At 42.3% G+C, this 72,089-nt stretch overlaps 3 protein-coding genes across 3 annotated transcripts; 2 read left to right on the forward strand and 1 right to left on the reverse strand.

The window, feature by feature from the left end:
• The first annotated feature begins 12,385 nt into the window (after positions 1-12,385).
• Positions 12,386-16,269, forward strand: LOC120028260 (WSC domain-containing protein 1). The gene is made up of 9 exons (XM_038973432.1): positions 12,386-12,604; positions 12,662-12,821; positions 13,055-13,169; positions 13,999-14,183; positions 14,393-14,514; positions 14,677-14,851; positions 15,086-15,250; positions 15,506-15,706; positions 15,917-16,269. Exons 1-9 carry the CDS (start codon positions 12,386-12,388, stop codon positions 16,267-16,269), a joined length of 1,695 nt encoding a protein of 564 aa, XP_038829360.1.
• An 8,135-nt stretch (positions 16,270-24,404) lies between these two features.
• LOC120028938 (retinal guanylyl cyclase 2-like) lies at positions 24,405-41,401 on the forward strand. Its single transcript, XM_038974210.1, has 18 exons — positions 24,405-25,152; positions 25,900-26,201; positions 26,479-26,833; positions 27,085-27,169; positions 27,310-27,406; positions 27,493-27,627; positions 27,754-27,834; positions 28,108-28,284; positions 28,425-28,581; positions 29,158-29,307; positions 29,640-29,788; positions 37,431-37,594; positions 37,812-38,004; positions 38,191-38,365; positions 39,353-39,451; positions 40,066-40,160; positions 40,258-40,343; positions 41,317-41,401. Exons 1-18 carry the CDS (start codon positions 24,405-24,407, stop codon positions 41,399-41,401), a joined length of 3,333 nt encoding a protein of 1,110 aa, XP_038830138.1.
• A 4,804-nt stretch (positions 41,402-46,205) lies between these two features.
• On the reverse strand, positions 46,206-50,300 carry LOC120028323 (serpin H1-like). Its single transcript, XM_038973530.1, has 5 exons — positions 50,168-50,300; positions 48,025-48,644; positions 47,780-47,878; positions 47,435-47,667; positions 46,206-47,267 (listed from the first exon to the last, which is right to left on the reverse strand). The coding sequence occupies exons 2-5, from the start codon at positions 48,605-48,607 to the stop codon at positions 46,965-46,967; spliced, it is 1,218 nt and encodes a 405-aa protein (XP_038829458.1). The 5' UTR covers positions 48,608-48,644; positions 50,168-50,300; the 3' UTR covers positions 46,206-46,964.
• Between the last annotated feature and the right edge of the window lie 21,789 nt (positions 50,301-72,089).

Consider the following 72,089-nt stretch of genomic DNA (forward strand, 5'->3'; position numbering starts at 1 on the left):
CTCTAGTGGAGGGCACCAACGTTAAAGTCTACAATGATGTCAAACAGAGGGAAGCTGACGTGTATATGTCTATGTATGTACAGTATGCATGGGATTGCAATGATGGCTTTGGCTATTTGGCTTTGCAAGGGGATTTCTTAGTAATGTCTTACACTTGTTTAAACAGATTGACAAAAGTGTTGATGAAATTAAATGTTACAGCCGAATACAGTGTATGTTTTACCTCCAATAGTCCCTAAAAGCGAAAGAAATGTGTTTTAACATTTCATCATGTGTTTGTAATGCAGAATATAATGTGCTAAATATAGCTACTGAATGAGCTGTATGAGTTGTTCGTCTTAAAACAGAGCATGAGGGACTAAACACAATATACATCTATATTTTTGTTTACCTGAGCTATGTATGTTTTCATGAGAAAGATGACTGTTTTCTCAATGAGAGAATCCTAGTGCTTCCTTCCGCTGCAGCAAAAAAAACAGAAAAGCAACTTGTAGTAATTATTATAGTGTCAGAATTGTACCTATGCAATTTGTATTTTTGTAAGAATTGAAAAATAATGATGTAATAATAAAGAGAACAAAACATGTTCTGAACATTATGCATCGCCTATACTGAAAAAACTAAATGAATACAGGCTTTGTTATTAATGTCTGGAATATTTCTAACATAAGATGATTGTTTATACAGTTGGGCTTTATTGAGAATGATTTGCATGGTTTCTTACCCCTGCGTCTCTCCTTTACAACACCCCCCCCCCCCCCCCCCCCCCGCTCTTCTCCGAGACACTGAACGTTCCACTCTGTCTCTCATCCTGTAATTAGTATTGCCAACCACATTGCCTTTAGGTTAATGAAATAATTATGCATGTAGATATCCTTGCAATGTAATTGACCTTGAATTAAGCTGTTTTGAGAAAATCAAATGACCCCGTTTCTGATTCTCACCAGAATATGAAAACAATATGTGTGGAGGGGGGTTAGAGGGAGGTGTTTATGGTACAGCTATACAGGTCCTTTACATCCCTGATTCAGGAAGGCCTGTGCCATAAAGTCACTGACCTCTAAGTGCTTGTGAGTAGATGAGCAATTGGCAGCATGCCTTTTCTTGTCACAAAGCAAGAAAACTCACTAGTGAATGAATGCCTGAGGTGTGCAAACAGAGGAAACGGCCATAGGAGAGACGTGATCAAGGGCAGGTATACAGTAGGTTGTAGTCAGGATCATAGCAAACTGATTCCAGTAAAAGCAAGACAGATCAGGAAGCTGATAAAGGAGGAGGAACAGAGGTTAAGGGCTTTAGTCTACTAGAGTCAAGGACCGTTCTCCCTTACTACTGTAGTTCCCCCCGTTTCCTATGGATGTGAAACACAGTATTTTCCAGACAGAGAGACAGACAGACTTAAACTGTGAACTTGTATGCCCTTTTACATATGAGCTGTAATTAAATATGTCTCCATAACATGACTTGACAAGCATATTAGATACTTACATCATCTCTAGTTAAAAACCGTATCAACCATTTTGTTTTTACTGTTAGTGTCCTCCAGAGGGCAGTCACATCATTTATACCTTCTACTTGGAAGACACATGTACAGTATGTATAAGTCTGAATCCTGAAAATGTTGTGTAGTGTTAGATACAGATATGGAGGGTGAGGTCTCACTTAATATTACAGTGGTGATTGAGTAATCTGGTCAGTTGGTTTACTTTTACAGTTCTGCATTGCTGTTGCCCTATCCTCAGCCACCCACCCAGGCTTCACTCATATCAACACCACAAGATTTGGAAGGGTGGCTCACAAGACTACTGTTGCCCCAGAAACCCCCATACCTGTAAGGCTTTATACAACGGGTGGGTCTAATCCTAAATGCTGATTGGGTAAAACTTTGTCTCAGGCCTAACAACACCTGTGCCATTATATCCTCCAAACACCGGCTTCTCTGCCATTAGAATTTAAAGAAACACTCATACCTACTGATATTTTGCAACAAAAAACCACCAGAGTCAAGTTCAACAAGGCTTCTGTTTGCAACAAATGTAATAAACATGATGGGAGACAGAGCTGGTTTCAAGCGCAGGGCGCAGCAGGTGTTTATTGTAAAGGACCACAATAGGAGGCATGTACCTGGGTCCAGGGGCAGGCAGAAGGTCATACACAGGGGTTCCAAAAAGGCAACAGTACAGGCAGGGAAAAAGCTAGGAACGTCATCCGGGAGATCAGGCAATATGTTGATAACAGGAAATCCGATAGGCTAAAGTACAGGCAAGGAATAGGCAAACACTATCATACAAAGGAGGTGTAAATTACAGTGCAAAACAGAGCTCCAAATAGAAGTGTGTCACAAAACAAACAATACCTCACAATGATGGGGTGCAAAGAACTGAACTAAGTAGTGTGTGATAATGACATACAGGTGTGTGAACAGGTGATCAGAATTCAGGTGATTGGGATCTGGAGAGAGCTGCGTTCAGGGCATCTACGTGTTTGAGAGTGTGAGCTGGAAAGTGAGCTGCGTTCAGGGGATCTACGTGTTTGAGAGTGTGAGTTGGAAGCAGACGTTACAGCAAACATGTTGCCAGAGTAACAATTTCAGTTGAATGATTTGAATGAACATTCCAAAATGTTACAGTGAAACATCTAACAGCTACTTTTTGTAAGGATTACTGTGGCTTTTTAGCGACAATATTCAGACTGAAAACGACTTAGCTATTCCTACTAAAAATAGTAGAACTTCTAAAGTACATGGTCACTTGATTATTTTTAGCTGCAGTTTAAAGCCGAAACAGACACTTACTTTCGCCGCACACTATCTTCTCAGACTGTTAGCGAACGGTTGCGGCTAACACAAAACAAATGGAATATGTTAGCTAACTTTAGCGAACTATTTCCATTGTTGAACGCACCTCAGGTTAGAAGCCAGACACAACAGTGCCACAGGGAAAATACCTGGCCAAGTGTTTAATGGGGATTAAGATGGTAGACACCTGTGAATCAGTCATGTGCCTCCTTTTACCTTGTGACAGCATGCATGCTTAAGCAATGAGGAGTTCACGACTATGGACAATCTTGGGAAAAGCTAACTACAAAATCCTCTGACCAGAACATATCAGACAGATGGGTGAGTCTAGTAAAAACAAAGACTGGAACAAAGACAAGACGCCCTCAGGCTGTTCCTGTCAGTTTTAAAAGAATACATTTGTCACCACAGGATTAGGTACTTGAGCAGACAAATGAGTGACACTGGCTTTTCCCAAACAATGATGATACTCAGACACGGACAGATAGTGCTATTGTTGATTATCACTCCTGAGGAAAACAAAGGCAAACAAAGGGGGTGGAAATATTTCATTTAAGATTTCAAACTGAAATATTTAAAAATGAAACTAACTACATTTGAAATACTCCACATTTGGGCAAATGTGAATGTTACTTGATGTGAATTCCAGGCTGAGAAACACAATTTTTTTGTTTTTACCCCTTTTTTTCCCCAATTTCGTGGTATTCAATTGGGAGTTACAGTCTTGTCCCATCGCTGCAACTCCCGTACGGACTCGGGAGAGGCGAAGGTCGAGAGCCATACATCCTCCGAAACACAACCCAGCCAAGCCGCACTGCTTCTTGACTTCTTGACAGTAGACTGGTGGTGTCGGACTGTATCTGTCCTTCCTGCAGCATACTCAAAGTCACTGCCGTCATTTGCCTCTCTGCAGTAACAGATCAGCAGTTGTGCTGGCTGGCTTCTTGTCACTGTCACCCCCAGCCTTGATTAATGCTGTGGAGTGTGGCAGTTACACAGCGGCAAGTGCAGAAAAATGCCCGTTCCAGACAATTGTCTCATTCTCTCTTCAACCATTGCCCGCTCTCCCTGACTCGCTAGTCCAGTCATTACAGGTGGGAGACAGGAGGTGATTTTTCACTGTGCACTGCAGCTCCTCCCTGCCTGCCTGACGGCCACCCACTCCTTCTCTCCCGTTCTGAATCCTTCACCTGTGATAAAATGACAGCACAAAGTTGTGGCCGCCCATTGAACTCATTAGCCCTTAGCCAGAACCATAATTCCATGCCATGCCCCCTCTCACAGCCTCACCTCACACAGCATTAGTAGTGCTGTCAGCTCATACTGAACCTAATATAAATATACACAGTGGCGATCTCAGCATGTAAATCTTGGTGGGGAAATCCCCCCAAAAATGTTTCAGATGCATGCCAGCAAAGTCACTACACAACACAAAACATTAATTGCACTATAACGGTGACAAGCGGTGCTCACAAACTGTTAGGGCCTACATAAAGCTGTCCCAACAGCAGAGTCCCAATATCAGTCCCAACACCTTGCCACTGCTACACCTGGCTATCAGTGGAGCCTTGTCTGGCAGCGAAACAGTTCATTCAGCCTCATTTACTGCCTTTAAAAAAAACATGGCTGATATGGCTGACTTGCTTTAACAAATGTGGTTTCTACTGACAATTGAGATGTACAAATTATGGCATAAGGGGACGTTGAGCGGATAAGAGGCACTCCGTAATTTCGATTAAGACATTAATGAGCGAGCTAGGACAGACGTAGTCAATATAACTATTTGTTCAGCACTTTTGAAATGTACAGCGCCAGAATTCAGAACATGGGCCGTTCTTACAGTATGCTCCCTGTACACCAAGTCAGAACGATAGGATAGGATAGGTACGGTAATTTGGTAAAAAGCCAATTTGACATTTGCTCAGTAAGGACACTCACTGTGAAATAGATAGATCTCCTAACACATCTCTCTCTCTCTCTCTCTCTCTCTCTCTCTCTCTCTCTCTCTCTCTCTGTCATGTCTCGATGCTTGAGTGCTCCAGTGAAGTGAGCGTGTCAGCTGTCAGAGAGTGTTGAGCTCTGAGCCAGTCAGCCAGGTCTGAGTCCTGTCCTGCTGCTCTGAGGCCATGTCAGTGGAGGAGGTGACAGCTCAGGCTTCTCCCTAACCAAGCACAACCCTCACATCCTGACAGCTCTCCTTCCTCTCTCTATGAGTCAGCCGGTCTAAGAAAGGGCTCTTTCTGAATATACCTATAACTATACGTCTCTAAAAGACGTCCTACTCAGCCTACTCTCCATATTTATCATCTATAATCAAAGCAATTTGGGGGTTGAAAGATGGATGAGTATTTGAACTAAGCTCTGAGGGATTTCAGGGAGCTGAATGATGTCCTCATTATCTTAGCATTTCTTCATCAAGATACTGTAAATGTGACAGAATCAGATTCGTTATAGTTTTTTATCCAGAGGCTTAAATCCATTATGTCACAGTAGAAATAGAAATAAGCCAGCAGCACCAGTGTCCATACTAATAACTTCATTAATGCTGGAACAACAACATCTATGTATCAGACTAAGCTAGCTACACTAAAAGCAGCATACATCTCCCCCCCCCCCCCCCCCCCCACTACTGAGAGGCACCCGTAATAGCAATTTATAGCCCTGTCATTTAATCTCATTACAACTCATTTGTTTACCAGCAAAACATGTAAAACTAAGTAACAAGGCACCATAAAACAAATTGCATCTTTGGTCCGCATGCCAGAGTTTACAAATGATAGTCATCGAGCAACAAAAAAAACATCAATTGCAACGCATCCATCCCTTTTATATTTGAGACAAAACAGTACATTAAGAGTGCAGGCCAGGCAGGCAGTGCTGAAACGGAGTCTGAGAAGGAGAAGAGTCTAAATGGCAAAAGTAGAGCATGGACTGAGGCTGCATTTTTCAAGCATCCAATCCCTCAGCTCCATCCAAGTGACTGCTCTGTGGTCAAGTGAGTGTGGAAAGCAGACTTTAAAGTTCAGTTCCCCCTTCGCCCTCGGCACCAACAGACAGACAGACAGATCGCTCTCGGTTCATTGTATGATGAAAGGCCAACTCAAGCGGGGCTGTTTCAGTCCATCCCTGCAGGAAATGAAAGAGGGCAAAAATCCCTCCCTCCCTCTCGTTCCTGACACGTGAATGTACTCTGACTGCAAGAAAACAAAGAAAGGGGAAAGGGCAGGGAGAAATAGCTGATGGATGCTAACAAACATGGAGGAGGGAGGAGGATGGGGGGGGGGGGGGGGAGCAGACCAACTCCTGACATTTCACAGAGTAAAGGAGGTCAATGTTGAACTGAGTCAGCCCTGGATTCATTCGTTACTAATATGCATTGCTGCATTCAGTTTAGTCCCTGAGGATAAGCTGATTTGTACACCCGGACCGGATGACAAACACATTATCTTGGACATTACTGCACCGCAAGCTGATGAACATATCAGTCACTGGCAGACAGTCCGTGTACAGACTAGAGTCAGACGCATTGTCCTCCACTTGCTTATAGAGGGTAATATAAAGGCAAGGAAAGGACACAGGGATTTCATGCTATAAGCCTTTGTATCTTATGTCCGTGTTATATATGCAGCCTTCATGCATGGATGGTAACCTGTAATGTATAGGAGGTGTAGCCTACTTTACAGGGGACTCCTAACATTAGTCATCTATATCCTCTGGGCCCAGTTTTTTTTAAATTGATCTATCTGGATTTCACCTATCGGATAGGATTAAATGCATAGAAATAGAATGAATAGAACGGACGAATCATTTACTTGAATGGGGAACCCTGTTCTATTCATTCTATTTCTATGCATTTAATCCTATCCGACAGGCGAAATCCAGATAACTTTTGAAAAATTGGGAACAGATCTCTGCCACTTGATTTAATTAGAACCTTAGAGTTCTGGAGAGCTCATCCCTGCCTGGGGTGCGTCAGGATCGATGCTAGTTCTCTGTCCCTGAGACGGTTACAGGGTTTGTCATCTGCATCAAGGGTAAAGCAGTGGCAACCATTAGCATCTGTTTAATTGGTATTAAGTAGGTTGTATACCTCTGTCAAGTCTGTAGTCGGCGCCAGGCAGCGTCAGCTGTAATTACATTACTTGTAGTTTGCATGGTGTTGTGCACATTGGCACTCTGGGTAATAAATGAGCTTTCGTGTTGATAGGAGACTGACTGTACAGGAGTGAAATGTAAGTGTGAATATGAGAGCTTCTCCAAAGGCTCAAGATAGCATGAAGCTCATATACCCATGGGAGTGTGTGTGGGAGTCTGCACTGCAGTGAAGAACTGTGACGGAGGAGATGTTTTACCTTCTGTTCTATACAGAGACCATTTCCATGTTTCTGTTTCTCATTAGGAACAGCAATCAGTGTGTTCATTACGACGCAACCACACAGGGATGGACTATTTCAATCTAGCAGGGGAGACCGACAATGATGGCCTGCGCTGCCTTCCGCTAACTTTGTGTTGTGACTATCCATTACTAATTGCAGCAGAAGACCTGTTCCATCTCCAACCACTATACTCTCCATAAACAGTAAAACCAAGCCTATTGATTAGCAGCCCACAGGAGAATTCAGTTAAACAATCATCTGGTGTGTGTGTGTGTGTGTGTGTGTGTGTGTGTGTGTGTGTGTGTGTGTGTGTGTGTGTGTGTGTGTGTGTGTGTGTTTAACAATTATTGTGGGGACCGGAAGTCCCCACAAGAATAGTAAACCAACAAAGATTTGACTAACCTGGGACATTTTGTTGGTCCCCACAAGGTCAAATGCTATTTCTAGGGTGTTTAGGGTTAAGGTTAGAATTAGTGTTTGGGTTAGGGTTAGGGTTAAGGTTAGGGTTAGATGTTAGGGAAAAAATCATTTTGAATGGGACTGAATTGTGTCCCCACAAGGTTAACTGTGCAAGACTGTGTGTGTAGAGAGAAAAATAACGATATTTTTTTCTCCTCTGTTTTTCAGGTCCTATGTTCTAACCAGCCTTATAACAGGTCAGTATAAGGCTGCATTTACATCGCAGCCCAATTCTGATGTTTTTCCCACTATTTGGTATTTTGACCAATCACATCCAATCTTTTCACATCGGCTCTTTTTTCAGAGCTGATCTGATTGGCCAAAAGACCAATTAGTAAAAAAAAATATCAGAATTGGGCTGAACACAGTTTAATTGACTGACACTACAAACTGACAATGTAGCATTTGGTCTATTCCTCCACAGCTGCACCCCTTTCTATCATCCCTTCCACTCTGTTTGTAATTTCAGGCCAATACTGATCCCATTGATCCATCCATCCAGGTAATGACACCGATGCAGCTGTTGGAGTCTGATAATTCAAATTCAAGCCACAGATATTCCCCTGCCATCTGACACTTTCAGTCTACATAAAAAAGACCAATAGCCAACCTCTATCTCACAGACACTAATAGGTGCCTGTAAGACCAGGGGCACCTATCTAGAATGACAGTATTTAAACAAATTCATTACAAGAATGTTCCATGATGGAGCCTAATTGATATATCGCAATGAATGTGATGATAGAAAGTAAATGTAAAGACTTATATATTTTATATGATTCTTACAAATAATTTAAATACAATCGAATGTAATCGAATGAAGGTTTATGTTAGGTAGACAATGTGTAAAACGTGCACAGTGCACATCGAAACCCCAGTGAGCTGTTTGGAGCATCCTTGAAGAGCATGCGCGCTGTATTCCTGTCTCTATCCGGTTAAACAGCTGGGTCTCTGCACGGAGAGAGACAAACGTGATTCTGCTCTGCTGTGTGTGTGACAGAGGCGACATGGCTAGGATAAAAAATATTGGGATTATTGCTTTTCTAATGCCTTCGCTTTAGAAGGCATTACATAAGAAAATAAAAAGGATGAGATGAGGCCTACGAAGACGAGACATCCACATCGCCACATGAAATGATGAGCGCCAATTCGACTCAAACACGCAAGGACTGAACACTCGGGATTGCCATTTATGAAGGAGATGCAGAATTTCATTAACATATGGAGCTTTTGTTAACGATTTGTTTTTCGTTGGTTTGTTTTAGCCTAGACTACCATCGAAAAACTGGCGTTATGGTAAGACCTGCAGTATGTTTGTAATTGTGGAGCCATATATATTTAGAAAGTGTTCGTATGTTGATTGTTGATTTTTTAAACTGTTCAATTGTCATTTGCGCATGGACTATCCCGTGGACTTGTATAGGCCACTGAACAGCAGTTGAAAACAACCTCAAATGTGACTTTGGTGATTAAAAAGGGTTGTTGTAGGTTATAGTAAATTGAAGTGATGCATAAATGATGCATTGAGGCCATGCGAAAAACTACATGATGCAAACAAGTGGAATACTTGGAGAAGATACTAGATTATTTTTGATCAGTTGAAATCTAACCTATGATTTATTAGCAAATCCTTCCTCATATAAAGGATCCCACTTTTTCCCAAAGTATAAAGGCGTTATAGAGCATGTATAGTCCTAATTCAAAACCATCTTAAATATGGTACATCATCGAAGTGTCAATCAATCAAATGTATTTATAAAGCCATTTTTACATCAGCTGATGTCACAAAGTGCTGTACAGAAACCCAGCCTAAAACCCCAAACAGCAAACAATGCAGATCTAGAAGCACGTGTCAAGTAGGTGTCCTTTTTGATGCTACATTGATGCCCAGACAAAGCAGGTGCATTACACAGGCCTCAGTGGTGAATATCTCACTCTGTTTTCTTCCCACACATCCTTTCAGTCAGAGAGCCCAAGATAAAGACCCCCCTCTCTCTCTTACACACACACACACACACACACATTTCCCTCCAATCTAGTATTGAATGGGGTATTCAGTGGCCTGTTTGTGTTAGATCACAAGCCACTGTCAGCCTCCTGGGCTCTAGCATTTGGGTCCAGCAGTGGTAGAAGAAGGGGGAATGGTTGGAGGCTTGTTGTCTGGGTTAGGAAAATGGAGGTGAAAATGAAAGATATGATGCCAGTATGCCACCAGTCACATTTTATTTACAACCCTTTTTCTCCCCAATTTCATGATATCCATTTACAATCTTGTCTCATCACTGCAAGTCCCCAATGGGCTCAGGAGAGGCGAAAGTCGAGTCATGCGTCCTCCGAAACACGACCCGCCAAACCACGCCTGCTTAACCCAGCCACACCACTGTGTCGGAGGAAACAACTTTCAACTGACAACCGAGTCAGCCTGCAGGCGCCCCCCCCCCAGCCAAACCCTCCCCTAACCCGGACAACGCTGTGCCAATTATGCACCGCCCTATGGGACTCCCAGTCACGGCCGGTTGTGACACAGCCTGGGATTGAACCCGGGTTTATAGTGACGCCTCAAGCATGGCAATGCAGGGCCTTAGACCACTGCGCCTCTCAGGAGGCCCCATACCATACATTTTCAGCTACAGAGAGATTTAAGAAAAATATTACAACAAAACATTCCGTAACTGCAGTTAAAAACTTTCTGCAAATCACTGGCTAAACACACTGTAGGCATAATCAGATGTTCTTCAATAAATACAGTCTTGCAGCAGCAGAGCTTGGTGCAGCTCCTCAATCTTTACACATGCATCCATTTTATTTTAGTTGTCAATAAAATACTGTCCAGGATCTGGCTTTTGTGATCATTTTAGAAGCCATTTATTGAGCGGTTTTTAGTGACTGTGGCTTGTTTATGGCTTGGCCAATGGAAATGCAACACAAAGTGTAAATAACCCAAGACAGGTCCATTCCCTAACAAAATATTAATGCAGTGCTCCATATATATATATCCCTTGCTGGCTGGCTCTTAAAGTACTGGTAAGTGCCGGCCCTGGACCACTCTCAGGAGTGGCTGAGTGTATTCCACACAGGTCACGCATGGAGAGGCTGTCCTTGGCTGAGCATACTCTCAGCTCACACCCTAAAATCTGGGTCAGAATTTACAGAAATGTATACATATAAATAACTCCTACTCTTGGACTCATACTCCTGCCTTATAAAAACCAAAAATAAAATACACATTTGGTCACAACAAAAAATGTGCAGAAATGCCACAGTAAGGTTTTTTTATTGGAAAAACAAATGATTAAAACTGGCAAAATGTACAAGATAGTCTAAGATGTGAAGGTAGGCTAAAGCATATGAAAGGGAGTTTACTCTAGAGCTTAACTATGTTTATGATCATCAACTTGTCTGTACTGCACCTGAAGACAGTCCTTGGGTTCCAGGAAGTAAGGAGCAACATGAAAAGAAAAACAAAGGACAACAACTAAAGAAGTACCTCGGTGCTTGCCTGGGGCAAGGTAGTTGTTCTGAGGCAAAACTCACAAACACAGAAAACGTGTAAGAGGGAGCTCTGCCTGGCATATCAGGATATGAATTTGGATGAATATTCAAGAGATTTATCTGACTCTGCAAGAGATTTGTCTTGTCCTGAAACTTAAGAGATTTGGCAGGTTTTTGGACAGATAAATGTATCTGTTTGTACAGGCTCTCTTAGTCACGGCAGTGCTTTATTGCCAGCCTTCCCATAATTCTTGAAGCTGGTCTCTAATGTTTATTCTCCATTTAAAAGTAGCCTATTGTGCATGTGTTTAATGCCTTTAATCATCTGATATCTGTACTAGCATAACCCAAAATTGTTAATGCCATACACACAGTCCTGGTTAAACTGTGTGTTGTTTGAGCAATGATCTACATTCATTAGTGAAAAGCTCAGCTTCATAACAGTAGGAGTCCTATTTTTGATATATCTTCAAAAGGGAAGAGGCCACCCACAACTCAGTGGGTGATGAGAAATACTGGCATTACCTCTGTCTTGTACTGCCCAGTTGAGATTGACAAGTGCAATGGTGTTGGTGTTGGCAAGAAAGAACGCCGTCACATCTCAAGCCTTTGTCTAGAACTGGGCCATGTTCCAAAGCTGAGTCTGAGATGAAGGTCAGAGGTTACTCTGACAAGAGCAGGATCTAGTTTTGAGACCATTCAGGCAATTGGTTTTGTGTCATGCATGCCAACTACATATTGTAGACATAGAACATATAGTTTGCCATCTTGTAGAGGAGGAAATGGTGACTGACTTAGGCTCACCTCCTGTCCTTTATAATAGAGACGTATACAACCATAATCACTCTGCCTCAATAATACAATATTTCTCCTGTGTCTCCTATCTGTAGTTTCATCTCTGGGGATAAGACGAGAAAGCTGAGCCTTGACCTCATTCAGACTGCCTTCCATTGGCTCTGGAGGAGGTGGGCTGAATCATCCTGACTCGAGAGGTTCTGTCTATGCATTACTGTCGAGATACGTACATCAACAAGCTATGGAGTGGAACCTCTTGCTCAAACGGCTCAAGGTCGAGGTACATCTAAGGACATTTGACCAGTAGGGTCTACCAACTCATGATTCCTGTTCTTCTCGTTCTGAGAATTATTGTAGATCACAAGAATCGTTTTGCTGAGATGAGTAGACAAGGGGGTATGTTACTGGGATAGAATGCTCTGTATATGTTTGGAGCCAGCGGCAGGCTGAGATAAAGAGTGGATCGATGGCCAAGCCCCTCTACAGACTGCAGCGTTTCCTCCGGAGGGCCCAGCTGTTCCTGCTCTTCCTGGGTGTGGCCTACATCATGGCCGGGAGCGTCCTGCTGCTCCAACGGGCCAGCCTGGTGGTGACCCAACGAGGGGCCACCAGCCCTCCACTGTCCTCCCTGCCCTCCATACCATCACCACCCCGGGCCCTGGAGCTAGGGATGCCACCCGTGAGGGTAGGAGGCTACGGGAGCAGGAGCTCACGGATCATGGCCAGGGGGCAGGGGTACCAGCCTGGGAGCCTGTTGGACAACAGGACTGGAGCACGCTGGCTCATGTCGAGGAATCTGGAGATCCGACACCTGCGGCGGCGCTGGTTCCACAGCCTGATGACGGAGAAGGATATGTCACAGGTGGAGAGGAGCACCCCCAGGAGGAATGTGCCTCACAAAGGTACCTACCGACCTATCCCAGAAATGAGGAAAATTATTCTCTGCCATTTAGAGTGGAGATTCTGAAGGGGTATTGTATTCTATAAATTAGCTATGTGGCAACTCCTCAAGTTTTGGAGATGCTACCTGAGAAAGTGGTTGACAAAATGAAGTAACACAATGACAGACTACTTAACCTGTAACTAATGCTTTGCTGATTTATGTATGTTTTGTTTGTTTTGGTCTCATGTCAAGGTTCTTACATAGGCTGCTTTCTGGATAATTCCAAGGAGCGGGCTTTAAGGGGGTTTGTATTTACGGATTTCCGCAAAATGACCAGCACCATGTGCCAGGATACCTGCTCAGCGAGGTAAATATATCTCCATCCTGCTTCAACACACTATTATCAGATCTTTCAGAACATAGGAAATATTTCACATCTCAGGAGGAGCATATCATCAACATTATACAACCCCCATTCCCATTCTATAATCTCTGCAGATTAAACTGTACAGAATCTGTGTATCTGGAATGCACTCACAGGTAGGCAGACTATAGAATTAGCATAGCATATGCATATGCTCACCCCGAGGAGCTCCATGATACTTGACTTGTATGAACTAGTAATGGAAGTGGGTTTGGGGGAAAGAGTGTAAGCACAGACCTACAGTTGCGGGAGCAGAGCTCTAGCTGGCTTGTCCCAGGCTGAGAATTTGAAGCTTCCGAATTAAGGACGTGTGAGCAGAGGAGGTGAGGAGTTTTGTAGTCTCAGGGTAGATGTTGGGGGGGGGGGGGGGGGGGGGGGTTGAGGAGGGGGGGGTTGGAGAGATGGAGTGATCTGCAGTGAGGGACTAGGGAGCGACAGGCAGGCAGACTGCTTCAGTTTCTGTCAGTATTAATTGTGCAGCAGAGCAAAGGGAGCGAGACATATGGTACTCCCCTAATTAACCCCTAGGGTAGAGTAGCGTGCTGCATTTACATTGCTGTTTAATTCATTATTAACATACTGTATGTTCTTATGTTATACGCCTGGTTCAGCATAGTTATAGAAAAAACATTACTCTTGAAAAAGAAGACTCTTTAGGCAATCAATATATTAAATACGTTTCTTATGAATAACCAGATTGTTTAGAGATTACGGATGTGTTGTGAATACTTTGAATTGATGTTCATATCTATCTGAATGTCATTTATTACAGTGGCTACCAGTTTGCTGGTCTGGAGTATGGGTCGGAGTGTTACTGTGGCAACCACATCACCAGCCTGCGTGTGAGAGACAAGGAATGTAACTTGGACTGTAAAGGGGAGAAAGGCTCAATGTGTGGCGGTGTTGGGCGCCTGTCAGTGTTCACGGTGGAGGATGTGCTTCCAGGCCAGAGGAGATGTGAGTATCAGGGACCTGTTCCAATCTTGAGAGCTGGGGAAAAACAGGAGATGTGAGTATCATGGACCTGGTCCAATCTTGAGAGCTGGGGAACAGCAGGAGATGTGAGTATCAGGGACCTGGTCCAATCTTGAGAGCTGGGGAACAGCAGGAGATTGGGTCAAGTTGATAACGCATTGCATTCACTTGAGACTCTCCTGTGTTTGCAGACAGGAACGTGCGTTACCGCGGCTGCTTCAGGGAGCCTGAGAACAGCTCCTCTACATCTCTGGTCCATGTGCTCCAGCTCAACCTCACCTCCCAGTCCTGCATAGAGGCCTGCATGAACAAGGTTGGACCCCTAGGGTACCATTGCCAGGATTTTGCAGTATGACGTTGCTTATAAATACATTGTGAAGCATTTACTATGTGCCTATGAAGACTTTTTAAATGCCCTATAAACCCATTATACGTTTTAGTTTGTTTAAAGTGTGACCGAATTTGCCTGGCCTAGGAGTTTCCGCTGGCTATGCTGAGGAGTCCGGACTGTTTCTGTGGTTACGCTACTCCTGACTTCACTCTCCATGAGCCGGCTGAGGAGGAGCACTGTTCACAGAGCAACACCACTGAGGCCTCCTTACCATCAACCCTCCAGCGCTTCTACCAGGTCTACCAGACACCTGTCCAAGGTAACACGGTCAGACAACCACAAAAGCATTCTTCCTTCAAATCCAGGACTGCCAACCTTGTGAAATAATTTTAAGCACCACTTTGGCTTGACACCAAACTCCACTTTGCACCACGGAAATTCAAATCAATCACTCAAATTGTGTTGGACTTTGTCTTCTGCAATTCGGTATGCTTCTGAGCAGACTATGTACAAATCCCATCCTAACTTAAAATGTTACATTCCTTTCTCCCAGACTCCAGATGCACAGAGAAGAAGTTCCTACCAGAGAAGTCCAGTTCATTGGTAGCGCTCTCCAGCTTCCCAGGAGCAGGCAACACCTGGGTCAGACACCTCATAGAGTTGGCCACAGGATACTACACAGGCAGCTACTACTTCGATGGAACCCTTTACAACAGAGGTCAGCTCCTATACTGTACAGCCACTGTATGTTTACACAGGATAGGAAAGAGGCCACCCACACTTTAGGAAACCATTTTTGTCCTTGGCCATCTGTTGTGCAGATCCAGCTATTTGCCTCAGTCCATAATGAATTCAAGATTATTTTTTAAAAGTTATCATCCATACCCCTCTGTCTTGCTTGGTTTATATGGCCAAAGATAAAAGCAAAATATTTCCCATATGGTTTGTGCATCTGTGTCTTGGTGTTGTGTAGGCTTCAAAGGCGAGAAGGATTACTGGAAGAGTGGTCGGACCATTTGTGTGAAAACACATGAAAGTGGGAGGAGAGAGATAGAGATGTATGATTCTGTCATCCTGCTGATCAGGAGCCCATACCGTTCCCTCATGGCTGAGTTCAACAGGAAGTGTGCAGGACATTTGGGATACGCCTCTGATCAGCACTGGAAGACCAAAGGTACAGGGCCAGCCTGGAATCTGGGTTTTATTGTGGCTTGTATTAATCATGTACAGTATAGTACACCAGCCAGTGGGAGTCCTTCTGGGACCGTGTTTTGTTTTTTATTGCAGCGGGGAGGGTCTGTGTGTCTGTCTGCATTGTGTGAGTTGATGTTCTTTCTGAAAAGCACTGCACAATAACATGCCCCCACCCCCACACTTCTCGTAGAGTGGCCTGAGTTTGTGAGCAGCTACGCCTCCTGGTGGGCATCCCACGTACTGGACTGGCTGCGGTTCGGCCAACGGGTCCTAGTGGTCCACTTCGAGGAACTCCAGACAGCGCTGGTGCCCCGGCTACGATCCATCGCCTCCTTCCTCAACACCACAGTGACCGAGGACAGACTGCTGTGTGCCGAGAGCAACCAGGATGGACACTTTAAACGCTCCGGGGCCCGACAGCCCACCTTCGACCCCTTCACACCCGACATGAGAGGACTGATAGACGGGCTGATCCGTGCTGTGGACCAGGCTCTCCGGGACAGAAACCACACAGGCCTTCCACTGGAGTATCTGCCCAGATGATGGACCGCTAAACTCTGATAACCCTGATCTCTACCTTGTCCACTACCCTGTCCCTCCTCAGTTTTCACTGCCTTAAAGCTGTGGTGGCACGGATGGATGGATACCCCCAATCCAACTCAAGAGAAAGCGTTTCAAATCAGGAATGTGCCCTGCAAAGGAAACATAGAGGCTATTCTCACAAAGCACTTTTTATGCTTTAGAAGCGCTGGTTTATTAAAGTGCTGTTTTTCTGTTTTAGATGTGTTTTGGTTTTTGGGACATTGCCTTATTGGAGGTGAACTGATAAGTGTACCAAACAATGGAAACAGTTTCCTCTGTTTTAAATCAACTCTAAATAAACTGTACCTCCTATAAAAACTATAGGCTACATCCTGTGGTACAATCCACTTTTGAGTTTTGTTTTTGTGATCAAAATATAAAAACTCAATATATTGGATTATAACATAATAAAGTGACATTTCAAATATCTAATGCAGGCAACGTCTTCAGAAAAGGGATACTGTTGTTATATGAGTTAACATTGGAGTGTTTGTAAGGTGGTGTTTTAGGCATATACAGAATTAATGGGTTCCTATGGTAATACTGACAAAATATAATTAGACCATCAAATTACCGAAGTAACCAAAATATACCTCTATCCAAAAAATATCTTTGGGGATCAACTACACTACAGCCAAGAGAAGTGGAACAAATCTGTCAGGTATTTTGAGTGCTACATCCCCAGAGAGCAGTGGTGGAAAAAGTACCCGATTGTCATACTTGAGTAAAAGTAAAGGTACATTAAAGGGAATTGACTCAAGTGAAAGTCACCCAGTAAAACACTACTTGAGTAAAAGTCTAAAAGTATTTGGTTTTAAATATACTTAAGTATCAAAAATTATTTCAAATTCCTTATATTAAGCAACCCAGATGGCATGATTTTCTTGTTTTTTTAATTTACGGATAGCCAGCGACATACTTCAACAATCAGACATAATTTACAAACGAAGCATTTGTGTTTATTGAGTCTGCCAGATCAGAGGCAGTAGGGATGACCAGGGATATTCTCTTGATAAGTGCGTGAAGTAGACCATTTTCCCCATTTCAAAAAGATATCAAGTACTTTTGGGTGTCAGGGAAAATGTATGGAGTAAAAAGTACATTATTTTCTTCAGGAATGTAGTGGAGTAAAAGTTGTCAAAAATATAAATAGTAAAGTACAGATACCCCAAAAAACTGCTTAAGTAGTACTTTAAAGTATTTTTACTTAAGTACTTTACACCACTGCCAGAGAGGAGAGGGATAGTGTGTAGGCCCATGACAGAATGATCTGTCCCAGGTCAAGAGAGCAGCGCTGGACCAGGCCAGACAGACAGTCCCAGCCTGCAGGTTTAGCCCAGGGAAGAGGGGCAAGTCACTAGTCCTCTACTAATTTGTACTGAGCTGATAAGAGCAGCAGCACTGGTTGTGTGGGCGATGCACTTTGGACCAAAGTGTCTGGATTTACAATTGTATAATATGGTACTCTCTCTTTCTCTCTCTGCCTCGTTCTCTCTCTGTCTCGGTCTCTATCTCTCCCTCCCTGTCTGCAGCATCGAATACACTCATGGAAAATATTTGATAAATGTTTTTGGGAAAACAGCTGTGATGTATCAAAATACCAAACTACATCTTGTATTCCTATTAGGCCTTATTACACAAATACACATAAAGCGTGTATATCCTGAAAATAAAAAGGTATATTTGAGCAGAGACCATGGGTATGCAATGTTGACGTGGGATTCTGGGAAATGGGGAATACATGCTGAGCTCATTCTTCTATTGGTGGCTGAAGTAGAGTTGTTATTAATATCCAGTGCCACTTGGTGAAAGTGAATGCTACAATACAGATTGGAGGTTGGTATTGGTATGTGCCAGTCTATTGTTTTTCCAGTCTAATGTACACTTGGTGTCATCATGTGGACATTAAGTCACATTTTGGGATTATGGGTAAAGGTATAGTTCCCTCAATATATACTATTTTCAATTTACTTTGGCTGTAGTCGATTCACCATCGCCATACCACTACTGCAACTATGGAAGAATAAACAAACATTCAATCAAGAGGTTACTAAAACGTATTGTGTCTGAACCTGCAATTTACCTCAACACTGATAAAGTACACTGTGATGTACATATACCTTAATGCTGTCCACATCATACCTAAATCACCAGTTCACATTGTCTTTTCTTTATCAGGCATTGTAATATAAAATCCACCAGATGGTGTCAGGGTAAGACCTATAGAGCATCCTAACAGGACAAGTAATGCACGCTACAGCCATTCCATAAGCATATCGTCCAGATATGACAACAATAAATATTATTTTTATCCATGGACAAGTTTTTGACAAAACTGCACGATAGAAAGCATGTGTACACATTCATTTCATTAGTATGATTTGTGTGTGGTGATTTTGTATGTTTAGTTGCATGGTGTATTCCGCTGAGGCGTCATTTTTCTCCCCTATTTCTGGCAGCAGGAGAGAGGTGTCAAGGTGTTACATTTAAGAGGCTCATCAGCTTATTCGGGATATGGGTCAGCAAAGGTGGAGTTGCTTTTCGACCCACCTCCCAGCACACTCTCTCTCTCTCTCTCTCTCTCTCTCTCTCTCTCTCTCTCTCTCTCTCTCTCTCTGTGTGTCTCTCTCTCACGCACACATGCACACACACACTGCCATAGCCTACCACCCAGGATTCAAATTAATCAATAAAGGCCTATCTAGTCATAGGAGATAATCCCTGATATTTAGTAGGTCTGTCCATATTCAAATATAGTAGGTCTGTGTAACGGTTTTCTTCTGTGGAAGGAGGAGAGGACCAAAGCGCAGCGTGATTAGTGTTCATCTTAATTTAATGACACTCAAAGAACTGAACACTACAAATTACAAAAAAACAACAAATGTGAAAAACCGAAACAGTTATGTCTGGTGCAGACACACACAAAGACTAAAGACAACCACCCACAAAACCCAACACAAAACAGGCTACCTAAATATGGTTCCCAATCAGAGACAACACAAAACACCTGCCTCTGATTGAGAACCATATCAGGCCAAACACAGAAACAGCAAAACATAGAAATACAAACATAGACTGCCCACCCCAACTCACGCCCTGACCATACTAAATAAAGACAAAACAAAGGAAATAAAGGTCAGAACGTGACAGTACCCCCCCACCCCCCCCCCAGGTGCGGACTCCGGCCGCAAAACCTGAACCTATAGGGGAGGGTCTGGGTGGGCATCTGTCCGCGGTGCTGGCGCTGGACGTGGACCCCACTCCACCATTGTCTTTGTCCGCTTTCTTAGCGTCCTTTGAGCGGCGACCCTCGCCGCCGACCTTGGCCTGGGAACCCTAATAATGGGCCCCACTGGACAGTACCCCGACGCAACACAAAGGAAATAAATGTCAGTGTCTTTGTGGGCTATACTCGGCCTTGTCTCAGGATGGTAAGTTGGTGGTTAAAGATATCCCTCTAGTGGTGTCGGGGCTGTGCTTTGGCAAAGTGGGTAGGGTTTTATCCTGCCGTTTTGGCCCTGTCTGGGGGTATCGTCGGACGGGACCAGTGTCTCCCGACCCCTCCTGTCTCAGCCTCCAGTATTTATGCTGCAGTAGTTTATGTGTCGGGGGGCTAGGGTCAGTCTGTTATATCTGGAGTATTTATCCTGTCTTATCCGGTGTCCTGTGTGAATTTAATTATGCTCTCTCTAATTCTCTCTCTCTTTCTCTCTTTTTCTCTCTTTCTCTCTCTCGGAGGACCATGCCTCAGGACTACCTGGCCTGATGACTCCTTGCTGTCCCCAGTCCACCTGGCCGTGCTGCTGCTCCAGTTTCAACTGTTCTGCCTGCAGCTATGGAACCCTGACCTGTTCACCGGACGTGCTACCTGTCCCAGACCTGCTGTTTTCAACTCTCTAGAGACAGCAGGAGCGGTAGAGATACTCTGAAAGATCGGCTATGAAAAGCCAACTGACATTTACTCCTGAGGTGCTGACCTGTTGCACCCTCGGCAACCACTGTGATTATTAGTATTTGACTCTGCTGGTCATCTATGAACATTTGTACATCTTGGCCATGAGGACTGGCCACCCCTCATAGCCTGGTTCCTCTCTACGTTTCTTCCTAGGTTCTGGCCTTTCTAGGGAGTTTTTCCTAGCCACTGTGCTTCTAACACATATTTTTTCACATCTCTAATGTCTCCCGTTTATGAAATGTTTTGTAGCTGTCAAATTTGCTCTCATTCAGTGCTGTATTGTTCTGCCTGACAAAAATACATACAGTTACACATGTTTTGATGTTGTGGCTATTGCAATTGGCTCTAAGGAAAACACCCCCTAAACTCAGTAAGTGTAGAATAATGGTTGGCTGGAGGGGGTGGGGGTTTGAAGTTTATACATGCATAATCTATGAGCAGAATTACTGTTTTAGCCACAAAATCCCTAGTTGGGAAGTGATTGTTTACTGGAAGGTAAACATTTTCCCTCATGTGGGCCAGCCCCCTAGAAATTCGAGTTCAAATCAATGAGCTTTAGCCCCTAGCCATTTGAGTGACAGCTAGCAAGATCCACACACAGCAGAGCGAGAGACAGAGCAATGATGTTGTGCACATATCTGCACATGGGACGTAATGTAGTACGCAATTTTCGGCGACCACTTCTGGCTCATGGGTGTTACTTTCAGAACTACTGGCTAAAAAGCATACAAAGTACCAGAGAATATCTTTGAAAGATAACTTTCCAAGTCAAATTTGTTCTAATTCAGTGCTGTATGGCTCTGCCTGACAAAAATACATACAGTTACAAGTTTTTTTGTGTTGTAGCTATTGTAACTGGCTCTAAGGAAAACAAGTGGGCTGAGACAATGAAAATGGTCATTTGTGGGGCCTCCCGAGTGGCGCTGTGGTCTAAGGCACTACATCGCAGTGCTAGCTGTGCCACTAGATATTCTGGGTTTGAGTCCAGGCTCTGTCACAGCCAGCGCCACCAGGAGACCCATGGGGCGGCGCACAATTTGCCCAGCGTTGTCTGGGTTAGGGGAGGGTTTGGCAGGGATGTTCTTGTCCCATCGCGACCTAGCGATTCCTGTGGCGGGCCGGTAGCAGTGCACGCTGACACGGTCGCCAGTTGTACCGTGTTTCCTCCGACACATTGGTGCAGCTGGCTTCCGGGTTAAGTGGGCATTGTGTCAAGAAGCAGTGCTGCTTGGTTGGGTTGTGTTTCGGAGGATGCACGGCTCTCGACCTTCGCCTCTCCCAAGTCCGTACCGGAGTTGCAGTGATGAGACAAGACTGTAACTACCAATTGGATACCACGAAAACAGGGTAAAAAATAAAACTGTCATTTATTTTCAGTCAAAGATTCCTCTATGGATTTTATATGTTCAGCATCTTGCAATTACGTTAGGATGCCCCCCTAGATTTGACTCCAAATCCATAATGTAGTCGAAAATCCAATATGGCTGCCACAGTACCATTGACTCTCATGAGTCTCATCTTTTTTGGGGGGACAGCTATTGCTCCGTGTAGTGAATCTGTTATTCAATGCATTTGTATGGGCTAATAGCAGTAAGGCCAAAAATCTTTTTTCATCAGATAATGTTTTAATATTTTTGTTTGATACCTCAAGGGGTCTTAAAATTCCAAATCAAACAGCAAAATTATCCTTGGTATGACCTTCTTAAAACAACTGGTTTAATCACCTGTATATACATGTTTTAAATGACAGACATCTTTCAGATTTGTGTACTGTACTTATGACCTGTACTCCATATTATTTTTGTTTAATTACAACTATGTTGGGAATCCAATAGGCCTGCCATAATTACACTCAAACGCCATTGTCTGGATATAGAAAAGGCAGCAGACTGCTTGGCATGGCAACACCAAGTATTCCAAGTCACAAGCCTCTTTGAGGATCAATGAGGGAACTCGGAGGCTCCAATAAAAGGAAAGAGAACCCTGGACACCCTCTGCATAAGTCTACAACTTGTGGTATACTAACTGTGGTATAACTTGTGCCTCCAGGATTGGGCTCTTAAGTCACTTCCTTATTATTTAGAAGTAAGGTTTGATTCATTGTTAGTCCAATCAGGCAGCCTGAATCCAACATGAACTCCCTCTGGCTCCCTGCATTTGTGATGCACATTGGGATGTGCAGGAACCTTGGACCCCAAAACATTTCATTTCAATAGCTGAGCCCATTTGTTTTTTCTTAGACACAGTTACAATAGCCACAACATCAAAAGATATGTAACTGTATGTATTTTTGTCAGGCAGGACCATACAGCACTGAATGAGTGCAAATTTGACTCAGAGAGTTGTCTATCAATCAGCTACCAAACATTTTAGGTTACATTCATCATACATATTCATATTCATCATAAATGTTAATAGTTGATATTTCTGCCTATTGTATCTCTGTGTATACAGGTCTATATTTCCTAGATGCATTAAGATATCCTAATGCGGTTTATTTGTGTATGTCAGGCAGACAACTGACTATTTGTATTCCAAATTTGAGCAATATCAGCGCTTGCAATATTGGGTTACATTAGTTTATGTGACCCATCCCCCCTCCAGCCAGGCATTATTCAGCACGTTTTGAGTTTAGTTTTTGAGTAAAATATTTTGTTCACAACCAACCATTTAATAAATGGGAGGCATTAAAGATGTGAAAAAATATGGTTGTGTTTTGTTCGACCTCGGATAGGGGTATAATTTTTTGGGGGAGGCCCTGCCACTAGCCTAATCTGTCTAAATTGGTACTGGTTTCCTGAAATGCGTCGTCAAAACAGCTGAAATGACTGAGGCAGGCAAATATTGAGGAGCTCAGGGGATACACGCGCAGGGAAAACCCTTCGTTAACGTTAATTATTCCCTCAACACCTGAGAGCAAATTCAATTTAAGTGTGAGGCCTATCATTGTCACATAAACGCATCAGACCAATTATTGCTCGGTGCATATTGTTCATGCAACAAGCTGTCTCCATGGCAAAGGAAACAAATAAGTTAAATTATCCTAGAAAAAATACTTTCAGTTTTTCATCTTCATCACTGTTATTAGTGCCAAATAGAAAATGTCTAATTATATTTCTTTAGAGCCCTCTCTGTAAATCAAAATGTGATATTCTATAGAATATAAGGCTACTATCTTGACAAGGCTTTGTGGGACGGTAATGTGTTTCAGAGACTCCAACGTGCGTTGACAATCCTCTTATAGTATGCCTTACCGAATATGGATTAGGTCCGTGTGCAGCACCCGTTTTGCCTACAGGTCACTTTGAAAGGGCTTTGATTGAATTGGCGTGGTTGATCTTGGCCTGCTATAATGTACAGTATATATTCGTTAGAAATTCAATATAAATAAGTTTGACATTGAAGAAAATATCGCTTTATTTTGAATGTTTTAGTAATCTAAGTTTCTGCAACCTGTTGAGCATCAGGTAACCTTGACTTTCCAAGGATACCTTACAATAATACATAATGTTATTCTGTTTGAATCTAATGAGCTAATATTATAAGGTGAGAAAAATGTAACTTGTGTGTGGAGTGTACCTGTGTAGGGCGCGCTAGCCGTGTGAAGCGCGAACAGCGGGATGTAAGGCGCTCTCTAGGGTGCTGAAGTTGACAGACACAACGGAGCTCCTGCCTCTGCCTCACTCTATCATACAGACCAGAAAGATAATGAGGTGTTGTGTCTTCAACTGGGAAACGGTATGACATTTTACATGAGTGAAAATATAGAGAATACTGAAATGGTGAGGTGAGGATTACTGGGGGGAAAACAGGAGTGTTAAAAAACTCTTCAGGCTTCTCAGCTTTCAAGAAGGCCAAGAAAAGCAATGGTAAGTGCAACCTATTATGCTTCAAACTATGCTATTTCACGAGTGTATCTTTGGGAAAACATGCTATCAAATACAGTGATCTCACTTTCACATAGCCTACTTTGTTTTAACGCTATGCAGTTCAATAAACTTTGAAGTAGCCTAACCCTAATTAGAAATGATGTTAAAATAAATAGGCTACTCGAAACTTTCTTTTGCAGGTGTCTTTAGTTTGGTTTATAATGCTCTGATGTAGGATCACAGTTCACCAATACGGATACTCAAGCAGGATAATGCAACATATTCCTCTAAATGTTGGAGGTGTGCTATGGGACTTATCCAACTATCCATACAGCCCCACCATCTTCAAGAGCAGACAAAGCCTTACAACGCTGCCATTCTATAACTTTCTGCTATGGGTCCTGCTCGGGGTTTTGACGTTTCCATGCTGTGTCCAGTGTTTAATCTTCAAAGTTGGGGTCCTTGGGCCCTGGAACTGCGACCCGGTCTACTCCAAGGCCCTACCTGCGCTGGCCGCTAAACTGGCCGTGGGCAGAATAAACGAGGATTTCAGTTTAGATTTGGGAAGCAAATTGGACTTCGTGATCTTGCAAGAAGCATGTGAAACGTCTAAAGCGTTGACCACATTTGTGTACTACGAGAAAATGGTGGACGGTTTCGTCGGCCCCACGAATCCAGGATACTGTGACGCAGCCTCACTTTTGAGCAAAAATTGGGATAAAGCTATCTTTTCCTGGGCTTGTATTAACTATGAGTTGGATCGAATCAAGAGTTACCCAACCTTCGCACGGACACTGCCGTCACCCACACGGGTGTTGTTCACGGTGTTGAAGCATTTCTGTTGGGCCAACATCGGCATCGTGTCTTCCAATGAGGATATCTGGATGGACACCGCGGGTAAAGTGGCCAACTCCCTGCGGAGCCAGGGACTTCCCGTTGGCATAGTAGCGTCGGTGGGAATGAACGAGACGGAGATGGAAAGTACACTGAGCAGAATCCTGGCTGCGGGGGAGATCAAAGGCGAGTGTTTTTAACAACTTCTTTACCGTCTCTTTGCTGAAGTTTTAGTTACTGAAGAGATACGAGTGAAGTAAGTGCAGGCTATGCTATCAAGCCTCACAAGACAGTAGGCCTACAGAAATATGTGATTGATCAGTTTAAAAGGGTAATCCGCAGCTGAAACAATAACAAAGTATTTCCCTGCCCTGGTTTCGGTAATAAACTGAGGGATGGGGTAGGAGAAATGTAACCCCTTTCAAATTCATAGATAGAGCTATGGATACAATTACTAACCATCCACGATATCAACATTATAGTTTTAACCATGTTAGAGACTATAAAGTGTTTGTTTACATTTACTTTGTTTACAAACATTGGAGTACAATGAGCTCTAATTTCGGGTTCTGATGGGATACGACAGTTGGACTAAGCTAATGAGACATTTATAAGTTATATTCTTCTAGAATCAATGGGTATATATCATTAATTTATAAGTCCCAAATGTTATGCAGCAACTGCAGATTGACCCTTTAAGGTAGGGTCATGTTGGCCAATGATGAATGTTACCTCCACAAGTGTTGATTAAGTTATTTTCAACTTGATTAGGGGTTATCAGGTTGTCTCTCAAGTGTGAATCAACGCTATCATGAATTAATAATTTGTTTTTACAGTAGGATGATTCAGCAACATGCACAGAGATGCAATTCCTTCATGCACATGGTCATTCCAGGTGGCGACCCCTCACTGTCTCTGTCCTGTGTGTTCCAGTGATCATCATGTGCATGCACTCTGCTCTGATTGGTGGGGAGCAGCAGACAGCCTTCCTGCTGAAGGCCCATGAGATGGGTCTGACGAAGGGCCGCTACGTGTTTGTCCCCTACGACACCCTGCTCTACAGCCTGCCATACGCCAACACATCCTACTTCCCCCTGCAAAACAACACCAAGCTGCGGCAGGCCTACGACGCCGTGCTCACCATCACTGTGTCCTCAGATCTAATGTCATTCAATGAGGCGTTCAACATGGCCAAGAGGTTTGAGGAACTCACCATATCACTGGTCCCACAGCAGGTGAGGAGGGTGCTTTTTGGATATTTTCACTTTTGGGATGTGAGTGGATTCCATCTGAATTTCAATTGATTGTTATGTTATCACATTGTTATTACAATAGTATTATAAATATGCCATTGATTGCATTTATTGAATATTGGTTATGTGGAGAAACATCATAGTCTTCAGGTCATTTGATTATTTTTTTTGTTTTAGGTCAATGTATCACTCTCAGTTTTGGAAAAGCTAATCACTTTAGCCAAATAAACAATTTATCAATTGCCTCCTTGCATTCCAGGTCAACCCCCTGTTTGGAACCATCTACAACGGTATTTACCTCCTTGCCAAAGCCATGCACAATGCCAGAAGAGCTGGCAAGTGGCTCTCTGGGACCAACCTAGCTTATTTCACCAGGAACATGACATTCTCTGGCTTCAACCAGAAGATCCAGATAGACACTGAAGGGGAGAGCCAGACTAACTATGTCATCTTGGACTCCGACGGATGGGAGGGTCAGCTGTACCGCTCCTATATGGTGGACTTGAGCGCTGACATGGTCCGCTTCGCGGGCAAGTCCATTAACTTCCCCGGGGGTTCCCCTCCTCCCTCAGACTCCAGCTGTTGGTTTGAACCAAACACAATCTGCACTGGAGGTAGAGAATCTGTTTCAAATCAAATCATATTTTATTTGTCACATGCGCCGAATACAACAGGTGTAGGTAGACCTTACCGTGAAATGCTTACTTACAAGCCCTTAACCAACAATGCAGTTAAAAAAATAGAGTTAAGGAAATATTTACTAAATAAATTAAAGTAAAACATAAAGTTGTTAGTTTGTGTCTTTCATTCTTCCATCACACAACCAAACTATGTCTTTAGTCTCCATCTCTTACCTGTGTCTCAGGTGTGGAGATAACCTACGTCATAGTGATGTTTGTGATCCTCTTCGTTATGATCGTGGGAGGACTTGGTCTAAGTCTGTTCGTAAGGTAACTCTTCTCACTGTGCTGTTCTGTTTCTTACTGTATTTTTATGCTGTTCAGATACATAGAGTCTATAAACCCAGACAGAGATAGTTGGTATTGCTGTGCTGTGATCTTGGCTGACATGCTCTCTGATTGGCTGGCAGGAGGAGAATCCAGCAGATCCAGTTGGTGAAGGGGCCCAATCGGATCCTACTGACTCTAGAAGACCTCACATTCATCAACCCTCAGCTTAGCAAGAGGGTAAATATATTTTCCCATGTGATTCTCTACAACATTACCTCTATCTGGTATACTGTATGTTCATTCATATATTTTATACCTCATAGAAAATCACTCTAGAGGACCTGGGTGACTCTAAAAGTGCGATAGACAACAACAGTATGCATTCAGGAGACCCGCACCACTCTGTGAACAGCATCACAACAGCAACACATGAGACCACAAATGTAGCTGTCTATGAGGTAAGTTGACGACGTTGACCGCTGAACCACAAGTCGACTTTTCATTCCTATCACAAAAGATTTCAACGTGACTTGTAGAGAATGGAGCCAGGATAAAACCACATATTTTTGTCCATGGCTTCACAGGGTGACTGGGTGTGGCTGAAAAAGTTTGAAGAAGGCCATTTCAAGGAAGTCAAGCAGAGCACGACCAAGATCTTTACAAAGGTACAATAAAACATAACAACAGCAAGTTCAAGCACAAGGTCAGTGAAATGCTTGCGACCTCTACCGAACAGTGCAGAAATAAATATCTAAAATAGTATAACTAATACTTTTTTAAATATAAATCTATATATTTTATTTCATATATATATATTTTTTTATTAGTATTATACTATTAAGAAAACATGAGAAATAACATAATGTATAGAATCTTGTCTGGGATGTGAGTTTGTTTTTGCTAACTTTGGGGTCTTCATTTTGTGTGAATGTGTCCAGATGAAGGATCTGCGAAATGAGAACATCAATCCGTTCCTGGGGTTCTTCACAGACTGTGACATGTTTGCTGTGGTGACGGAGCATTGTTCCCGTGGCAGCCTGCAGGACCTCCTGAGGAACGACGACGTCAAGCTGGACTGGATGTTCAAGTCTTCTCTGTTGCTGGATCTAATCAAGGTATGACATGTTTGACGTATCTTCTATATCTTCTAAAACCTGTTTCGGCCAGCAGATCATGTTAATTTAAAATGTTTTTCTGGTACTTTGTCATAAGTAACACCAATGGTTTACCAGTGTTGATCATATTGGCCTCTCAGGGTATGAAGTATCTGCACCATCGAGAGTTCCCTCACGGCCGGCTGAAGTCACGGAACTGTGTGGTGGACGGTCGCTTTGTCCTCAAGATCACAGACTATGGCTTTAACGAGCTGCTGGAATCCCAGAAATCCCCCCAAAATCTAGTTCCACCTGAAGGTAACATCTATGCCTAGATCTACACGTTTTTGGGGGAAAAATGTCACTCTTTTTTTGACAGTGCAGTCAAAAATGTGATATATATTTCCACACTATGAGGTTGAAATAACCCTGTGAATTTTTGAAATTTATGTTAGTGCCCTTTTAGTGTAAGAGTTGTTTGAAAATACTGCCTTAAATTTCAGCTTGTTTTGCATGGGTGGTGTGTTGGACCACCTGGTGACATCATAACAAAGAGAGTTTTCCCTCCTCTCTGCAAATAACAGTTTTCAGGTTACACATCCCTCCCACTAGGCTCCTCCAGTTAGGCCCCTCTCTCAGACCACTCCCAGACAGTCCTAGCAAAATTCTTGCTTGAGAAATGTCATTTTACTAAGAAGCTATTTTTGTAAGGTACTTAATTGTTAGCCAGAAATGATTTGATATTGAAATCAAAATGGCTGCATTGGACCTTTAAAGATGGACTTCACACACAATAATTTGTATTTCTAGTTTGTGAGCATACATCTATGTCATTTAAATGTGCTGCATTTAAGTACCATGCCAAAATTATGACCCTGTGCGTCTTTATCTCAGATCAGTTTTGGACAGCTCCAGAGTTCCTCCGAGACGTGGAGAACACTCGGAAGGGGACCTATAAAGGAGATGTGTACAGTTTTGCCATTATACTCCAAGAGGTGGTTGTCCGAGGACTTCCGTATTGCATGCTGGGTCTGACTCCTGCGGGTAGGTCTGGGGGATACAAAACAGGCAAAACCATACAATCCACTCTGAGAGGAAATGTTTTGTTTTACCTTGAGGTCATTTTTTGCATTTTGTGAATCAACATCAATTGATTGATTAGTTATACTGATATCTATCGAATAATGTCAGAGTTGTAAATCACAATAATTTCCCTATCTACAGTGTATAATGTAGCTACATATTGTACAGCATTTCTGCTTTGCTTTGACAAACTGTCTAGTACCAGCTGCCAATAAGCTGTGTAATGAGTTGTTATGCTCTAGTGCTGTTGCTATATAACCTCTCACCTCTCTTTCTCTCTCCCTCCCAATCAGAGATCATCCGTAAGGTGAAGAAGCCTCCTCCCATGTGCAGGCCTACGGTGGCCCCAGATCAGGCTCCTCTGGAGTGTATTCAGCTGATGAAACAGTGCTGGAGCGAACAGCCTGACCGGAGACCAGCCTTCGATGAGATCTTTGACCGGGTCAGCAACACTCATCTGTCTCCATGGTTATGTTAGCAGTTGACGTTACTCTTCAATAAAACACACCCCAAAGCAAATCAGGGGGAGAAAAATAGGTTTATTCAAAGAAGAGATGTTATACTGAGAGGTACAGTTGAAGTCAAAAGTTTACATACAACTTAGCCAAATACATTTAAACTCAGTTTTTCACAATTCCTGACATTTAATCCTATTAAAAATTTCCTGTCTTAGGTCAGTTAGGATCACCACTTTATTTTAAGAAAATTTAAGAATTTTAAGAATTATTTCTTTCATCACATTCCCAATGGGTCAGTAGTTTACATACACTCAATTAGTATTTGGTAGCATTGCCTTTAAATTGTTTAACTTGGGTCAAACGTTTCGGGTAGCCTTCCACAAGCTTCCCACAATATGTTGGGTGAATTTTGGTCCATTCCTCCTGACAGAGCTGGTGTAACCGAGTCAGGTTTGTAGGCCTCCTTGCTCACACACGCTTTTTCAGTTCTGCCCACACATTGTCTATAGGATTGAGGTCAGGGCTTTGTGATGGCCACTCCAATACCTTGACTTTGTTGTCCCAGTATGCTTGAGGTCATTGTCCATTTCGAAGACCCATTTGCGACCAAGCTTTAACTTCATGACTGATGTCTTGAGATGTTGCTTCAATATATCCACATACATTTCCTGCCTCATGATGCCATCTATTTTGTGAAGTGCACCAAACCCTCCTGCAGCAAAGCACCCCCACAACATGATGCTGCCACCCCCGTGCTTCACGGTTGGGATGGTGTTCTTCGGCTTGCAAGCCTAACCCCTTTTCCTCCTAACATAACAATGGTCATTATGGCCAAACAGTTCTATTTTTGTTTCATCAGACCAGAGGACATTTCTCCAAAAAGTACGATCTTTGTCCCCATGTGCAGTTGCAAACTGTAGTCTGGCTTTTTATGGCGGTTTTAGAGCAGTGGCTTATTCCTTGCTTTAGAGCAGTGGCCTTTCAGGTTATGTTGATATAGGACTTGTTTTACTGTGGATATAGATACTTTTCTACCTGTTTCCTCCAGCATCTTCACAAGGTCCTTTGCTGTTGTTGTGTCTTTGGCATCATTAAACTGAAGACTTATTTATCAAATAACTCTCTGTAATTATTATTACGCGATTAAACTGATTAATCATGTAACTTTAATTAACTAGGAAGTCGGGGCACCAAGGAAAATATTCAGATTACAAAGTTATAATTTTCCTAATATAACTTTTCAGATATTTTCATATCTGATCAATTACTCTTCTTAATTAATTAATTATTTACTTTACCTCACGTTAGTCTCATTCCAAACGTCGTAAATTGTTGGTTATCTGCACGAACACAGTCTTCACTATATCCATACATCAATTGTCTTAAATCATTTATTTATTAACTAACTAAACAATCACAGAAGTGCACACACAAACAAACAAAGTAAATATGGTTACAAGAAATGATAGGGGAATGTGCCCTAGTGGGCTAAACCGGCATGGCGGCTTGTTAGACAAAAGGGGAGTGGGGGTCAGCTGAGAAGTCACTACAGAGTTGATAATTATAACAATTGAAATGCTAATACTTTGCACATGAACGTTCACGCATTCGGGAACAATTGCAATCAATATATATATTTACGCTCAGTGTGTCGTCTTGATCGCTGTTGAAAAGTTTGTTTATTTTGTGGAATTGTCCGTCTCTCTCTCTCTCTCTCTCTCTCTCTCTCTCTCTCTCTCTCTGTCGTGGTTAGAATGGATAGTTCAGAGTGACATTCATTCATGTCGTTATGGATAGGTGTTTCGGCGGTTGTCGGTCTTCGCGTTCAATGATACCGAATTCCTAGCTGCAGACTAGTAATTAATATCAAAGACTTGTTCTTATTCTGTCGGTATCGATAGTCTAAGAGTTTAACCACGTGGGATGGTTAAAAGATTCAGCAATCTGGTCTCAAACCTTGGCCCTCTCGTTATCGAGGTAAGCTGGTCTGCAACCTTTGTCCTCTCGTGATTGAGAGAAACATGGTCTGGTGATAGAAAACCCGAGTGGGGGTTTTATTCGGAAGGGCAGAAAAGGGCCTGTCCCAGGATGCCCGACCATAACTGTGCTCATGGGCGGTCCTCTGATTTAGTTAAACTCAAAAGGGAATTGGAGTTTCCTTCATTAAACAGTCCAAAATCACATTACACAATTTTACAAACAGTATCATCCTCACTCATTAATTTTATACAACAATTAGATGTAAACCTCATATCTGAGGCTATTATATAAACAGCGTTATGGTAATGTGGCCGCACCGTCTCCCATGAGCTTCACCAAGATTACCAAACGGACCAGTTCGTAGCTGGATTCTTCACCGATCTTTTATACCTTCTCCGGAACATAAATGTTGTTCGGACCTCAAGTTCTGTGAGGTGGAAGAAATTTGTTTGTTCTCTATGAAACTTCACTCTGTCTCTATACTGTGTGGCCATGAGGCAGGATCTTCCCTAGGAATTTATGACCTATCTGACCACAGCAGCCTGGTTGTAGGAGGCTGAGAGAGGGGGATGGTGCTCGCTGTACCCAAAGAGGGCAACGTCATGACACTGTTGTTCTGGGATTGATTTGCACTTTTCGCACCAAAGTACGTTCATCTCTAGGAGACAGAACGCGTCTCCTTCCTGAGCGGTATGTCGGCTGAGTGGTCCCATGGTGTTCATACTTGCGTACTATTGTTTGTACAGATGAACGGGGTACCTTCAGGCATTTGGAAATTGCTCCCAAGGATGAACCAGACTTGTGGAGGTGTTCAAATTTTTTTCTGAGGTCTTGGCTGATTTTTTACATTTCCCCATGATGTCAAGCAAAGAGGCACTGAGTTTGAAGGTAGGCCTTGAAATACATCCATAATTTAACTCAAATTATGTAAATTAGCCTATCAGAAGCGTCTAAAGCCATGACATAATTTTCTGGAATTTTCCAAGCTGTTTAAAGGCACAGTCAACTTAGTGTATGTAAAATTCTGATCCACTGGAATTGTGATACAGTGAATTATAAGTGAAGTAATCTGTCTGTAAACAATTGTTGGAAAAATGACTTGTGTCATGCACAAAGTAGATGTCCTAACCGACTTGCCAAAACTATAGTTTGTTAACAAGAAATTTGTGGAGTGGTTGAAAAACGAGTTTTAATGACTCCAACCTAAGTGTATGTAAACTTCTGACTTCAACTGTAGATGTTCATTCTCCCGTGTCCTCAGTGATTCTCTTCAGTGATTCTCTCCTGTGATTCTCTCCTGTGATTGTCTCGTCAGAAAAGGGACAGGATGTACTTTGGAACCCAGCCCTAGCCTGTGGTTGAACAATTGGAATTCCTTGCAATAAAACTGGGCCAATGGCTAAATAACAAGTATCCTATTTCAGGAATCAATTTGGACCAATGAGAACTTGCCATGTAGCTATGAGTCCCAGACTGAAATTCCTCCCATGTCTCTGACCCATTGATCATTAATTCCCTATTACAGAAAAAACACTATTTCCATTGATCGTTAGTACTCTATTGACTTTTAGTCCTCTTGAGCTTTTGTACTCTATTGACCTCTCGTCCTCTGCGTTGTGTATTTATCTTGTAAATATTCTTACAGTTACCTGCTGTCAGTGTCATAGCAGGGTAATGCCGGGAATATGTCTGGGTAATTATAGGCTGAAGACAGCAGAAATTGGTCTGTCAGCACTCATGGGCCGGGTCCGAAATCAGTCTTGCCTACTACTTAATAAAACGAGATACTGTGTACTAATTGTATTACACACTATTTAGAACGTACAGTTTAGTAAAAACAAATGCAGTACGCAACAACTATCAACATACTCGGCTCACCCATCCTGAGAATGTGTCATCTAATAATGCTCAATTTAAAGCATACTTGAGTTTTGAAATTTCACTTACTATGAAACGTTCTATTTTCGCATATAGTACCAGTCAAAAGTTTGGACACATCTACTCATTGAAGGGTTTTTCTTTATTTTTACTATTTTCTACATTGTAGAATAACAATGAAGACATCAAAACTATGAAATAACACATATGGAATCATGTAGTAACCAAAAATATATTTTTGATTCTTCAAAGTAGCCACCCTTTGCCTTGATGACAGCTTTGCACACTCTTGCCATTCTCTCAACCAGCTTCACCTGGAATGATTTTGCAACAGTTTTGAAGGAGTTCCCACATATGCTGAGCACTTGTTGGCTGCTTTTCCTTCACTCTGCGGTCCAACTCATCCCAAACCATCTCATTTTGAGTTGAGGTCAAGTAATTGTGGAGGCCAGATCATCTGATGTAGCACTCCATCACTCTCCTTCTTGGTTAAATTTCCCTTACACAAACCAGATGGGATGGCGTATCGCTGCAGAATGCTGTGGTAGCCATGCTGGTTAAGTGTGTCTTGAATTCTAAATACATTTATTTCACCTTTATTTAACCAGGTAGGCTAGTTGAGAACAAGTTCTTATTTACAACTGCGACCTGGCCAAGATAAAGCAAAGCAGTTCGACACATACAACAACACAGAGTACACATGGAATAAACAAACATACAGTCAATAATACATCAGAAAAAGTATATTTACTGTGTGTGCAAATGAGGTAAGATAAGGGAGGTAAGGCAATAAATAGGCCATGGTGGTGAAGTAATTACAATATACGAATTAAACACTGGAGTGAGAGATGTGCAGAAGATGAATGTGCAAGTAGAGATACTGAGGTGCAGAGGAGCAAGATAAATAAATAAATACACTATAGGGATGAGGTAGATTGGATGGGCTATTTACAGATGAGCTATGTACAGGTGCAGTGATCTGTGAGCTGCTCTGACAGCTGGTGCTTAAAGCTAGTGAGGGAGATATGAGTCTCCAGCTTTGGTGATTTTTGCAGTTCGTTTCAGTCATTGGCAGCAGAGAACTGGAAGGAAAGGCGGCCAAAGGAGGAATTGGCTTTGGGGGTGACCAGTGAGATATACCTGCTGGAGCGCGTGCTACGGGTGGGTGCTGCTATGGTGACCAGTGAGCTGAGATAAGGCAGGGCTTTACCTAGCAAAGACTTGTAGATGACCTGGAGCCAGTGGGTTTGGCGACGGGTATGAAGCGAGGGCCAGCCAACGAGAGCGTACAGGTCGCAGTGGTGGGTAGTATATGGGGCTTTGGTGACAAAACAGATGCCACTGTGATAGACTGCATCCAATTTGTTGAGTAGAGTGTTGGAGGCTATTTTGTAGATGACATCGCCGAAGTCGAGGATCGGTAGGATGGTCAGTTTTACGAGGGTATGTTTGGCAGCATGAGTGAAGGATCCTTTGTTGCGAAATAGGAAGCTGATTCTAGATTTAATTTTGGATTGGAGATGCTTAAAAACTTCTTATGGCTGAGATCCCGTTAATGGGATCGACATGACAACAGCCAGTGAAAGTGCAGGGCGCCAAATTCAAACAACAGAAATCTCATAATTAAAATTCCTCAAACATACAAGTATTTTACACCATTTTAAAGATAAACTTGTTGTAAAACTGCCAGAGATCCGGACAACAGGCCCTCCGATTTGACACACTGAACTCTATCAGAGAAGTAGTGAACCAGGCGAGGCAGTCATTTGAGAAACCAAGACTGTTGAGTCTGCCGATAAGCATGCAGTGATTGACAGAGTTGAAAGCCTTGGCCAGGTCGATGAATACGGCTGCACAGTAATGTCTCTTATCGATGGCGGTTATGATATTGTTTAGGACCTTGAGCGTGGCTGAGGTGCACCCATGACCAGCTCTGAAACCAGATTGCATAGCGGAGAAGGTATGGTGGGATTCAAAATGGTCCGTAATCTGTTTGTTAAATTGCCGTTCGAAGACCTTAGAAAGGCAGGGTAGGATAGATATAGGTCTGTACCAGTTTGGCTCTAGAGTGTCTCCCCATTTGAAGAGGGGGATGATCGCGGCAGCTTTCCAATCTTTGGGAATCTCAGACAATACGAAAAAGAGGTTGAACAGGCTAGTAATAGGGGTTGCAACAATTTCGGCAAATAATTTTAGAAAGAGAGGGTCCAGATTGTCTAGCCCGGATGATTTGTAGGGGTCCAGATTTTGCAGCTCTTTCAGAACGTCAGCTATCTGGATTTGGGTGAAGGAGAAGAGAGGGAGGCTTGGGCGAGTTGCTGTAGGGGGTGCAGGGCAGTTGACCGGGGGTAGGGGTAGCCAGGTGGAAAGGATGGCCGGCCGTAGAAAAATGCTTATTGAAATTCTCAATTATAGTGGATTTATCGGTGGTGACAATGTTTCCTAGCCTCAGTGCAGTGGGCAACTGGGAGGAGGTGCTCTTATTCTCCATAGACTTTACAGTGTCCCAGAACTTTTTTGAGTTTGTGCTACAGGATGCAAATTTCTGCTTGAAAAAGCTAGCCTTAGCTTTCCTAACTGGCTGTGTATATTGGTTCCTAACTTCCCTGAAAAGTTGCATATCATATAAATCATATAAATCACTGACATTGTCACCAGCAAAGAAACCCCACACCATCACACCTCCTACTCCATGCTTCACAGTGGGAACTACACATGCGGTGATCATCCTTTCACCTACTTTGAGTCTCACGAAGACACGGCAGTTGGAACCAAAAATCTCAAATTTGGACTCATCAGACCAAAGGACAGATTTCCAACGGTCTAATGTCCATTGCTCGTGTTTTTTGGCCAAAGCAATTCTCTTCTTCTTATTGGTGTCCTTTAGTAGTGTTTTTTTTCTTCAGCAATTTGACCATGATGGCCTGATTCACGCAGTCTCCTCTGAACAGTTGATGTTGAGATGTGTCTGTTACTTGAATTCTGTGAAGCATTTATTTGGGCTGCAATCTGAGGTGCAGTTAACTCTAATGAACTTATCCTCATGAGCGCAAGTTTCATCACAGCACTTGATGGTTTTTGCGACTGCACTTGATGAAACTTTAAAAGTTCTAGAAATGTTCCGTATTGACTGGCCTTCATGTCTTAAAGTAATGATGGACTGTCGTTTGTCTTTGCTTATTTGAGCAGTTCTTGCCATAATATGGACTTGGTTTTTTACCAAATAGGGCTATCTTCTATTTTTCACCCCTACCTTGTCACAACACAACTGATTGGCTCAAACGCATTAAGAAGGAAGGAAATTCCCCAAATTAACTTTTAACAAGGCACACTTGTTAATTGAAATGCATTCCAGGTGACTACCTGATGAAGCTGGTTGAGAGAATGTCAAGAGTGTGCAAAGCTGTCATCAAGGCCAAAGGTGGCTACTTTGAAGAATCTCAAATAGAAAATATATTTAGATTCTTTTAACACTTTTTTGGTTACTACATGATTCCATGTGTGTTATGTCATAGTTTTGATGTCTTCACTATTATTCTACAATGTAGAAAAGAGTAAAAAATAAAGAAAAACCCTTGAAGGAGTCGGTGAGTCCAACCTTTTGATTGGTACTGTACCTAAAATGCATACTATTTAGAACGCTAGTATGGGTATTAAGACACGTACAAAGTCTTGTCTCATAGCTTTATGGATTTTTACAGAGATCATAACTCATACCTGATATTACATAATGTAGTGGTAAACCGATGATGATGGTGTGTGTCACAGTTCAAGCTGATCAACAAGGGCAAGAAGACCAACATAATTGACTCCATGTTGCGGATGCTGGAGCAGTACTCATCTAACCTGGAAGACCTGATCAGAGAGAGGACAGAGGAGCTAGAAGTGGAGAAACAGAGGACAGAGAAACTGCTCTCTGAGATGCTACCTCCGTGAGTCAAGCATCATGTTATAACACAGAGACAACTAAATAAGACAATGGGCATCTTGTTATTATAATATACCCTTCTTGTATGATGCCAAGGGTATTATCATTTTATTACATTATATAGTACTTTACTTTTAACTTTGAATGATTGTTTGTTGCTCTGTGTCACGTTAGCATTAACAGGTTACCACTAACACAAAATGTCCCCTGTCACATTACAGTTCTGTGGCAGAGGCTCTGAAGACGGGTGCGACGGTGGAGCCAGAGTATTTTGACCAGGTTACCATCTACTTCAGTGACATAGTAGGCTTCACCACCATCTCTTCCCTCAGTGATCCCATCGAAGTGGTGGACCTGCTCAATGACCTGTACACGCTGTTTGACGCTGTGCTCAGCAACCACGACGTATACAAGGTCAGTTATACTATTTTCACACTACTGAGTTGAACCGAAATGAGCTGAGCCGAGGCATCATAGTTGCTGGAAACGGGTTGGGGTGCCGTGCCAGGGGAGCTTCACAACAGATCAAGTGACGTGATGATTTTTTTTGTATCAACGTGCCAATGTTTCACTGTATGCCTGCTTGTTTTCATTGTATAGGTGGAGACCATTGGTGATGCCTACATGGTGGCATCAGGTCTACCCAAGAGGAATGGCAACAAACACGCAGCGGAAATAGCCAACATGTCCCTGAACATCCTGAGCTCTGTGGGCACCTTCCAGATGCGCCACATGCCCAGCGTGCCCGTCAGGATACGAATAGGGATACACTCAGGTGAGAGTGGGCATTGGGTTGTCCCTGCCTAGCAGACACACTCTGAAGTTAGGCTGATTAGCTAGATGATCAATCTTGCTCAATGGTTGTATGCCAAAGTAAGGTGTTTATAAATATGAAGAGTTTCTTTCTAAAACACCATATATCCATTTTCTGAAATGTTGGTAAATGAGCTTATATTGTTTAAAGAACTTATGAAAGAGATTGGTGTGTTTTTTTCAATATCCAATCATGGCATGGGTTTGTTCAATGACAGACATGTATTTGTTTAAAATCTATCACTTGATCATTTCATTTCAGAGCGACAAATAATCCGTTTTTTTTGCAAAACACTATATATCCACCTTACTCTTCGTGAATTAAGTACTATTGCTAGGTTTTACACATTCAAATGTAACGAATAACTCCATTTTTAATAAAGAACTGTACAAATGATAGATTTGTGATATATTTAAATGTAAAAATGTTTTATCAATACAGTTATATGAGATCTGTATGTAAAACATTTACATGTTACATTTTAGTCATTTAGCGGATGTTCTTAACCAGAGCGACTTACAGTGAGTGCATTCATCTTAAGGTAGCTAGTTGAGACAACCACATATCACAGTCAAATATACAGTGTGCCAACATTCCATTCTAGCTAAACAATGCATATACTGTATAGGGTTTTGCAAAAAATAACTACATTTTAATACACACTTAAAATCGATGAATTGGAAAAGTAATGTTTAACACGAATATGAAGCTACCCATAAGCAATAAGGTTTTGTGAAAAAACACAAATGTGAAAAATGTGTGGATATAGTGTTTTGGAAATAAGCTCTTCATATCACAATCAATCACTTTGATTCTATTTCCTTTTCTAACTGTCTGTATGTGGGGATCCATCAGTCATAATGAGTACGGCTGAAACAGTAGCAGGCCAGGGTTTGGTTTCTCAATGTGATGTCTGAGATGTGATGCTCATGTGTTGTGTGTGTACAGGGTCATGTGTTGCTGGGGTGGTGGGTCTGACCATGCCTCGGTACTGCCTTTTCGGAGACACAGTCAACACCGCCTCTCGTATGGAATCCACTGGGCTGCGTGAGTATCAGAGGTTCTTGGTGTTGATTTACAAAACATTAAGAACACCTTCCTAATATTGAGTTGGAACAGCCTCAATTCGTCAGGGCATGGACTCTACAAGGTGTCGAAAGCCTTCCACAGGGATGCTGTCCCATGTCGACTCCAATGCTTCCCACAGTTGCGTCAAGTTGGCTGGATGTCCTTTGGGTGGAACATTCTTGATACACACGGGAAACTGTTGAGTGTGAAAAACCCAGCAGCGTTGCAGTTCTTGACACAAACCGGTTCGCCTGGGCTGGCACCTTCTACCATACCCCGTTCAAAAGCACTTCAATCTTTTGTCTTGCCCATTCAGCCTCTGAATGGCACACATACACAATCCATGTCTCAATTGTCTCAAGGCTTAAAAATCATTTTTAATCTGTCTCCTCCCCTTCATCTACACTGATTGAAGTGGATTTAACAAGTGACATCAATAAGGGATCATAGCTTTCACCTGGATTCACCTGGTCAGTCTATGTCATAGAAAGAGCAGGTATTGTTAATGTTTTGTACACTCAGTGTATTTCTGCTCAGGATGTCTGCATTATTTTGCTGGTATGGTTTGTAGTGACAGTGTTATTTCCTTTCAGCTTATAGAATTCATGTAAACATGAGCACTGTGAAGATCCTGCGCTCCCTCAACGAGGGCTACAAGATAGACATCAGGGGCATGACAGAGCTGAAGGTATAAACACCTCACAATACATTATCCTCTGTGTTCACCTGTAGGATTTCTTTCAACTGTTTATAAATAAATCATGAATAACGATGTGTTCCTACAGGGTAAAGGCATTGAAGAGACATATTGGCTGGTTGGGAAAGAAAACTTCACAAAGCCTTTACCGAAGCCTCCAGAGATTAAACCAGGGTAAGACCTCACAATACCGTACCTTATGTTGAGACCCTGCCGAGAACTAAATTAATCTTAACACATCTACATTTCATTCAGTGAATATTTGTTAATTGATTATACAGCAGTTTATGTGTAATAATTTCACTCATTTTCTCATCATTCACTGCATGAGCAAAATGGAGTCCCAATGAGTACCGGGATGTGATTGAGGCTGTTATGGTGATGTTACAGTACATGTGTTGTCTACTTTAGGGATGACAATCATGGACTGAACCCAGAGGATATAGCTGCGTACAAGAGAAAAAATGCAGAGAAAAAAGCTTGATTCTCTGAGTCAAAATCGAGGAGGTAGCTAGCAATTTGCATGCCGTGCTCTGTTGTGTCATGGTGAAAATCTAGTTGTTGTGTGGTGTCTTCTGTTGCATGTGGTTTGTGGCTTTCACAATCTCTGGGATTTTGTTGAGCCCCCTCTACTACCCCCAACCCCTATACTGTCCATCCAAAGTCTCTTGATCTGATCTCTTCTCTAATCTTCTAATCTTATCACCTTCAATATCGTTAAAAGCAGAGCAGAGCTTGACCATCCCAGAAAAGCTCTATTCATTTTGGTTAATCGAGTGGTTCACCATCATTACCGTCCTTCCTTTCTTTTCACCTTCTCATTTGAGGCAGCACCTCTAAGACACAGGTGGGGAGGATGGGCTCATAGTAATGGCTGGAATGGAATAAATGGAATGGTGCACATCAAATACATGGTTTCCATGTGTTTGATACCACGTAATTCACGCCATTCCAACCATTAATATGAGCCGTCCTCCAATCACCAGCCTCCTATCCTCTAAGACAATTAACATTCTGCTTCTTCTGCCATGTCATCTTGTCTCGTCTTGTTTCACCAATTGCCATGTTTGCAATAATCTGATAGTCCTTCTATTGTTTGAAGTGGAAGTACGTAGAGTTGAAATGTTTTTGGATCTTCCATTCTCAGGGACAACTGGCAAGAGATGGTGACAGATGAGATCAAGACGATATTTCGCAAGGCCAACCGGGAGGTGGACAAGCCTAAAATCTGAGCAGATGAGACAGAGAGAGAGAGAGGCAAAAATGGGGAGAGGAGGAGGTCACATCCAAAGAGAGAGAGAGGAAGAGAAAAGGATGATGAAGGACTGGAGGACAGAGGGCATGGACCGGCCTACTCACTGCGGCTTACGTGGTCTCCTTTAATAGGATTTGCCTGGCTGCTGTCTTTGTAATCTGCTTGTGGCCAGCACAGCAGAAAGGGAGAGCACTAATGAAATGAAGGTTGTTGTATTAGCGTTCTGCGACAGGGATAGTGCGTGTCTTCTTAATGAACCATGCACTTATTTCTCTGGTCTCCCATTGGCCACTAAGTGGCTTCGTGTCAGTGGAATGGTTTTGTCTAGATGGTAAACAGTTTATGTCAAAACTAAGTTATCGTAGCGGGTTAGGAGAATTTACGCAGCAAGTTAGGAGAATGAATGTAGTAACTTAGGAGAATTAAGTTTAATTAAGGTTAGTAAAAGGGTTAGGTTTAAAGTTAGCTAAAATGCTAAACATTCAACTTTTGACATCAGTTTGACATAAACTGTAACCCATCTGGACATGGCCAAGTGGAGTTGAAGTCCCAGACCTCAACAGAATGATCTACTGTATCTCTCCACTCCCATACTGTACTGTAGCTTTTAATCACATGCATAATGGAAATTATTTTCTATTTTTGTTATTGTTTCATCACTCTTCTAAACATTTTGAAAGGAGCACTTATCTCCACCTGAAGAGAGTTCATTTTAGTTAGTTATGGGAAAATATGAAATTCCATTTTTAAGTTATGGCCAAAAACCTTTGTAAGAATGTAAGGTTAGCATTCCAAAGTTGTGAGAGGAAATCGGATATACTCCACCGTTCAAAAGTTTGGGGTCACTTAGAAATGTCCTTGTTTTTGAAAGAAAATCAAATTTATCGTCCATTAAAATAATATAAAATTGATCAGAAATACAGTGTAGACGTTGTAAATGACTATTGTAGCTGGAAACGGCAGATTTTTTATAGAATATCTACATAGGCGTACAGAGGCCCATTATCAGCAACCATTACTCCTGTGTTCCAATGGCACGTTGTGTTAGCTAATCCAAGTTTATCCTTTTAAAAGGCTAATTGATCATTAGAAAACCCTTTTGCAAATATTTTAGCACAGCTGAAAACTGTTGTGGTGTTTAAAGAAGCAATAAAACTGGCCTTTAGACTAGTTGAGTATCTGGAGGATCAGCATTTGTGGGTTCGATTACAGGCTCAAAATGGCCAGAAAAATGACCTTTCTTCTGAAACTCGTCAGTCTATTCTTATTCTGAGAAATGAAGGCTATTCCATGCGACGCAGCACGAGAGGCACACGGGGTGATTGGCGGAGCCAGGTTTCAGACCAGAGCCAACTCCTCGCACTTGCTTTAAGGAGCGTGTGACCGTTCAGGCACCATGTTATGCGGTGATACGCACTGTGTCTCTAGTGCGCATTCACAGCCCGGTGCGCTCCGTGCCAGCTCCCCGCACTTGCCGTGCGAAAATGAGCATCCAACCAGGACGGGTTGTGCCGGCTCAGTGCTCCTGGTCTCCAGTACGCCTCCTCGGACCAGGATATCCTGCGCCGGCTCTACGCACTGTGTTTTCAGTGCGCCTTCACAGCCCAGTGCGTCCTGTGCCAGCGCCCCGCACTTGCTGGGCTAAAGTGAGTATCCAGCCAGGACGGGTTGTGCCAGCTCTACGCTCCAGACCTCCATTGCACCTCCACGGCCCAGTATATCCTGTGCCAGCTCCACGCACCCGGCCTCCAGTGCATCTCTCTAGCCTGGTACGCCCTGTGCCTGCTCCACGCACCCGGCTTCCAGTGCATCTCTCCAGCCTGGTACGCCCTGTGCCGGCTCCACGCACCAGGCCTCCAGTACGCCTCCGCAGTCCGGTGCCTCCTGTGAGGGTTCCCAGTCCGAAGCCTCCAGTGACGATCCATGGCCCGAAGCCTCCTGTGACGATCCATGGCCCGAAGCCTCCAGTGATGATCCATGGCCCGAAGCCTCCAGTGACGATCCATGGCCCGGAGCCTCCAGTGACGATCCATGGCCCAGAGCCTCCAGTGACGATCCATGGCCCGGAGCCTCCAGTGACGATCCATGGCCCATAGCCTCCGGGGAAGATCCATGGCCCGGAGCCTCCAGTGACGATTCATGGCCCGGAGCCTCCAGTGACGATCCATGGCCCGGAGCTTCCAGTGACGACCAATGGCCCGGAGCCCCCGGCGAAGATCTACGGTCCAGAGCCCCCGGCGACGATCTACGGTCCGGAGCCCCCGGCGACGATCCACGGTCCGGAGCCTCCGGCGATGATACACGGTCCGGAGCCTCCGGCGACGATACACGGTCCGTAGCCTCCGGCGATGATCTACGGTCTGGTTCCTCCGGCGACGATCTACGGTCCGGTTCCTCCGGCGACGATCCACGGTCCGGAGCCTCCGGCGATGATCCACAGTCCGGTTCCACGGAAGTGGAGGGATCAGCGAGCGGAGCGGGGTCTACGTCCCGAACTGGATCCGCCACCGAGGCTAGATGCCCACCCGGACCCTCCCCCATAGAGTCAGGTTTTGCGGCCGGAGTCCGCACCTTTGGGGGGGGTACTGTCACGCCCTGACCTTAGAGAGCCTTTTTATTTCTCTATGTGGTTAGGTCAGGGTGTGATTTGGGTGGACATTCTAGTTTTTCTATTTCTTTGTTGGCCAGGTATGGTTCCCAATCAGAGGCAGCTGTCTATCGTTGTCTCTGATTGGGGATCATATTTAGGCAGCCTTTTCCACCTTTAGTTTGTGGGATCTTGATTTTGTATAGTTGCTGTGTAGCCTGCAGAACTTTACGTTAGTTTTGTATTTTGTTGTTTTTCGGTGTTCATTTTAATAAAAGTATGATGTTCGCCTACCACGCTGCACCTTGGTCCGATCATTCCATCAACGAGCGTGACAGGGCCTCTGTACGTCTATGTAGATATTCCATTAAAAATCAGCCGTTTCCAGCTACAATAGTAATTTACATTAACAATGTCTCCACTGTATTTCTGATTAATTTGATGTTATTTTAACGTACAAAAAATGTGCTTTTGTTTCAAAATCAAGGATATTTCTAAGTCACCCCAAACTTCTGAACGGTAGTGTATATATATCTAATGTATTGTCAGTAGATTGGCATATAGATAAATAATTCCCTATATTAATCATGTGTTTGTTTGTATGAGAAAAAAAGAGTGTTATTTGGGGACAATGATACAATACAAAAACTAAGGACAGACACATATATTCCCTTTTTAATTTGAACTGTGGATTTCTGTGTTACATTGACCTCTGGAAATTCAAAAATGTTTATATGCATGCTGTATCCGCTTGTTATAGATTGTCTATGTAATATTTCTGTAACAAAGTCTTGCCATTTTTAAGCAAGGCATTTGGAGACACGGAGTTTAGTGATTCTCAATAGACAAGACAAGTAAAGAATGGTCATGTCCAATGTCGATGACTTCATTGACAAGCGTACTATCTCTTGTTTGGTTGAAGGTATGACTTGTATGAATGACAATGAATGAGCGTCCATGACAAGCACTATGAGCTCATACTTTAGGGTTACCTATGCAGTGAAAAACATAAATAGATCATTATCAAATAACATGAGCAATGATATATGCAGATGGTTGTTTGATGATATACAGTATATTGGTAAGCTTTTAGTGTCTTATGTATATTAATTCATCTATTTAATAGACTAAGACAACAATTAATTAAAATAATGTACAGTATGCAACATACATTTTTAAGATGCACAGTGTTGAAAAATGTAATCTGTTACTGATTACAGTTACATGAAAAATAAAGTAGTCAGTAATGTAATCCGTAATCAGAAACGTAAAGATGCATTCATTATGTTATTTGTCTTGGATATTTATGAGACACAAAGACTCATGTAAATATTATATATTTAATTAAATAAATCACTGTGGTTTTATTTATATGTATGCATATGACACTGGGTTACAATAATTTCTATGGCTCTTCTAGACAAAAAGAAAGGGAAAGTATTATCCAAGTGGTTGCTCTATTCGCCAGAAGATGGCGGTGAGATCACATCTCTTGATCTTTCTGTCCTCTCCATTATCTTTGTCCATTACTCTCTAAATTGTTTGTTCATGGGAATGTGATGATGAAAGACTACTTTGTTTCTAACACCCCATATTCTACAAAATGTCTGTTTTTCATAATTATTTAGGATGGTTGATGAACATTTCCTGAATCAGTTTCGTGTCTAAGGTCTCAATTGACAATAGAGATGTGTCATAAGTTTTACTTCCTTGTTGAATAGATCTTCTCCCTGTTTCACCATGCTAACCCTGCACTACAACCTCACCCAGCTAGGTTGATTAGTTTCTTAATGGGGATTTCCTAACTTAATGATCTCTATATTAAGCTCTGGCAGTACTAACTAATGTGTTAAAAGTGGGTAAGGCCTGGAAATCATGTGCCTTTTGCAGGTTTAAAACTTAGCCTATGTAAGGTCCCCGGGGAAAGAATCTCCACATTCCATTCTGGAGACAGAGGAATGTTCGCCCTCAGGCCGACTGGAACGATTGTTATCATTTTCCTCACTGAACACAGACAGTAAGATACACAATTGCATACTCACTGCACAATTTAGTTAATTTCAGAGGCTTATATCCTGATTATGGCCCCTTAAGTTAAATCTAACCTTTTCTTAATCATGATGTATCAGTATGCTTAGACGAAACTGAGCAGATTCTTACACTTATCAATTTTGAATGTTAATCACACACCAAGTTCATTTTGTGTTTCTTTTTATTGAAAAATAGTCAAAAAGGACACAACATTGCATTATGGCAACATTCCAAGGTTTTGTGGTAAATGCCTACAACATAAAGTCACAGTTTGATTGGCAAATGGCATAGATAATTCAATTAAAACAAAGTGTACAGAGGAACAGTTTCAGTGCAGCTGGAATGCAAAAACAACTGAAAGCATGATAAATGTACTTTGCTGGTTGGAAAGTGGAAGATAGTATGTCATGAAATTTGCTTGTGCAACAATATTTCTCTTTAAAAAAAGATAATGCAAGTAACCACACAGATCACAAACTCAAAATAAGAGAGAAGCCAAACCTATACTGGTGAAAATAATGGTGGAATATGTCTGATTTTATGGAAGGCAGAAATCTGAGAGATCATAGCTAATTAATATAAGCATGTTGTCAGGTCGTCTGCTATTCAATGTTCAGGTACTCTATAAAGGCACTTATGGTGTTTGGCTATTTCCCGAAATGTGTTGAAATGCAGACTAACAATGTTATTCATTATGGCACATTGCAAAGGCCAAACAGCATTCATTCAAAGGTATACACTCCTGTTCCCTGGGAGTGCTTAATGTGTCTGTGATACATTAGTAGGCCTAGCTATTCAGTCCACAGGTTTACCTGTTGGAATGTGTTCTTGAGGTAACAGTGATACCATAATACACATACTGTACACATACCATTTCCTGGCATGATTCAAGCAGTAAACCGTAACTCACATCCATTAACTATTATAACTCATCACGCATCTTGTCTCCTTTGGGTCGCACCATTCTGCCGATGAAGATGATGGAGTTGGTCTTGTTGTCCTTCACCAGGAAGATGAAGGGATGGTCAGCGTAGAATAACTTGGGGTTCCTCAGCTTCTCGCTTCCGAAGATGCTGGTGTCAAAAGGGTTCCCCTCAATGTCCCACTCCATGGCAGAGGCGTGGAACACATTGGAGAGGTACAGGTCCTTCTTGCCAGAGATGTTGGACAGATCAGCCTTGGTTTTGTCCACAGCTTCAGTCAGACCAAGCTCACCAAGAGTTTTCTGGAGAGAAGAGTACAATAGAGAGTGAAACATGGAGAAATGGTTTATATGTAGGTCAAATATGTTCTTTCATAGTCAAGCTTGCGAGCTAACTCGTAGTTTATGAGATAAGTCATTAACAACCTTTAAATCTATTGCAAACAATATAGTCGCAATGATGTCTTTACCTGGAGGTTGTGGCTAACTTCTACACTGACTTTGGGCAGAGAGATGGCCACGGCCCTCTCCTCCATCTTGCCCATCCAGGTTTCCAGCTGCTTGCAGGTCAGCAGCTTCTCCAGCCTGTCCAGGGGCTCCAGGTGGTAGGGCATGATGAACACCAGGCTGGACTGCTTCTGGCCCAGGGGCATGTCCAGCACAAACAACATGTTCTCTGTGTCATCATGGAACTTATAGAGACCTGTGGAAAACAGTCATGAGATGAGAATAGATTAGTCAACTGATCTTGATAATGTCTTATATTAAGGCTTATAGTATGGTATGTCTCTATTCAAAAGGTTAATGAAACCTACCAGTGCGATGCATCATGGGAACAGAGACTGTGAATGAACGGGTCACCAGGAAGCCACGGTTGTCTACCATCTTCTCATGGAACTTCTCATCCCAGTGAGCTGTAGACAGAGGATCATGTTTGTTTTCTAAAGATATTCACATCTCACAAGCTCACTGTTTAATACTCCCCAATATCAACAGTAATAGCAGTAGTGGAAGGTACTAACTACTAGGCTACAGAGTGTTTTTGAAGAACTCTACTTACGCTTGAAGAACATAGCATTGGCGATCATGGCTCCATCAGCATTCTGCACATCCTTGGTGATCTCAAGCAGCTTGCCGTTTGTTGACTTGGCCGCCCATTCGTTGATGGAGTTCACTGCGCTCCGCTTGTCCCTGAGGTTGATCTTTGAATGGTCATAGTTGTAGTGCTTCTTGCTGCTCTTCACAAAGTCATCGGCAAAGGTGACCAAGCTGGGGCCGTAGAGGCGGTTGCTGATCTTCCATGTGACGTTACGGGTCTTGGGGTCGCTGACCTCATTCAGGAGCTCTGACAGGCCTGTGTGCAGGTGCTCATCCTTCAGGGCGTCAGCACTGAGGACAGACTTGACCTGGGAGGCGGTGGAAGCCTTGCCCCCGAGGGCCACCATGCCCAGGGAGGAGGCCACCACCACAGGGGATATCAGGATGTTATCAAGGCCCTTCTCCTTGGCCACCGTGTGGTAGAGTCTGAAGGCCAGGTTGGTGCTCTGGTCAGCCATGGTGGTGGCGTGGCTGCTCAGCTTCTTCTTGTCTTCTCCGGAGGCCGCAACGGCCAGCAGGCACAGAGCTGCGATGGTCACCCACATCCTGTCTTTCTTCTGGTTCTTAAGCAGCTATAGAAGCCTGAAAGCAGACAAAAATACAAGAATGTAGGAAATCTTGTGTTGGTATTTGAGGCCACTGTTTTAAAGGGTCTATGTTTGTGTAGCAAATAAGTGTTGGAGTGTAGTTTTAGACGGAGGACACTTATTCAGCAGTTAAATTACAATAGTCACCACAAATTACAATGTTGAACCCAGAAGAGGGCAGGGTTGGCTGCACAAATGAATGGGTTCCAATTTCAGGCAGCCATGTTTCTAGCCACGTCAGCAGCTGAAGAACACTTGAGCTATAGCAGCACCCTAGTGTGCTGGGCTCTGACTGAAGGTGTATTTTGATACCTCTGTGTTCTTATTCATTGTAGAACAAAAAACATATAAATTCCCAATTTCTAAAAGAAAATATGATATTCAGAAGTTCCCCGAGGTATCATTAATGCACATTGTTGTGAATTTCCACATAGAACATATGCAGGTACTTTTTGCCTGTGAACAGAAGCGCACAGGCTTGTTCAAATAAAGGACCACATGTTCAGCCTCAGGATACATCTAACAACAAGGAGTGGCTTCTTATTAATCCTTTGATTTTCGACTACTTGTAAATTGCTTCTCTTCCTTCAAAAACATGGCCGTAGAGCTGGTTTTCCCTAATTTAGCATTTTTCACTTTGTAAATTTTTGCATCATCTTGGGATACCTTGAAATGTTTTCATACTGATGTCAAGGTTTTCGTTTTTCATTCTGAAAGAAAAGAGGTGCATGGGGTAATCTCCATACAGCAGGTGATAAAGCATTAGTCAAACCCACATGGAGCTTTTTTTTCATAAAATTTCTTTGAATATAAGGGTCATTGTTGAAAACATTTTGTATTTGATATTTTCTTGAATAATGATTCATAGCTAGGTATATCGTGCATACACACATGTAAAACTTATCTCATTGGTCAGTGCATGACCCATAGGTATAGCCGTCTGCAGCGCAGCAAAAGTCTTTGTTCCATAAAAATAAAATAAAGTTTTGCAGCACCCACCCCAAATGACTTCCCACCGCTATGAACGTCCCACCACTCCCAAAATCATATATGCAATGTAACTAACAATTCTGCTTGTTTGTATGTGCAATTACCCACAACCCAATGAAGTTAATACAATGATTTGTAATTTTCTCTCTTCATTTATTGAATAACTGTAACCCAATAATCAACATGCATTATCAAGCAACGATATTATCTCAAAATACAGTTATAACTGCCGTATCTAATACCCTTTATAGATAAATTGCATGAACATCAATGCGGCATCCTATCAGCTACTCCAGTTCTCACCAAACAGTTGAGATAATAGCAAATATGTGCCGTTTGATTAAACGTAAAGATTGTGCAAGAGTGCCTGAATCAGAATACATACCAAATTCTACAAAGTTATGTTGAAAATAGTTTCAGAACCTAAATGCATGCACTACTTTTACTTTAAACCGTTAAAACAAAACAACAGCTTCCCCCCCAAAACATCGTTAAAACTGAGCATTCTCCCAGTCTCCCAGTCCTTACCTGGCACAGCTTGGCACGACTCTTCCAGATATCACTCTTTGGGTTAGCTCCTCTGTCGATTAATGTTCCTATTATTTTTTACTCTGGCCTATATATCCCACAGAAAAGAAACTTCTGGAAGTTGGGAATGGGGTATGCAAATGAAAACCTCTGGCTCTCCTTAGGAAGCCTAGACATCAGACCTCCCCCTGGATCCATTTGCTGGAGTCCTCTGCATGGTCCTAATGCTGCAGGCTGACTCAATCCCACACACAGCTTTCATCATATAAAACTTTCACACATTTTCTAACTTTCATTCACCAGCACAATATATATGGGTAAAGTACAATAGTGTGTATTTTTCAACAGTGGATATGTGCATGTCAGTGATGATGACATCCCTTTGGCTTCCTCTTGTAATTGTGAATGAGTACATTGGTCACAATGCTCATACTGTATGCATGATTTGTATTTTCAATAATCCTGTTCAAAAGCAATGATTATGGAAGGGATTCCACACGACTTTTATAACAGTAGTTGTAACCGTAGTTACTAGAAGTTTGTCAAAGTAATTCGTTTCAGCCTCCTCATCACTCCCCCCTCCCCCATACTGCCACGTCTTCCCAGGCTTGTTCAGGATGGGGGTTGTGGAGCAGGCGCTATAGCAACAGTGCTGTAAACCAGCTAGAAATCAAGCTCTGACATAAACACGTCCTCACCAGTCTCAATACAAGCAACTGCAACCACTTTTTTACATAATTTCAACTAAAAGTAACCTTTTATTGAATTACAATGTGAAATTCTACTGGTACCATGTGGTACGTCTCTTAAATAGGTATAGTGAAATGTAGTTCTGATGCCATCAGTTCGATGTCCAAATCACATCATTCCACTGTGGATGTAACATATTTCCCCCTCCTCTTTTTGCAGCCCTGTCTTAACTCTTGTGTAGTCTTAACATTCTGTATACTCCCCTTGTGCTAAGGGTAAAAAATTACCCGCCTTCACTAAACCCCTAAAATAAAGCAGCTTTATTGAATTTTAAACCCAAAATATATTTTGTAAGAAGAAATAACCTGTCATTCATCACAAACTTTGTGAATATCTGTGTTTTCCCTCTTCACAATGCAGAAAGACTGCATTTAATCAGTGAACACCACTCATTTCTATTACAACACACCTGTCATAATTGTTTTCTTTACTAAAGTAAAGGTTTATTATTATTATTATTGCTAAAGATACTGCATAGGTGTAAACATGAACTTTTTAGCAAGAGATAGCACTTATATAGCCTAAGGAAGTAGCAGAAATGTGCAGAAAGTCATTTTGAGTTTTATTGAAGGGAAACAATAACAGTCTTGAACTTTTTTGGCAACATAGCGATATATTATTATATACCGTACAATGAGGAATTCAACTACAAAATACTAGTCTTCTCCCATTTTTTAAACCATTGCCCCCACCCACAAGGTGTATAAATAACAACAATAAATAAGAATAAAATAAGATAATAGATACAAAACAAAAACGTGAAGAACAAAAATCAATTAACTAACATGTGGGACAATATGCAAGTGTGTGTGCATGGACTTTGCAGATGTATTCTCACATGTGCAGCATATAGAATTTGTTTTACAGTCCTTCTTTAGGGGGCAGAATTGGTATCTTCTCCTCTTGCCTGCCCCAGCTGCAGCCTCAGGAGGATCAGGACAAGATTCCGCCCCCTGAACAGCTTTCACAAGCGCTGCAAAGGTTGCTGTGCGGTGGAGGTGCTCCCTTCTTTGAATGTGTGGCATTACAAGTGCCTTTCCCAGCTGCTCCAGGAACACCCTCCTCTTGTTCCACTTATCAGGCATCCAGGTAGGGTTGATCCTGTTCCATATCATGAAGGCATGTTATGAGGACACATCAATGATGTTATGGAAGATGACCAGGGGCCAGCGGGCAGTCATCCTCCTGCAGCTGTAAATTCCAATCACCTTGTCCAGATTGTCCACGCCTCCTTTGTTGTGGTTGTCGTCCAGGATGATGGCTGGCTTCCTGTCCTCATGATCACTGATCTCAGCCGTTTTGTGCAGTGTGCTCAGGAGGACCACATTCTTGTTCCTCTTTGGGAGGTAAGAAACTAGAGTGGTGGTCCATCTGTCACGTCAAGCACAACCCTGGTCCCCTGGTTCTCCACTGGTCAGTTTCCCTGTGTAGACTTGCATCTTCCAAACGTAGCTGGATTGTGCGTCACAGACCACCCATATCTTGATGCCATACTTTGCTGACTATGCCATACTTTGCTGACTTGCTGGGCATATACTGCCGGAAAGGACAGCGACCTTTTGACAAAAGAGATTACTATCAGTAATTAGTATTAGTGTCATAGAAAAAAATCACATAAATCAATGATATTACAGCAACAAATAATACAATTAACAGTGAAAATCACTTACATTACAGATATGAAAATAACTGCAGCACCTTTAAAGCCTCTGACTGCATTCCCCATTAGTAAGAAATGCTTTCAATACATTTTTATTTTGTCTGAAATTTAGTTTCTTTTCTCTGTAATTGTTTTTATTTTGTCTGTGAACTTGAGTCATGTGTGGGGTGATGGAGGGGAGTGTCAAGTTCGTTGAAAGGATCGGACCAAGGCGCAGCGTGCGTAGAGTTCCACATAATTTTAATAAACTGAAACTCACCTAACTTAACAACAAACAACCAAACGAAACGTGAAGCTACTGATGTGCACTAAGGCAACTATACATAGACAAGATCCCACAACACAAATGAGGAAAATGGCTACCTAAATATGATCCCCAAACAGAGACAACGATAAACAGCTGTCTCTGATTGGGAACCATATCAGGTCAACATAGACATACAAAACCCCCTAGACATACAAAACCCTAGACATACAAAAACTAGCGTACCCACCCTAGTCACACCCTGACCTAACCAAAATATATAGAAAAACAGAGATATCTTAGGTCAGGGCGTGACAGGGAGATGCTGCACATGCACAATAAAGTTTTAGTTTTGTCTGAGTTCACTCAGTAGCACACATAATCTCCATTTCTCATTGTATGTGTGTGTGTGTGTGTGTGTGTGTGTGTGTGTGTGTGTGTGTGTGTGTGTGTGTGTGTGTGTGTGTGTGTGTGTGTGTGTGTGTGTGTGTGTGTGTGTGTACATAATGTTATAACTGCCGGGTCAAAAATTACTCTAAGACAATCTTTGTACCCTGGTGGTGTACAACTTTCATGGAAATATGAACAAAGGCGATGTTTCACTTTTTGTAATGTTGGGGTCACTCTAGGAAAAGTCATAAAACTTCAAGTTGAAAGAGAATCATTTAGGGGGTTTTCTCTGCAAAAAAACATAGTGGCGGTGTTAAGGGTGTGTACTGGAGGCGAAGTCGGGTGCAGGAGAGCAGAGTGCAGAAGAGAACAGAGCAGAACAGGCACACTTTTTATTCCGGTCCAACGAAAGCACAAAAGTACATAAATGTGCCCAAACACGGAACATAGACAAAAAGTATGGCGCGTAACAATACCGACATAACATAAATACAATTTCACACAAAGACATGGAGGGGAACAGCGGACTAAATACATGCAGTGTGATTAGGGAATGAAAACCAGGTGTGTATGGAACAAGACAAAACAAATGGAAATATGAAAAATGGAGCGGCGATGGCTAGAAAGCCGGTGACGTCCATCGCTGAACGCCGCCCAAACAAGGAGAGGAGCCGACTTCGGCGGAAGTCGTGACAGGCGGGTCATTTTTGACCCTTAAGACAACACAAGGTTTAAATTGCCCTCACATGCCAGCTGATGAGAGACTTGCCTTTTGGTGATTGGGGGAGAATGTTCCTGAGGCTTCTACAAACACAACTCCGCTATCATACCCATGCCGCAGTCCCATGTCCCCACCCCCTCCCCCAGGCTCTGTTTTTTTATTCTATAATAGTCATATTCTCTGAAATTCCTCATCTCCTGCATGAGTCAGGGTAGGCCTAGTTCAAAGAAGCCTGGTCCAATCCCCAATGGAACTAATCTACATGCAAAGATGGCTCTATCCAGAGTAACAATACATTCGTTTTTGAGTGAGGAATCTATAAAACTCACCAGGGCCTCATACGTGCATATTCCATTTTAGTTCAGCAGACCAAAATGGACTTAAAGGTGCTCCTGTGAAAGAATGTATATTCTATACTACTGAGCCATTTTCTTTATGTTAGTATTCTTATCTTTTATTATTTATTATTGTTGTTTCATTGTCGAGAAGAAACTTTCAAGTAAGCATTTTGTTGGCCAGTGTATACCATGTGTATCCTGTACATACGACTAATACAACTTGAAACTCCTGTGAAACGATGAAGGGACTAGTAGGCCTATGCCTAGTGGAGATAGGGGCAGATGTTACACATTTCTGTTGCTCTTCTGTACCTCTGTACACAACACTTATATATGAAATCAAAAGCCTTAGGGGGTGCTACTACTTCTTACTTAACCCACAGGGTTGAAAGGCTAGGGTTGTGTTTCGGGGGACACACGGCTCTCGACCTTCGCCTCTCCGGGAGTTGTCTGTACGAGAGTTGCAGCGATGGCACAAGACTGTAACTACCAATTGGATATCACGAAATTGGGGAGAAAAAGGGTAAAAAAACAAAACTGTCATTTTGCTCTCATGCTGAACGTTAGATACACTATCAGCATTTTCTGTGTTTGAGTTTTTGTGTTTCTACATGATTGGACTTGTAAAACACTACCGCTATGCAGGATTCTGTACCTTCACTCAGCGAATATGACAGACACAAGGGATCTATTGAGTTAAAGGAAGCTTGGGTGGTGCTGCCAAGACTAACATATGATGTAAGACCTCGGTGATGTTTCCACGATGCTGAAGGATGTACATTTCTGAAGCATTACCTTTAGGTCTATGTCTTGTAGATATGTAAAGAGCAACGTAATTAAAGAATCAGCAAATGTATCACGATCATGCAATTCACAAATCGTGAATAGTCTACGATGAATAATACATCTATAAACTCGTTATCTTATAGGAGGTATTTTGATGCCATGTCAATATATTTTAATACTGTGGTTGATAGTATGTGTAACCATTGACCAACACAATACATTGGAAAAACAACTATTGCATATTTCTGTCAAGTTGAAGTATGTCACATTCTGACCATAGTTCCTTTTTTATGTCTTTATTTTAGTTTGGTCAGGGCGTGAGTTGGGGTGGGCATTCTATGTTGTTTTTCTATGTTTTGTTCTATACGTTATATTTCTATGTGTTTGGCCTAGTATGGTTCTCAATCAGAGGCAGGTGTCGATCGTTGTCTCTGATTGAGAATCATACTTAGGTAGCCTGTTTTCCCACTATGGGTTGTGGGTAGTTGTTTTCCGTTTTAGTGTTTTCACCATTCGGGACTGTTTCGGTTTTCATTTTGATTCTCTTGTTCTTTTTGTATTTTGTATTCATTCTTATTAAAAGTTATTATGGATACGTACCACGCTGCATTTTGGTCCTCCTCTCCTTCCACCAACGAAAGACGTTACAAAGTAACTAAACTTCCATTGCTTAGAATCATTCATTTTTATTTTGTTCCAACATCCAGCTCTTGTTCCAAACTCTTGAACTTTACATATTAAACTTGATTTGTCTTAATTATGGTTTGATTAACTTTTGCCGCTCTTCAGGTCTGTGTCTGTGCTGGGCTGACAGAATAGGCTAATGACTGCCTGGGGGTAGGACAAAGACCGTATAAAAGGGTAATCTAGGGAAGGGCTAGTAATACTTGGCTATTGGATTAGCATGTCCTCTGGTGGTTTAAAGAGATTCACATGTTCCCAAACGGCAACTAAGTTTCCTTTTCACTGTGCAAGCGCAGTACTTGAGGGAGACTCAAGTTTATCTATTTTTTAATTGAGTTCACTTTTTGGCACTTTAAAATAATTGTAATAATCTTGTTGCGGCTTTAATATAACCCTGAGGTTAGTTCTGATTGGACTCCTATTCTCATTATCTGTCTTCTGAATATAGACTTCATATTTTATTATTATTTATTCATACTAATTCATCTGTTTATTTTCCTATTTAGATAAGCATACATATTAAAATGTTTATTTTCCTATTTAGATAAGCATACGGATTAAAGACGTGTCAAAATGAACCTGTAAATATTCACAATGGGACTAATCCCATGCCATTCTACACATAGCCACTGGATGGTGGTCAAAACAAATAAATGCCTTGTCTGATCTGAAGTTGAAAGTTTTGAACTGAGATTGAGACAACACTGTAATAAGTCTTTGCAATTTTGATCCAATTGGAGGAGAAGGTCAGTCAAGGAACGTTGGATCTTCTCTTCTAATGCATTTTGAGAAAGAGGGCAGGAGAGAGTATGCAAGGAATCAAGGAAAGACGATTGAAAAAGAGCCCAGTTCTCCATCACCTGAGAGGTCGCAAGCTGTTACATCCTAATTTGACCCTTGCTTCACACACCTTCACCTGTACAAAGACCCCAGTCTGTGATGGCCCCAGTACCTCTATCACCAAGCCACCCTTCCTGCTGCTTGGCCTTTTGGAGGAGGGATGTACAGAATCATCAAACCAGCTGGAGCCTCTGACTAATGCCTGCCTAGGGAGAGCAGGGGGTCTGCTACTCTGCTGCTGTTCCCTCACACATCAAATGTCACAGGAAGTAGTCCAAACACCATGCTGCCTCCCCTCCTCTGTGCCGCCGCACGCTCCCAGCCTGGAAGTGGAGCCCTGCGTGAGTGTGTGTGTGTGCGCGTGCGTGTGTGTGTGTTTGAAATGTAGATGGATGATCCGCTGGCTGTCATGCATCATTTCATGTGAAGAGATTAATTGGACTTAAATCATTAATTTTCCATTACTTCCATCCGTGGGTTGTTCAGTCTCCTGCTAATTGAGAATTACAAAGTATAAATGAACCAGATGGATGCATAAAGGATCTACACTACTACAGTACTAAAATGATGTTCAATCATTTTGGGTGCCATCCATAAAATCACACTTGTACATGTCTTGACAACAATCACTGTGCAATTCTCATTCAAGGTTCTCCCTCTGTCAAATTGAATTGACGTCAGAATGATAGCAATGAAAGCCTTTTCTGTTTCCTTAGTGATACATAGAAATAGATATTTATTTCCTGGTCACAATTCCCCTTCCGCTTGAGATAGGGATGCACTGTCATGCCAACCACAGATTCAACTACTTGATAGAAAGAAAGTTACACCTATAACTAGTGCCTAGAGTTTTTCCTGATCAGGTAACATGGTCAGGAAAAAACATCAGGCCTTAATTATGATGAAAACTATAACACTATGAACATATACAAAACATATACTATGAAATGTAGAGTTCATTTTATTCTGCACTTTTTAGGACATTCTAATGTTGCTATTCTTTGTGTGGGAAATCTGGATGTGTGCAATTGCAACTTGGGCAGAGATTAAATGGTATGAAATTAACAGCTGAGCCCCAACCAGAACAGAAGCTGCTGTTTATCGAAGCCCGGTTCTGTTAACGACAGTAAGTTCCGTTTGGGTGAGTGAGAATCAATGACACAAGCCTTTTTTACCCTCAATTATGCAAACAAAACAACATAATATTGTCCTGAGAATTGCATAATCTACTTCTAAAAAAAATCCTTACATTAAAGTTTTACATAATGAATGAAGAGAGCTGACAGTTTATTAGCACCTGATATTACACAAAAAAAATGTGGGGTCCAACAAGGGTTCTTCTAAGATCCTAAAAGTTCCTCGAAGAACCTTAGGGTTCTTGGCTCTGAAAAATGCACCCGAAAGGTTCTTCCAAGAACCCCAAAGGGGGTGGGGTTCATTGAGGAACCTCCTTAGTTGGTGGGGGTTCGAACCTAACTGCCCAACTGAAACATTTGGATTTGAGATGACAGCAGGTGCAGGCAGAGAAAAATGTAAAGATCTCCTCAATGTAAAGGTAAGGTTTCTCCCTTGTTTGATCTAAATTGATATTGTTTTATGATCATACCATCTATTTAAAAAAAAATATTTGTAGAAATGGTAGTGTTGTTTGACATTTCTGTTTTAGAAAATGGACACAATTCAATGGATATCAATCAACAAAGAGGTAAGAATATGTTAAAGGCTGTAGCTGCATTGGGTGCAGATGACTGAACTTTTGTGTGTGTCTGAGTCTGCAGGTATACTGACCAGTAGGCAGACAAAGGTATGTACAATTGGTATTGGTATGTTGTGCAGATCACATGTATCATCTACAGTTCATTTTGGTTTACCTAAACCCTTACAAGACTCAGTCACAGCAGCATCCCTTACCTCTTCAATGAAAATCCCAGAGGCGTCTACATTATGGACAAGGGATTTGTATAAAAAACATTATCAAAAGTGAAAAGTTGTTTTTCATTCACATTTACCACAGAAACCAAGGTATGAATACTGCCATGTGCACATAAAAACCAAAAAAATCTGTATAATTGCTTTTTTTGGGATTCACACACTTCACCCTCCCACAATCTGAATAAATGCTCATGGCTGTAGTGACAGATTCAGATTCAGATTTGTGACAGCAGTGGGGTTCCTTTTCCTCTAGTCTACTGGGTGGTGTTGACTGTCCATCAACAGTCTCAAGGTGTTTTAACACTTTTTCTTTAATAGATTGCTATTGAGTCAGTGATGCTTTTGGCCGTGCTCCATCAGAGCCACTATATATAGCATTTTACTGTGTGTATGATGTTGGTTATGGAGCTATATTTGATTACTTTTACATGATCATAACCTCATCCTTTGTTTTTCAGCATTTTCATGCTTCTTACAATGGGAGACGTCGCGTGCCGGAAGATGGGTGACGCTCTTTCGCTTTAAAATAAAACCTACAACTCCGCCCACTGGTAGTCAGTCGATTGATTTACTCTCCCGGTGTTCATAGGCAAGGCTTGCATTAACCTCAGAAGACTCTAACCTTGGAATATTTACTGAGAAAACGAAGTTAAACTGATACACACTTCAATGTAGCATAAACCCACGAGGTTGAATTTAGTGGAATAACTCTGGGTCGAATGGTTTTCCTTTGTTGTGACAGGACACATTTCCTTTTGACAACATTTGGGGGCCACCTACCTCAAAACAGACAGCAGACCATTTGTCGCGTGGTGTGAGGACAGTTGGTCTGAGGACTTCGTAAAATATTCCTACAACTTCACATGGGAGAAAAAGCCTGAAATAATTGATAAAGGTGAGTGTTGTCATATCCAAGCGATTATCTGAGCAGTTGAAGTAAGTGGGTGCCATGACATGGTATCAAAGTCGTTTTTTGTTGAAGAGGAACAAAAACCGGTGGTTATTTACCTTTTGTGACAAAGTAACCTACCCATTTGTTCATTCACTCAGGAGAAGTTGTTGCATTTTTATTTCTGTAAATGTAGTAACTTCAGAAGCTCACATGCATGGCACGCTTATGAAATATTAATTCATTCACACCTTGAATTAACCTAATAGGCTACAAAGGGCACGCCCGTGTATGCGAGACATAGCCTATGGTTGGAAAACCCTAACTGTATTGGGAGAAAATATGACTATCTTTAGCTAAGGATGTATTATTTATCTATTTATAGGCTACACACCGCCTCAGACAACCAGCCTTTACAGGCATTTTCATCTGTCCAATTTACGGACAAATAAATCTGGCATCAATGGCAGTAACTTTCACTATTCTTGAACATGCAGGTTTCACTTCCAGATCTATGGATGTATGAAGCAGCAGTAAAACATAGGATAACAGCCCCCTTTTGACTAATGCACATACCCTAATTCACATGCATCTCTGAATTGTGGTATGGCATCGGCGGCCCTCCCATTAGGACGTTGGGGCGGCGCTCCACTTGTAATTGCAAAAAAAACACACACTTGTGATAAGAAAAGTACCAATTTTAATTGAAATATCGCACCATTAATGGATTTTGTTTTAAATGTGTACCTGGTTCGATTCCAGGCTGTATCCCATCCAGCTGTGATTATGAGTCCCATAGGGCGGTGCACAATTGGTCCAGCGTTGGCCGGGGTAGGCTGTCATTGTAAATAAGAATTGTTCTTAACTGACTTGCCTAGTTAAATAAAGGTTAAATTAAAAAATAGGCTGTCTTGTCGTGCTCAAATGTTTGCTCTAGTCTCCCTCCCAATATTTATCTCGCACCATATGGTTTACTTCCGCACGACTAGATCTGCTCTATCAGGTACAGATGGCGCTAAAGTAAAAAGCTAATTGTAATTAACTTGTAAATAAATAATCCTAACAGTCATGGAAGCCTGAGAACTGATAAACCAGACCTCTACATCCAACTAACTAGAACACTAGCTAGAACCTTCTCATGGCGGATCTAGTAGGACAAAAAAGCAAGACTGGCTTATTGTTCCCCCCCCCCCATGTTGTTCATCAGGTTCTAATGTAGCTAGGTGACAGGGCAACATGTTGTGTGGACTACAACTGTATTAAACCGGGTGTATCATAAAACATGATCAAATGAATTAGGCAGCTACAGTAATTTTGAGAAACAGAAATATTTGTTTTCTTTATTTTATTACATTTTTATAAAAAAAAATAATTAACCAGTTGATCTACCATTGATAAGCAGCTAGCTAGTTGGTAGCTTGCTAGCTCCCATGCCAATTTCATGTCTTTCAAAACTAATATCTGACTAACTCTGAAATTTGAAGTTATTTCAAAATGAAAGTTAACTGGCTAGTGTATCATTCTTTGTGACATTGTTAGATGTGTGTTCACTTATTGCATTTGCATGGTTGTTGCGTTCTAACTAGTGCACTCGTTCGCTGGCTGCTCATTCTAAATAGTATAATCTAATCTGTTCAAAACAGTGGCAGAATGTGCTGCAGTGAGCGTTTTGGTTTTTGACAAGCAAAAGTGAAATAGGTGTATTTATGCTGTTGTTCAAATGCACAGATTTCTTTGAGAAGATGCATAAAGCAACTACCAGTAGTTCAAAAAACTTGGCATCATATTTCTGTCCTGCTGCTTTGTTGACAACTCCAACCACCTCGTGCCCTGGGTATTCAGCCAATCGGCGGCCTTCACTGATGTATGGCGAATTTCAAAATGCATAAAAACAAACTGCAGATATGTACATAGAGGAAATCATGAATAAGTGTAACAGTATAACTTTAAACCGCCCCCTCGCCCCGACACGGGCGCGAACCAGGGACCCTCTGCACACATCAACAACTGACACCCACGAAGCGTCGTTACCCATCGCTCCACAAAAGCCGCGGCCCTTGCAGAGCAAGGGGCAACACTACTAATAGGTTTCAGAGTAAGTGACGTAACTGATTGAAACGCTACTAGCGCGTACCCGCTAACTAGCTAGCCATTTCACATCCGTTACACTCACCCCCCTTTCAACCTCCTCCTTTTCCGCAGCAACCAGTGATCCGGGTCAACAGCATCAATGTAACAGTATAACTTTAAACCGTCCCCTCGCCCCGACACGGGCGCGAACCAGGGACCCTCTGCACACATCAACAACGGTCGCCCACGAAGCATCGTTGCCCATCGCTCCACAAAGGCCACGGCCCTTGCAGAGCAAGGGGCAACACTACTAATAGGTTTCAGAGTAAGTGACGTAACTGATTGAAACGCTACTAGCGCGTACCCGCTAACTAGCTAGCCATTTCACATCCGTTACATAAGGTCGTGTGAACCTGCCAGTACCAAGTGGAAAAAGCAGATTTTCTTTTTAAGGTATGATATTTAATAATATATATATAAATTATTTCACCTTTATTTAACCAGGTAGGCCAGTTGAGAACAAGTTCTCATTTACAACTGCGACCTGGCGAAGATAAAAGCAAATCAGTGCGACACAAACAACACAGAGTTACACATGGAATAAACAAACATACAGTCAATAACACAATAGAAAAAATCTATATACAGTGTGTGCAAATAAGGTAAGATTAGGGAGGTAAGGCAATAAATAGGCCGTAGTGGCGAATTAATTACAATTTAGCAATTAAACACTGGAGTGAGAGATGTGCAGAAGATGAATGTGCAAGTAGAGATACTAGGGTGCAAACGAGCAAAGCAAAAAAAAATATGGTGATGAGGTAGTTGGATGGGCTATTTACAGATGGGCTATGTACAGGTGCAATGATCTGTGAGCTGCTCTGACAGCTGATGCTTAACGTTAGTGAAGGAGATATGAGTCTCCAGCTTCAGTGATTTAAAAAAAAAAATTTTTGCAATTCGTTCCAGTCATTGGCAGCAGAGAACTGGAAGGAAAGGCGGCCAAAGGAGGAATTTGCTTTGGGGGTGACCAGTAAAATATACCAGCTGAAGTGCGTGCTACGGGTGGGTGACCAGTGAGCTGAGAATAGGCGGGGCTTTACCTAGCAAAGACTTATAGATGACCTGGAGCCAGTGGGTTTGACGACGAATATAAAGCAAGGGCCAGCCAACGAGAGCGTACAGGTCGCAGTGGTGGGCAGTATATGGGGCTTTGGTGACAAAATGAATGGCACTGTGATAGACTGCATCCAATTTGCTGAGTAGAGTGTTGGAGGCTATTTTGTAAATGACATCGCCGAAGTCAAGGATCGGTAGGATAGTCAGTTTTACGAGGGTATGTTTGGCAGCATGAGTGAAGGATGCTTTGTTGCGAAATAGGAAGCCGATTCTAGATTTAATTTTGGATTGGAGATGCTTAATGTGAGTCTGGAAGGAGAGTTTACAGTCTAACCAGACACCTAGGTATTTGTAGTTGTCCACATATTCTAAGTCCGAACCGTCCAGAGTAGTGATGCTGGACAAGCGGGCAGGTGCAGGCAGCAATCGGTTGATGAGCATGCATTTAGTTTTACTTGCATTTAAGAGCAGTTGGAGGCAACAGAAGGAGAGTTGTATGGCATTGAAGCTCATCTGGAGGTTAGTTAACACAGTGTCCAAAGAAGGGCCAGAAGTATACAGAATGGTGTCGTCTGCTATCTATGCTCTGTCAAAAATGCTATCAACTTTGACTGACGTGTGTTGCGTGAGGCAATGCATTTTACTTTGGCATCAAAAACCTGAGTGGTGAGTGTCAATTTCTCTACACTCTGATGTAGACAGACTAGCTGTCTCGTATTATTGGCGAGTTTGAACTTAAATACATCAGTCATCATAGATATTGTTGTCTAGATGCTGAAATGTGTCATTTTTTATGGATAACTCCGCATTATTGCAGCAGTCTGGCTAGGACAGGCACAGGAAAATGGACTAGAACATTCCATGGAATGCACTTGTGTCCTCAACAGTTATTCTTATTATGTATTTCATGTGTACACACCAAACACACTGATTGGGGTGCCCACAGCCTACTCCTTGACTAGAGTTTGAGTCAGTTTCAGTTTCACAGTAATTGATTCTGAGGAAGAGAGTATCAGTCTCACTGTTAACCTATTTATAAATGGCTCATAATACAAATGTTAAGATGACATGAAATGTTACGTGATGGACTCTAATATCTGGAACCTTTTCTTAGACAATTTTTGTTTATGTATTTCGAGCATAAGCTGTGTCCATTTGCACTGGTGCGGTTCTCAACATTTCTTTGTCTAAGAATATCATGCAGCCCATCTTGCTTGCATAATTGCTCTTGGGGGCATGAACTGCCAGAGGAATGTTTATTCCATAAATGGTGCCATCGTTTTCTTTTATAGCCAGTGTGTGTTCCTTGAGAAAGGCAACAGTCAAGATCTGCTGTTGGTCTTACATCTATAATAAGAGCTTCTATCACTAAGGCAACAACTGCATGTTTAGCAGTCGAGATGAGATGGCAGTGTGGTATTATCCTAATTAACATGTGGGAGCGGAAGATGGTGAGCGAGCGTATTATTACAGCCTGTCCCGTGGGAGTTAAGCCCTCCACCACCATCTACCCTCTCTCTGACACCCTACCTCCAGTAAAGACACACCCTCTCTCTGACCCCCCATGTATCCTGGTGTGATGAGTAGGCCTAATGTAAGAACGGGGTCACTGCATGCCTAACCACACCCCTTTAGCACTACCACTGGAGGACAAGAACGTGATTTGGGGGGGGGGTCAGTTCCACTGCTAGACTGGGGATTTGAAATTCTCACCTTATGTATGGTACTTTCAATCATATGACTTCTATCTTTGGTTTTTGTATAAAGGCAAACAGCCTGTCTTAAGGCGTCCACACGCTTCCCAAACTAAACAGTTCGGAAGAGTTCATGCATATACAATTGAAGTCGGAAATTTACATACACTTAGGTTGGAGTCATTAACTTGTTTTTCAACCACTCCACAAATTTCTTGTTAAAACTTACGGCTGAAATCCCGGTAACGGGATCGATTTGACAACAGCCAGTGAAAGTGCAGGGTGCCAAATTCAAACAACAGAAATCTCACAATTAAAATTCCTCAAACATACAAGTATTATACACCATTTTTAAGATAAACTTGTTGTTAATCCCACCACAGTGTCCGATTTCAAAAAGGCTTTACGACGAAAGCATACCATGCGATTATGTTAGGTCAGCACCTAGTCACAGAAAAACACAGACATTTTTCCAGCCAAAGAGCTTCATCAGATGGCACTCATAGGACTTCATGTTACACAATACATGTATGTTTTGTTTGATAAAGTTCATATTTATATCCAAAAATCTGTTTACATTGGCGCGTTATGTTCAGTAATGTTTTGCTTCCAAAACATCTGGTTATTTCGCAGAGAGCCACATCAATTTACAGAAATACTCATCATAAATGTTGATGAAAATACAAGTGTTATGCATGGAATTAAAGATATTCTTCTCCTTAATGCAACCGCTGTGTCAGATTTCAAAAAAGCGTTACAGCTAAAGCACACCATGGAATAATCTGAGTACAGCGCTCAGAGACCAAAACAAGCCATACAGATACCCGCCATGTTGTGGAGTCAACAGAAGTCAGAAATAGCATTATAAATATTCACTTACCTTTGACGATCTTCATCGGAATGCACTCCCAGGAATCTCAGTTCCACAATAAATGTTTGTTTTGTTCGATTAACCTGTTTGGGCTGCAGGGGCAGTATTGAGTAGCCTGGATAAAAGGTGCCCATTTCAAACGGCCTCGTACTCAATTCTTGCTCGTACAATATGCATATTATTATTACTATTGGATAGAAAACACTCTAGTTTCTAAAACCGTTTGAATTATATCTGTGAGTAAAACAGAACTCAAGTTGGAGCAAACTTCCTGTGAGGAAGTGAGAAATCTGAAATCAGGCAGGCTGTTCTAGGGTCAGTTTATTAATTTGCATGTCTTCTATTGGTCGACATGCACTGCATACGCCTTCCCCTAGATGTCAGCAAATAGTGAGAATTGGAATGGAGTTGCTAGGCAGATCTGAGGCCATATAAAGGGTCTTGGAACGTGGGGTGCTCTCTTTTCAACATTCGCCATGACGCAAGACAGACCTCAGGATGGCGTTCTGGAAAGCTCTCGTTATAGGCCTTAGATATATCCGGCTCTGATTTTATTCGATATAGGTGTTAAGAACGTCATAATGTAGTTATTTTAAACCGAGTTATATCATTTTATATCAGTATATTGCGATTTTCGGAATTTTCTTAGTGCTGCGTTATAGTGAGTTGGGCACGTCTTCGCCACATGGCTAATGTTTACTGCTAATTCCAAAGTTGAAGGCGACAATCTACAACCGAGCAACGATTCTTTTGGACAAAGGACAACTTGCCCAAGATTCTGATGAAAGCTCATCAAAAAGTAAGAACTATTTATGATGTTAATTCGTTGTTCTGTTGAAAAATGTAAAACTCCTATTCCGCCATTAATTTCGGTGCGGTCTCGCTTTAACGCACGCTGTATGTCGTAGTAACGTTAATTTTAAAAATCTAACACAGCGGTTGCATTAAGAACTAATGTATCTTTCATTTGCTGTCCAACCTGTATTTCTTAGTCAAGTTTATGATTAGTTAATGATTAGATTAGGTGCCTCTCCCAAGATTTCTCCCGACATTTTGTTGGCAGCTTGGCTACTATTCTCATTGTATAACCACGATTTGTGCCGCTAAATATGCACATTTTCGAACAAACTCTATATGTATTGTGTAATATGATGTTATAGGACTGTCATCTGAAGAAGTTTGAGAAGGTTAGTGAAAAAATTAATATCTTTTGCTGGTTTATTCGTTATCGCTATTGTTGGGTTGAATCAATGCTGTTGTGTGGTTGGCTATTGTAGTAAGCTAATATAATGCTATATTGTGTTTCCGCTGTAAAACACTTAAAAAATCTGAAATATTGGCTGGATTCACAAGATCTTTGTCTTTCATTTGCTGTACGCTGTGTATTTTTCATAAATGTTTTATGATGAGTATTTAGGTAATTCACGTTGGTCTCTGTAGTTATTCTAGTTGCTTTGGTGAGAGTTGTGATGGTGGCTGCAATGTAAAACTATGATTTATACCTGAAATATGCACATTTTTCTAACAAAACATATGCTATACAATAAATATGTTATCAGACTGTCATCTGATGAAGTTGTTTCTTGGTTAGTGACTATTTATATCTTTATTTGGTCGAAATTGTGATAGCTACCTATGCAGGAAAAAAATGGTGGGAAAAAAAGTTGTGTCTTTTGCTATCGTGGTTAGCTAATAGAAATACATATTGTGTCTTCCCTGTAAAACATTTAAAAAATCAGAAATGATGGCTGGATTCACAAGATGTGTATCTTTCATCTGGTGTCTTGGACTTGTGATTTAATGATATTTAGATGCTAGTATTTACTTGTGACGCTATGCTAGGCTATGCTAGTCAGCTTTTTTACTGATGGGGGTGCTTCCGGGATTGTGATGAAGTAGAAGTTAAGAACTAGTGTATCTATCATTTCCTATACAACATGTATTTTCTAGTAACGTTTATGAATAGTTATTTGGTCAGAATAGGTGAGTGTCATAAAAATATCCGGACATTCTGGGAAAAATATGCTACGTTAGCACAATGTATAACCACTGATTTCAGCTCTAAATATGCAAATTTTCGAACAAAACATAAGTGTATGTATAACCTGATGTTATAGGACTGTCATCTGATGAAGCTTATCAAGGTTAGTCAAAAATTATATCTTTTGCTGGTTTGTTACGATCGCTAACTTTTGCTGCTGGTAAATGGCTTGTGTTTCTGGCTATTGTGGTAAGCTAATATAATGCTATATTGTGTTTTCGCTGTAAAACACTTAAGGAATCGGAAATATTGGCTGGATTCACAAGATGCTTGTCTTTCATTTGCTGTACACCATGTATTTTTCAGAAATGTTTTATGATGAGTATTTAGGTATTTCACGTTGGTGTCTGTAATTACTCTGGCTGCTTCGGTGCTATTTGTGACGGTAGCTGTGATGGTAGCTGCAATGTAAAACTGATTTATACCTCAAATATGCACATTTTTCGAACAAAACATAGATTTATTGTATAACATGTTATAAGACTGTCATCTGATGAAGTTGTTTCTTGGTTAGTTTGGTTGGTTCTTGGTTAGTTAGGTTGGTTTTGTGCATGCTACCTATGCTGTGAAAAATGTCTGTCCTTTTTTGTATTTGGTGGTGAGCTAACATAAATATACGTGCTGTTTTCGCTGTTAAACATTTAAAAAATCGGACATGTTGGCTGGATTCACAAGATGTTTATCTTTCATTTGCTGTATTGGACTTGTTAATGTGTGAAAGTTAAATATTTCTAAAAAATATCTTTTGAATTTCGCGCCCTGCACTTGAAGTGGCTGTTGTCATATTGTGCCCGGCTTCGGGCTTGCAGCCCAAAGAAGTTAAGTCCATCATTTATGCCCAAATACCTCCTTTTTGTTTGCGCGTTTAGTTCACAAATCCAAATTCACAAGGCGCAGGCACTTAGTTCAGACGACAGTTCCATTACAGTTTGTAGAAACATGTCAAACGATGTATAGAATCAATCTTTAGGATGTTTTTATCTTAAATCTTCAATAATATTCCAACCGGACAATTCCTTTGTCTTTCGAAAGGAAAAGGAACAGAGCTCGTGCGAGACTTATGTCATGGCATTCTGCCAGACACCTGACTCAAACAGCTCGTATTCGCTCCCCCTTCACAGTAGAAGCTTGAAACAAGGTTCTGAAGACTGTTGACATCTAGTGGAAGCCGTAGGATCCCACTTCCATACTCCCGGCCTCCTGCCTGGTGGCGCCGGTAGTGTGGGAGCTGGACACGGACATTGAGCGGGCGTTGCATACAGAGCCCGCTCCCCTCCAGTGTCCCGCTGGGTGGGCGTCTGTTCGTTCCGTCTGCTGTTATCGTGGATAATCGTCTCAGAAATATAACACTTGTATAAGAACTTGTAAAATCAATAAAGACTTTTAATACAATGTATCACAAGGGGGTGATCCGCGGATCACACACCTTCCCAGAGCACTGGCTCTCTCTTTATACAAATACACACACATGAGATCATTACATACATTAATTAAATTACTTCTCTTAGGTCATCTGCCACCATTATCCTTCATTTCAGGCTTCCTGCTTGTTTACGCCCAATAACGCCTGTATCCGCTCTTGATTAGATTATAATGGAGGCAGGACCCTCTTGTCTCCTAAAATTAATATATGTCTATCTTACCCTAAGCACTTATGGCCTTTACCCTAAGCACTTATGGCCTTTCCTCTCTATTTTATCTTCATAATAGTGTCCTGCTCTTTCCATAAATGCACTTTAAGGCACGTATGGCTTTGGCCATCTGCTAATCTTTGGTTTCCTGTATTTACCAGAATGGCAAATGCACTCATGTCTGCCTTTTTCTACTATTTTCTAATGTACACCTGTCTATTGTTTAATAGTGTGATATCTGCCTCCATATGTAACAATAACTCCTACACTGTCCGTGACCGGCTGATCTATTGGGCACACACGTCACCCTCCTCTGGTCATCCAGGCATCGGTCGGACGGTGCACTGTCTGAGCGGGAAGAACTGGTGGCCCACTTTGGCTAAGGACGTGAGGGTTTATGTTTCCTCCTGCTCGGTGTGCTCCAGAGGTAAGTTACACCCCCTACCCGTTCCACAGCGGCCATGGTCACACCTGTCGATCGATTTTCCTGACCGATCTTCCCCCATCACAGGGAAACACCTGGTCGTTGTGGATCGTTTCTCTAAGTCCTGCCGTCTCCTTCCTCTGCCCTGTCTCCCTACGGCCCTACAGACTGCGGAGGCCTTTTTTACGCACGTCTTCCGGCACTACGGGGTGCCTGAGGATATAGTGTCTGATCGAGGTCCCCAGTTCACTTCAAGGGTCTGGAAGGCGTTCATGGAACGTCTGGGGGTCTTGGTCAGCCTTACCTCAGGTTTTCACTCCGAGAGTAACGGGCAGGTGGAGAGAGTAAACCAGGATGTGGGTAGGTTTGCCAGGACCGGCCGGGGGAGTGGGCAGCGTTCGTACCCTGGGCAGAGATGGCCCAGAACTCGCTCTGCCACTCCTCCACTAACCTCACCCCCTTCCAGTGTGTATTGGGGTATCAGCCGGTTCTGGCTCCTTGGCATCAGTCAGACCAAGGCTCCTGCGGTGGATGGTTCAGGCGCGTGGAGGAAACATAAGTCGCCGCCCATGTCCACCTTCAGCGCGCCATGCTGCGCCAGAAAGTGGGCGCAGACCGTCACCGCAGTGAGACCCCGGTGTTCGCACTGGGGGACCGGGTCTGGCTCTCGACCCAAAACCTGCCCTGCCGGAAGCTGGGTCCACGGTTTGTGGGGCCATTTAAAGTCCTGAGGAGAGTGAACGAGATATGTTATAGGTTACAGCTTTCCCCCGATTACCGCATTAACCCCTCGTTCCATGTGTCTCTCCTCAGGCCGGTGGTGGCTGGCCCGCTCCAGGCGTCTGAGGTGCAGGAGGTTCCTCCACCCCCTCTGGACATCGAGGGGGTCCCGGCGTACTCCGTTCGTTCCATACTGGATTCGAGACGTCGGGCGAGGGGCCTTCAGTACCTCGTGGACTGGGAGGGGTATGGTCCGGGGGAGAGATGCTGGGTTCCGGTGGAGGACGTGTTGGATCCTTCTCTGCTGCGAGAGTTCCACCGTCTCCATCCGGATCGCCCTGCGCCTCGTCCTCCGGGTCGTCCCCGAGGCCGGTGTCGACGCGCTGCTGGACCCGCGCGTCGGTGCGGGGGTACTGTCACGACTTCTGCCAAAGTCGATGCCTCTCCTTGTTTGGGCGGTGTTCGGCAGTCGACGTCGCCGGTCTTCTAACCATCGCCGATCCATTTTCCACTTGTTTTGTCTCGTTTTTCCACACACCTGGTTCTCATTTCCCTCGTTATGTGTTGTGTATTTAACCCTCTTTTTTCCCCCCCATGTCTTTGTGTGGTATTGTTTCTCTGTTTCATGTATGCGCACGTATGTCTGGTGCGCTGGGTTATGTCAACCTGTATTGTATTTCGCGTTCGTTGTGCCGTGTACTTTTGGCTCACCTTAGTGGGAAGTAAAGGCTCCGTTTGCTATCTGCTCTCCTGCGCCTGACTCCCTTGCAGCCATTTATGCATACCTGACAGATGCAGGTTAGTCGAGGTAATTTGTACATGTAGGTAGGGGTAAAGTTACTATGTATAGATAATAAACAGCCAGTAGCAGCAGTGTAAAAACAAAGGGGGGGGGTCAAAGTAAATAGTCCAGGTGCCCATTTTATTAATTGTTTAGCAGTCTTGTGGCTTGGGGGTAGAAGATGTTAACCTCTTGACGCTAAGGGTCAGATTTTTTATTTATTTTTAATAACGTTCCCAAGGTAAACGGACTATTTCTCAGGTCCAGATCGTAGAATATGCATATAATTTACAGATTAGGATAGAAAACACTCCAAAGTTTCCAAAACTGTCAACATATTGTCTGTGAGTATAACAAAACTGATTCTGCAGGTGAAAACCTGAGAGAATCTAACCCGGAAGTGATTTTTTAAATTTAAAATCTGTGTTTCCTGGCCCGTCTTTCTTCCATTTTAAAGGGGTATCAACCAGATTCCTTTTCCAATGGCTTCCTCGGGCTGTGACCAGGCTTTAGACATAGTTTCAGGCTTTTATTTTGAAAAATGAGCGAGATCTTTCAAAACTAGTCAGGTGTCCTCTGATTAGTTCCTGCGCGTGAGAGGGGTAGCTCTCCATTTTCTTTCTCTCTTTTATTGAATAGGTTACGGTCCGGTTGAAATATTATCGATTATGTTTGTTAAAAATAACCTGAGGATTGATTATAAAAAACATTTGACATGTTTCTACGAACATTACGGATACTTTTTGGAATTTTCGTAGAACGGAACAAGGCTTTGGTTTTCTGAACATAACGCGCAACCCAAATGGCGTTTTTTTGTTATAAAAGTAATATTTATCGAACAAAAATAACATTTGTTGTGTAACTGGGAGTCTCGTGAGTGCAAACATCCAAAGATTATCAAAGGTAAGCGATTAATTTTATTGCTTTTCTGACTTTCGTGACCATGCTAATTTGGGGCTAGCTGTTGTAGCATTGATTGATATATTTTCAAAATCTGACACGATAGGTGGATTGTTCTGGTATATTTCACTTGTTATTGCATGATTATAAATATTGTTAGTAATATTTTGCGCCCTGCAATTCAGCGGTTGTTTAGGAAAATGATCCCGCTAAAGGGATCCGTAGCGCAGAGAAGTTAAGGAGCTTGTTGTGCGGTAGCAGAAAGAATAGTTGACTGTGACTGGAGTCTTTGACCATTTTTTTGGGCCTCTGACACCGCCTTGTATATAGGTCCTGGATGGCAGGAAGCGCAGTGATGCACTGGGCCATACGCATTACCATCTGTTGCGTCTTACGGTCAGATGCCGTGCAGTTACCATACCAGGTGGTGATGCAACCGG

This window comes from Salvelinus namaycush, chromosome 34 (assembly GCF_016432855.1).
Source record: "Salvelinus namaycush isolate Seneca chromosome 34, SaNama_1.0, whole genome shotgun sequence".
In the NCBI taxonomy this organism is placed as follows: domain Eukaryota; kingdom Metazoa; phylum Chordata; class Actinopteri; order Salmoniformes; family Salmonidae; genus Salvelinus; species Salvelinus namaycush.

Excerpts from the sequence above, each read along its gene's own strand:
- LOC120028938 (XM_038974210.1), top strand. The coding sequence starts at position 24,405 with ATGCAACATATTCCTCTAAATGTTGGAGGTGTGCTATGGGACTTATCC. Across the intron at positions 39,452-40,065 it reads TATGGAATCCACTGGGCTGC|CTTATAGAATTCATGTAAAC; the intron begins GTGAGTATCAGA and ends ATTTCCTTTCAG. Across the intron at positions 40,161-40,257 it reads GGGGCATGACAGAGCTGAAG|GGTAAAGGCATTGAAGAGAC; the intron begins GTATAAACACCT and ends GTGTTCCTACAG.
- LOC120028323 (XM_038973530.1), bottom strand. The coding sequence starts at position 48,607 with ATGTGGGTGACCATCGCAGCTCTGTGCCTGCTGGCCGTTGCGGCCTCC. Across the intron at positions 47,668-47,779 it reads TCCCATGATGCATCGCACTG|GTCTCTATAAGTTCCATGAT; the intron begins GTAGGTTTCATT and ends TGTTTTCCACAG. Across the intron at positions 47,268-47,434 it reads AAGTTAGCCACAACCTCCAG|AAAACTCTTGGTGAGCTTGG; the intron begins GTAAAGACATCA and ends TCTTCTCTCCAG.
- LOC120028260 (XM_038973432.1), top strand. The coding sequence starts at position 12,386 with ATGGCCAAGCCCCTCTACAGACTGCAGCGTTTCCTCCGGAGGGCCCAG. Across the intron at positions 14,184-14,392 it reads GCTTCCAGGCCAGAGGAGAT|ACAGGAACGTGCGTTACCGC; the intron begins GTGAGTATCAGG and ends CTGTGTTTGCAG. Across the intron at positions 15,707-15,916 it reads TCAGCACTGGAAGACCAAAG|AGTGGCCTGAGTTTGTGAGC; the intron begins GTACAGGGCCAG and ends CACTTCTCGTAG.